The following is a 69,087-nucleotide window of genomic DNA, read 5'->3' on the forward strand; positions in this document are numbered from 1 at the left end:
GGTCTGGAAAAGGTCAGTTTTCATTCCAATCCCAAAGAAAGGCAGTGCCAAAGAATGCTCAAACTACTGCACAATTGCACTCATCTCACACGCTAGTAAAGTAATGCTTAAAATTCTCCAAGCCAGGCTTCAGCAATACATGAACCGTGAACTTCCAGATGTTCAAGCTGGTTTTAGAAAAGGCAGAGGAACCAGAGATCAAATTGCCAACATCCACTGGATCATGGAAAAAGCAAGAGAGTTCCAGAAAAACATCTATTTCTGCTTTACTGACTGTGCCAAAGCCTTTGACTGTGTGGATCACAATAAACTGTGGAAAATTCTGAAAGAGATGGGAATACCAGACCACCTGACCTGTCTCTTGAGAAACCTGTATGCAGGTCAGGAAGCAACAGTTTGAACTGGACATGGAACAACAGACTGGTTCCAAATAGGAAAAGGAGTACGTCAAGGCTGTATATTGTCACCCTGCTTATTTAACTTCTATGCAGAGTACATCATGAGAAACGCTGGGCTGGAAGAAGCACAAACTGGAATCAAGATTGTGGGGAGAAATATCAATAACCTCAGATAAGTAGATGACACCACCCTTATAGCAGAAAGTGAAGAAGAACTAAAGAGCCTCTTGATGAAAGTGAAAGAGGAGAGTGAAAAAGTTGGCTTAAAGCTCAACATTCAGAAAACGAAGATCATGGCATCTGGTCCCATCACTTCATGGCATCTGGTCCCATCACTTCATGGCAAATAGATGGGGAAACAGTGGAAACAATGTCAGACTTTATTTTCCTGGGCTCCAAAATCACAGCAGTTGGTGATTGCAGCCATGAAATTAAAAGACGCTTATTCCTTGGAAGGAAAGTTATGACCAACCTAGATAGCATATTCAAAAGCAGAGACATTACATTGTCAACAAAGGTCCATCTAGTCAAGGCTATGGTTTTTCCAGTGGTCATGTATGGATGTGAGAGTTGGACTAAAGAAGGCTGAGTGCTAAAGGATTGATGCTTTTGAACTGCGGTGTTGGAGAAGACTCTTGAGAGTCCCTTGGATTGCAAGGAGATCCAACCAGTCCATCCTAAAGGAGATCAGTCCTGGGTGTTCATTGGAAGGACTGATGTTGAAGCTGAAATTCCAATACTTTGGCCACCTGATGCAAAGAGCTGACTCATTCGAAAAGACCCTGATGCTGGGAGGGATTGAGGACAGGAGGATAAGGGGACGACAGAGGATGAGATGGTTGGACGGCATCACCGACTCAATGTACATGGGTTTGGGCGAACTCCGGGAGTTGGTGATGGACAGGGAGGCCTGGCCTGCTGCAGTTCATGGGGTTTCAGAGTCAGACATGACTGAGTGACTGAACTGTACTGAACTGATACAGTCCATGGGGTTGCAGAGTCAGACACAACTGGATGACTTTCACTTTATGTCTTGTCAGAGCAAAGAGTGTCAGACAAGTCAGAGAGACACTCCTTCAAAGATTCAAAGAAGCAAGACCAGCATGTGCATAGTCAGCCAGCATGGCCTTGGAGCTTGGGAAGGGCGTCTTATCACCAAAGGAGGACCAGCATTGATGTCCCAGGAAGGGAGGCATTTAATCTTTATTTTGAACATGGACATTCTTGACTTCTGGTCAATGTGCCCTTTTCTTTAATAATCAAAGCAAGTATACAATGTAGGTTTGATAGGTCACAAGCAGGCTATTTTAGCTACCATAAAATTCAAGCTAACTCACGTAGAAGCCAGAATGACTTCTCCAGACCTCAGTATGTGAACCTTTCTTTTATGAGGGCATGTATACCTCTTTCCTGCTACTGAACTAGGGGTTTTCAAACTGAGTCCCCAGGGAATCCCAGGGGGTTCTACCCACTGTCCTTGTTTTTCACCTCTCCTGTAGTTAGAGCTGCCCACTTCTTTTGCTTCCTTCAAAAGCTCTTATCTGAAAAGTTCTGAGACTTAAGGGTTTTGAGAAAATCAGACCACTCAAAAAATGACTTTTGCCTTAGTTTCAGGTGTACAACATAGTTTTAAACTGTAAATTTGTAAAATTGTAAATAAAAATTTAAAATTGTAAAATTTCAAAAAATTGAAATTTTTATAGATTACATTCCTTTATAATTATTGTAAAGTCACCTGTATTCCCTTGCTGTACAATATGTATCTTTGTAGCTTATTTATTTTATACTTTGTAGTTTGTACCTCTTAATCTCCTACCCCTCTTTCGCCCCTCCTCCTTCCCTCTTCCCACTGGCAACCACTAGCTTGTTCTCTTTATTTCTTGTTATACTTACTACTATGTTGTATTTTTTAGATTCTACCTATGTCCTGATAACATACAGTATTTGTCCTTCTCTGTCTTAGTTCACTAAGCATAATATTTTCTAGGCTGAGTAATATACCATCATCCGTATATATGTGTATGCTGCTGCTGCTGCTAAGTCACTTCAGTCGTGTCCGACTCTGTGCGACCCCAGAGACAGCAGCCCACCAGGCTCCCCCGCCCACGGGATTCTCCAGGCAAGAGCAGAGGAGTGGGCGCCATCACCATATGTGTGTGTATATATGTATATATATACCACATCTTTACTTATCTGTTGATGGGCACTTATGTTGCTTCCATATCTGGGCTATCATAAATACTGCCGCAATGAACAGCACTGGAGCGCGTGTATCCTTTCAAACCAGTGTTTTCCTTGTCTTCTGATATGTGCCCGGGAGTGGAATTGCTGGATCATGTAGTGGTTCCACTTTTAGTTTTTTGAGGCACCTTTGCACGGTTCTCCATTGTGACTGCACCGATGTGTACACGGGGTCTTTTTTCTCTACATCCTCATCAACAAGTTTTATCTGCAGTCTTTTTGAAGATGGCCACCCTGACAGGTGTGAGTTGATATCTCACTGTAGTTCTGATTTGCGTTTCTCTAAGAGCGATGTTGAGCATCTTTTCATGTACCTATTGGCCATCTGTATGTCTTCTTTGGAGGAATGTCTATTCAGGTCTTCTAGGGGCCTCTATTCTTGGATCATCAAAAAGGCAAGAGAGTTCCAGAAAAACATCTATTTCTGCTTTATTGACTATGCCAAAGACTTTGACTGTGTGGATCACAATAAACTGTGGAAAATTCTGAAAGAGATGGGAATATCAGACCACCTGACCGGCCTCTTGAGAAACCTGTATGCAGGTCGGGAGCAACAGTTAGAGCTGGACATGGAACAACAGACTGGTTCCAAATAGGAAAAGGAGTACATCAAGGCTGTATATTGTCACCCTGCTTATTTAACTTCTATGCAGAGTACATCATGAGAAACGCTGGGCTGGAAGAAAGAAGCACAAGCTGGAATCAAGATTTCAGGGAGAAATATCAATAACCTCAGATATGTAGATGATACCACCCTTATGGCAGAAAGTGAAGAGGAACTAAAAAGCCTCTTGATGAAAGTGAAAGAGGAGAGTGAAAAAGTTGGCTTAAAGCTCAACATTCAGAAAACTAACATCATGGCATCTGGTCCCATCACTTCATGGGAAATAGATGGGGAAATAGTGGAAACTGTCAGACTTTATTTTTGGGGGCTCCAAAATCACTGCAGATGGTGACTGCACCCATGAAATTAAAAGACGCTTATTCTTTGGAAGAAAAGTTATGACCAACCTAGATAGCATATTCAAAAGCAGAGACATTACTTTGCCAACAAAGGTCTGTTGGTCATGTGTGGATGTGAGAGTTGGACTGTGAAGAAAGCTGAGGGCCGAAGAATTGATGCTTTTGAACTGTGGTGTTAGAGAAGACTCTTGAGAGTCCCTTGGACTGCAAGGAGATCCAACCAGTCCATTCTGAAGGAGATCAGCCCTGGGATTTCTTTGGAGGGAATGATGCTGAAGCTGAAACTCCAGTACTTTGGCCACCTGATGCAAAGTGTTGACTCACTGGAAAAGACTCTGATGCTGGGAGGGATTGGGGGCAGGAGGAGAAGGGGACGACAGAGGATGAGATGGCTGGATGGCATTACTGACTCGATGGACGCAAGTCTGAGTGAACTCCAGGAGTTGGTGATGGACAGGGAGGCCTGGCGTGCTGCGATTCATGGGGTCGCAAAGAGTCGGACACAACTGAGCGACTGAACTGACTGACTGACTGATTCTTGTGTCAGAAACCCTCCTAGAATTGGGTTCCTCTGCTCCAGGGAGAAAAGGACAAGTGGAGGTTGAGGCTGACTGAGTGCTCTCTTGGTGTCTGTCTTCCTGTGACAGGGCAGACTGTGAGAGGGCAGGAGTGTCCCCTTGATCCCTACTGGATGCCCAATGTTTAGCATCCTTCCCACACTAGTAAGAGCTCAATAAATACTATCTACACTTTGTCCATGTGAACACCGTTGTATTTACACAGCCATTTTACACACTGGTGGCTCAGTGGTAAAGAATCCACCTGCCAATGCAAGAGACTCGGACTCGATCCCTGGGTCAGAAAGATCCCCTGGAGAAGGAAATGGCAACTCACTCCAGTATTCTTGCCTGGGAAATCCCATGGGCAGAGGAGCCTGGTGGGCTACAGTTCATGGGGTCACAAAAGAGTCACAGAGGACTTGGAGACTAAACAACAACAACACTTTTATTGAGATTAATATGCATAAAGAAAAATGTGCAAACACACATGTACAGCTGAAAATTTTCACGAGTTTCCCAGAAGCCTTCCTTCTGCTCCTTTCTCATCTCTATTCGTTACTTCCAGGAAAATTTCATTCTTATTCCCAACAGCACAGACTAGCTGTGCTTTAGTGGGTTTTTTGTTTTTTTGTTTTGGTTTGTGTTCTTTAAGTTTTCATTTATTTGGCAGCATCTCATAGCACGCAGGATCTTAGTTACCTGCTGGTGATGGAATGAAACACCAACACTGCAGAGTGGTTTAAATCTTTATATTTTAACACTTGCTTTTTACAGCTGCTTTATTTTATATCCCTTGCACAACAACCTACAGGGCAAGCTGCCAAGCACTATGATTTAGAGACTATACAGTGCGCAGGCGCAGGGTGAGATAACCTTTACCTTGACTTCTTTACTGCAGCTAAGACTTTGTTTTGGGGAACTTTTTTATCAACTTAGAATCCGTTTTGTCCCAGGGTCTGTTCCTTTTGAGGAATCAGAGAAACATCCTTGTGCGCAAGAAATGTTCTTTTCCCACAGGAACAAACAGGATTCTTAGCTGAACATCTCGTTTGCAAGAATGTTCAGCTCAGGTTGAGAGTCTCGTTTGCAAGCACTTCTCAACCTTCCTTAAACCTAGTTCCCTACACTGGGCAGAACATCTCGTTTGCAAGAATGTTCAGCCCTGGTTGAGAGTCTCGTTTGCAAGCACTTCTCAACCTTCCTTAAACCTAGTTCCCTACACTGGGCAGAACATCTCGTTTGCAAGAATGTTCAGCCCTGGTTGAGAGTCTCGTTTGCAAGCACTTCTCAACCTTCTTTATACCTTGTTCCCTACAGTTACCTGACCAGGAATTGAACCCACAGCCCCTGCATTGGAAGCATTGAGTCTTAACTACTGGACTCCTAGTTTTGGTCCTTTAAAATAGATGGATTGATGTAACATGTCCTTTTTTGTCTCTGGGTTCCTTTGCTCGCCGCTAGGTTGGTGGAAATCACACAGATTGTTGCGTGTAGCTGCCTGAAATTCATATGGCCATTATGTATTCACACTCATGGCTATTGGGTGGGCAAAAGTTTTTTTCTGTAAAGGTGTGCTCAGTCACATCCAATTCTTTGCGACCCCATGGACCATAGCCTGCCAAGCTCCTCTGTCCATGGAACTTTTCTAGGCAAGAATACTGGAGTGGGTCACCATTTCCTACTGCAGGGGATCTTCTCCATCCAGGGATCTCTTGTGTCTCCTGCCCTGGCAGGCCTATTCTTTACCACTAGTGCCACCTGGGAAGCCCTCTCTGTAAAGGGCCAGACAGCAAACGCGGTCGGCTTTGTGGGTCCTTACGGACACTGTCGTGACTTCTCAGCTCTGTGAGTGACTTCATAAAAGTGGCCATGGATGGTATCTTCAAAAGCGGGCATGCCTGTGTTTTGAGAAAATTTGATATGCACTCTGGACTTTGAATTGCACATACTCTTCCTATTTCACTAAATGTTAAATTTCTGTCAATGATTTAAAAATGTAAACACTGTTTGGCAGTCCCTCGAAAAGTTAAATATAGAATTGGTATAGTCACCATAGTGAAGTTGCTCAGTCATGTCCGACTCTTTGCGACCCCATGGACTGTAGCCTACCAGGCTCCTCCCTCCATGGGATTCTCCAGGCAAGAGTACTGGAGTGGGGTGCCATTTCCTTCTCCAGGGGAATCTTCCCGACCCAGGTATCCCACATTCCAGGCTGACACTTTAACCTCTGAGCCACCAGGGAAGCCCACCAATTCCACTCCTGGGTTTAAGGACCCAGAAATTCCACTCCTGGGTTTAAGGCAAAAATAGCTGAAAGCAGTCACTTGAAGGATACGTGCGGTCCCAAGTTCAGAGCACTATCTTTGGCAACAGCCAGAAGGTAGAAACAGGACTTCCCTATGGTCCAGTGGTTAAGCATCTGCCTGCTGACGCAGGTGACACAGGTTCGATCCCTGGTCGGGGAAGATCCCACATTCCATGGAGCAATGAAGTCCATGTGCCGCACGTACTGAAGCCTGCACGCCTAGAGCCCATGCTCCACAGGAGAAGCCACTGCGATGAGAAGCCCGCACCTGCAACTGCAGAGCAGGCCCCCTCACCAAAACGAGAGCAAGCCTGTGCGCAGCAACAAAGATCCAACGCAGCAAAAAAAAAATTTCATTGAAAAGAAAAATTGTTTTTAAAAGGTGGAAACAACCTAACTGTCCATCAACAAATGGATGACACACAAAATACAGTATGTACATAATACTGAATATTAGCCTGAAAAAGGAATGAGGTTTTGATCCATGCTACAACACGGATGAATGTTTAAATGTCATGCTAGTGAAGGGTTATGCTAGTGAAGGGTAACTATCCTAGGATTCCACTTATTTGTGGTATGAATAGGCAAATTCCTAGAAACAGAAAGTAGATTAGAGGTTACCAGGGGCTTCAGGAAGAGGAAGTGGGAGTTAGTGGTTATGGGTAAAGTCAGTTTAGAATGATTTAAAAAAATTGTGGAAATGGACAGAGGAGATGATTACACAGCACTGGAAATCAAGCCACACTCCCCTTAAAGACTCTAGGAAAGAATCAGTTCTTGAGTTCTTCCAGCTTCTCGTGGCTGCTGGCATCCTTTTACTTGCGGCCACAACAGTCCAGTGTCTGCCTCGGTGGTTACTCCATCTGAGTGCCGATGAACTGTACACTTGAAAATGGTACATTTTATGTTATGCGTGTTTTACCACAGTATTTAAAACATCCATATTGGAAACAAAAACAAACCAAAACAATGTAAAAACCATTCTTAGCTCATGGGTTGTACAAAAATAGATGGTGGGCAAAGCTCCCTGATGGTCCAGTGATTAACAGTCCAAGCTTCCACCGCAGAAGGTACAGGTATTCCATGCCTGGTTGGGGAACTACGCCCTGCATGATGCATGGTGTAGCCAGAAAGAAAAAAAAAAAGGACGGTGGGCTAGATCTAGCCCATGGGCCATAGTTTGACAACTTCAGTTGTCCATTATTCCTTTGAAGAAATAAATCGTGGTTTTATTTTCTATTGTGATAGGCATCTGGGAACGAACATGGCATGTAGTTCTCTTTTTAAAAGAATTATTTCTTTGTTTATTGGCTGGGCTGGGTCTTCACTGTTGCCCTTGGACTTTCGCAAGTTGCAGTGAGGTGGGGGCTCCTCTCTAGTTACAGCGCTTGGGCTTCTCATGAGAGTGGCTTCTCTTGTTGCCGAGCACAGGCTCTAAGGTCGAGGGCTCAGTATTTGCAGAATGTGAGTTCTGGGGATGTGGTGCACGGGCATAGTTGCTTTGAGGCCTGCGGGATCTTCCAGGATCAGCAATCGATCTGGTGCCTCCTGCATTGCAAGGCAGATCCTCAACGACTGGACCACCAGGGAAGCCCAGCGTGCAGTTTTTACACAAGGACCTGACTCTGGGCACATGTGTGTGCCCTCCCACTGCTCCACATAAGCTGGTTTCTCTCCCTGCTCTTCTGACTACGGTTCCTGGAAGTATTCCACCAGGTACTATCTTCTGGACCAGCCCCCCAGCCTAGATGTGGGCAGGGAAGGCTCTGGAAGGCGGAGTCTGTGGCAATACTAGGTCCCTGGACTCTACCCTGGGGGCTTCCTCTTAGCCCCGGATGTGGGAAGGGAGGCCCAGGATGCCAAGGGTCTTAGCCAAGACAGGAAGCTGCACACCCGGCAGCCTTAAAGAAGGAGCAGAGGCAGAGGCGTGGAATTAGTGTTCAAAATTTGGCCTCCTGAGTCCACAGAGAGGGTAAGTGACAGCCGCTCCTGCCTGTAAGGGCAAACCTGGGTCTCCAGCCCCATCCTCAGTTGGGACCCACAGCTCCCAATCCCATGTGCTCTGTGGGTCTGAGCTTCCCCAGGATGGGGAGAGGTAGACCCAGCTGGGGGGTCTCTTGGCTTTTTTCTTGCAGCACCTGCAGGATGAAGGCTCTCTCCTTCCTCTTCATCCCAGTCCTGGGGCTGCTGGTATGTGGCCAGTCACTGTGCCCCATAGATAAAGCCGTCAGTAAGAAGATCCAGGATGTCACCACCTCTCTACGTGAGAACCCTCCCATCCAACCTCAGCCAGGCCCTCAGGGGCCCCTCTGATTCCTGACATGGAGTGAACACCAGGCCAGCCGCAACCCCAACCAAATCTCAACCCCAAACCCAACCCAACGCCAATCTCCACCAGTCTCCACCTCTAACTACAGCTCAAAACCTTCTTCCCTCGAAAACGCCCACCCAGGACGGAATCCTTGGAGGTGGGGAGTTCCCCACCTACTGGGCCTTCCCCAGGGGCGTTTCCTTGACCCTCTGCCCATCTCCAAAGCACCAGGGCCAAGGCAGCAAGAGAAGGGTGTTGGGGTGTTGGTCTCACAGTTACTTTGCATCACCCCTTCCTGCAGTTCCTGAGGCAGTAAGGAACATTGGCCTGGACTGCCAGAGTGTCACCTCCAGGGGGTCCCTGGTCACCTGCCCTTCAGGTAGGTACAGAACTCCGTTGTCCAGTCTCCCGGCTCTATTCTCAGCACCCCATACCCTGCTCCACTGTGTTTAGGCTCCATTTCTCTAGAACCACAGAGTCCCAGCCTCTAATTCCTTAATATCCTGGTCTGCACTCCTGGCCTTGTCCCTTCCCCCAACTCCCGGGCCCCATTTCCTCAGGACACTGGTGTCCAGGCCCCCAGCCTCGCCGCCACCCGCGCTGCCAGCCCTCTGGAAGCCCAAACTCGAAGCTTCTGGCTCGGGGTCCAAGCTCTCTCCTCCTTGCTCCCTCTCGCAGGCTTCGCCGTCACTAGCTGCACGTGTGGCTCTGCCTGTGGCTCGTGGGACGTGCGTGCTGAGACCACGTGCCACTGCCAGTGTGCAGGCATGGACTGGACTGGCGCTCGCTGCTGCCGCCTGCGGATCCAGTAGCCTAATACTGCGCTTGAGTGGTGCAGGTCTGGGGGGCGCGGCCAGGCATTTGGGGGCAGGTCATATCTCTGAGGGGCTGGGCCAGGCCCCTGCTGGAAATAAACCTCCTTGAGAAGATGATGGGGAGGGCCCGGGCCCTGAGCTGTGTCTTCTGTGGGGTGTGGGTGACTGAGCTGGCGTCTCCAAAAAGAGCAAGGTGCATCAGCACCAGAGGGGTTGGGGGGGCAACCACAACTTTTCTTCTCCTATTCCCCTCTCCTGCCTTGTTGTCCACAACTTCTATTTTTGAAAATGGGGCCCTAACTTCCTTTAATGACATGCACACTCAAGGCTCATGGTCTTCATCAAAGGAGAAGCGAGTGTTAGACTATTTTTGTGGGGGGCCTCTCTGCACGGCATGTGGGATCTTAGTTCCCTGACTGACCAGGTATGGAACCCGTGCGTGGAAACTCGGGAGTCTTAACCACTGGACCGTAAGGGAAGTCCCGTACTGTTACCTTTGAGGCCACCTTGACGGCCACGCGAGGGTCCTAGGCCTCCTGGGAAGTTGCAGGGTTATTCTCCCCGACAGTGATGCCTCTTCGGGGATCTGGGTCTGGACAGGACAGGAACCACCCCACCCCCACCAACCCCTACCCCACATACGCTCCAGAGCCTTGTCATGAGCAGCCTCGGGGTCAGGGTGCATCCCTATTCATCGCTGTACCCAGAGACCTGAGCTCCATCCCTCACTCCCTACGTGCAACAGGGACACTCGTTCCTATTCCTCATGAACACTCAAATATGACAACACGGGTAGGGGACTTGTTGGCTCTTTGGTATATCCTGCTTAGAAGAGAGAATGGCACATTGAAGGTGTTCAGGAAATGTCCATTGAATACACAACCAGACACACAGGTGAATACACCACCTGGGTACAACATGCTACGCCTATATACACAGTGACATATGGCCTTGTGCACACAAAACACACAACCCGGTTCCCGCGGTCACACAAGGGCGCCACCCCCTGTAGACACACACATGCCAACTGTGGGGAGGGAGCTGGGGACACAGGAACTCTCGTGTGCCTCGGATGGACTCTCGTGCCTTCAACATCAAGTCCCCATCCCAGCCTGGATGACGCTGGTCTCAGTCTGGAGTCAATGCCCCAGAAGAGAAATACTCAGCATCACTGGGGGCACAAATCCAGGTGATTCAAGGTCCAGTTTCCTGAGAACCCTAACCCAGGAGTCTTAAAATCCATTCCCTGAGAGATGCAGACAGAGACTTCAGAACACTTGGTGCCCAGGTTTAAGAGGGACTCCGGACTTAAATAGCACAGTCCCCAGCAGCACACTCCAGAGGCTGAAGAATGGGTGACAGGGTGGGTTTCTGGTTTTCAGGATGATTTGGACTCTTCCCACTGACAACCACCCCCCATGGTGGTACACCACCCCCCATGGTGGTACACCACCCCCTCAAGTCTGGTCGCAGTGATCGTGAACTGAGATCACACACACGCCTGGTGCTCATGGAAGCCACTACATGCCAATCCAGGGATTCCCCTCCCAGGTCCTCCCTCTTAAACACTTTGGCTTCGGAGTTGGAGTGGGATCACAGAGTCAGAAATGTGTTAAGGACCAGAGAGGGCAAGCATAGTACCTTGCCCATCCTGCCCCCTCACTGTCCCCAGACTCTCATGTGAATGCCTCTGTCTTCAAGACCCACAATTGTCCCCTTGTATCTGGACTGCAAGAAGGGCCTCTTTTGAGCTCTCAGTTCCAACACAGTCTTCCTCCTGTCCCAGAGTGTAGACTTCAAAAGGCAAAGCCCTTACTTAAGTCTCTTTCCTCATTTGCTAACTGCCCAGCCCACTGTGAGAGGTGAACTGTGGTGCTGGAGAATATTTTTGAGAGTCCCTTGGACAGCAAGGAGCTCAAACCAGTCAATCCTAAAGGAAATCAACCCTGAATATTCATTGGAAAGACTGATGCTGAAGCTGAAGCTCCAATCCTTTGGCCTCCTGATGTGAAGAGCTAACTCATTAGAAGAGACCCCGATGCCAGGAAAGATCGAGGGCAGGAGGAGAAGGGGGCAAAAGAGGATGAGATGGTTGGATGGCATCATCAACTCAATGGATATGAGTTTAAGCAAACTCTTGGAGATAGGGAAGGACAGGGAAGCCTGGCACGCTGCAGTCCATGGGGTTGCAGAGTCGGCCACGACTGAGCGACTGAACAGCAGCCCCCTACAGTAGCCAAGACTGTTGGTTGCCAGCCCCACAGATCCCACCTCAACCTAGTTTGAGCTAAAATGAAAGGATATTTTCTGGATTACCTAAATGAGAGGCTCTGGTTCAGAACAACAGACTCAGGAATGACTGAATCCAGGGTTTCAGACAATGTCTCCAGGACTCGAGTCCTTGTCATGTCAGCTTTCCTTAGTGTTGACCTCACTTTTAAGCAAGTTCTCCCCTGTCATGGCTCCAGGTTTATATCCTGGCAGTCTGACAGAAGTGGGAAAGAGAGAATGCCCCTTCACCTGGTTAACCCAACAAAAGCCCCAGGCCTGAGTTTCATTGGTTGAGTCTGGCTCATTTGCCCACCCGCTCTCTGCCAAATCTTGGTCTTTGATGGGCTGGACCTGGATCATTCTTTAAAGAAAATTCAGACTGTTGCCTCATGAAAGCATCGGGTCAGCCAACCCCATGGAGTCCTCTTAGGCCACCAGACACTGTTGCTTGTGGGTCTTCAGTTCCAGGGCTACCCTTTTCTCCACGTCCAGAGGGCTGTACCCTGGTTTTGGCTTCATTTCAGTCAGGGAAATGTGCAATGCTGCAGACCCGCCCCCCCAAGCATGTCCATCAGAGCAGAGTCAGTTCCCCATTGGTCCATCTTTTCTGCAGCTATTGTATCATCAGCGGAGGTGAGGCCACGTCTTTCAACGACTGACTTCTTTGTAAGAGGAGATGGAAGAGCTGGCATCTAATTATTGTTAAACTGATCTTCCTTGAGCAGACAAGACTGGCAATGCCTTTTGTTTGTTTATACTGCACTGTGTGGCATGTGGGATTTTAGTTCACCAACTAGGGATCTACTACAGCCCCTTCAGTGGAAGCTCAGAGTCTTAGTCACTTGACTCAGGAAGTCCCAAGATTGCCAATACTTCAGGAAAGAGAACATCATCCTCACCAGCCAGATCTCGGGGGTAATTCCAAACTTGCATGCATGCTAAGTCACTCCAATTGTGTCCTACTCTTTGTGACCCTATGGACTCTAGCCTGCCAGGCTCCTCTGTCCATGGGATTCTCCAGGCAAGAGTACTGAAGTGGGTTGCCATGCCCTTCTCCATGGGATCTTCCTGACCCAAGGATTGAACACGTGTGTCTTACATCTCCTATGTTAGCAAACAGGTTCTTTACCACTAGCACCACCTGGGAAGCCCAAAGTTACTTAAAATTTAATCACATATTTTAAACCTAAAACATACTCACTTCTCACACATAGGAAGTTTTAATCCAATTTTTTCCAAAGGGAGTGTAACAGAGTGGGACCCTATGGGCCTTCCAGGACAGACGCCAACTCCCCCCATGTCTCTGCCTGTCTCTTGTCTACAGAAAAATTTTATCCAAAGAATAAATTTAATCAAAGAAAATTTAAAAGTGCAGAAACAAAGAAAAATGATCAAACAGAATAAAATAATAATACACCATTAAACCAAGTCAAGGACATTTAGTCCCTCCTCAAGGGCTACAGATAATACTGTGTCATATCCTTGGAGCTGTTTCGCAGTTACCAAACCCCCCGGGTGGGGGAAACTAACTACATGATGAGCAGGCTGTAGCCATGACCTAAGCTGCCGCATCTTACACAATTTCAAGAACTGGCCTCAAGGAAATGGGAACAATCCAACCCTGGAACTGAAGATTAAGTGCGCTTAAAACAATCAAGATGACACTGATCAGACCACTGCATAAGCAACTTCAGGATGATTGTCAGAGCTGAGGTACTGTTTCTGCACACCGCCCCCTCCCTCCATCTATACACTCCTAAAATTCCCCTTAAAGCTCTTGCCCCCTGATCGACAGCTGGGAGATGGCTTTTGGACATGCCGTATGTACACACAAGGAGACGTGCAACTGGAAGTATTCAGGTATGTACACACACACACACACACACACATATACACACGATGGAATATTACTCAGCCATCAAAAAGGATAAAGTTCTGCCATTTGCAGCAACATGGATGGACTCAGAGGGTGTTATGCTTAGTGTGGGATTCCCAGGTGGCTCAGTGGGTAAAGAATCCACCCACAGTGCAGGAGACGTGGGCTTGATCAGGAAGATCCCCTGGAGGAAGGCACAGCAACCCTCTCCAGTATTCTTGCCTGGAGAATCCCATGGATAGAGGAGCTTGGTGTGCTACAGTCCATAGGGACACAAAGGATAGGACTTGGCTGAAGCACCTGAGCGTGTACACACGCACATGCTTAGTGAAGTAACTCAGATAGAGATACAAATAGTTGTATGTCATGTTAGCGTATGTTATCACTCTTGTGTGGAATCTAAAAACAATTTTTAAAGGAATGTATGTAACAAAATGGAAACGGACTCAGAGACAGGACAAACTAGTGGTTACCAGCAGAGAGAGGCGAGAGAAGAAGGGCAATATAAGGGCAAGAGATTAAGAGATACAAACTAATATGTATATAGCACATTAGCAACAAGGATATATTTTACAGTACATGGAAATATATCCATTATTTTGTAATAACTTTAAATGGAGTATAATCTACAAAAATATTGAACCACTATGCTATACACCTGGAGCTAACAAAATATTATAAGTCAACTACGTTTCAATTTTTAAGAACCCTGCCAGGGACTTCCCTGGTGGTCCAATGGTTAAGGCTCTGTGCTCCCAATGCAGGGAGCATGGGTTTTATCCCTGGTCAGGAACTAAGATCTAGGTCAGTGCAGCCAAAAAAAAAGGGAGGAAAAAAATCTGCCCAAAACCCACATGTGTTTCACATTATATTTACTTCTAACAGAAGGCAACTGCTCTAGACTGAAAGAGAAAATTCCTTGTATACTTCAGTTCAGTTCAGTTCAGTCACTCAGTCGTGTCCGACTCTTTGCAACCCCATGAATCGCAGCACGCCAGGCCTCCCTGTCCATCACCATCTCCCGGAGTTCACTCTGACTCACGTCCATTGAGTCCGTGATGCCATCCAGCCATCTCATCCTCTGTCGTCCCCTTCTCCTCCTGCCCCCAATCCCTCCCAGCATCAGAGTCTTTTCCAATGAATCAACTCTTCGCATGAGGTGGCCAAAGTACTGGAGCTTCAGCTTCAGCATCATTCCTTTAAAGAAATCCCAGGGTTGATCTTCACAATGGACTGGTTGGATCTCCTTGCAGTCCAAAGGACTCTCAAGAATCTTCTCCAACACCACAGTTCAAAAGCATCAATTCTTCGGCGCTCAGCCTTCTTCACAGTCCAACTCTAACATCCATACATGACCACAGGAAAAACCATAGCCTTGACAAGACGGACCTTAGTCGGCAAAGTAATGTCTCTGCTTTTGAATATACTATCTAGGTTGGTCATAACTTTTCTTCCAAGGAGTAAGCGTCTTTTAATTTCATGGCTGCAGTCACCATCTGCAGTGATTTTGGAGCCCCCCAAAATAAAGTCTGACACTGTTTCCCCATCTATTTCCCATGAAGTGATGGGACCGGATGCCATGATCTTCATTTTCTGAATGTTGAGCTTTAAGCCAACTTTTTCACTCTCCTCTTTCACTGTCATCAAGAGGCTTTTTAGTTCCTCTTCACTTTCTGCCATAAGGGTGGTGTCATCTGCATATCTGAGGTTATTGATATTTCTCCCCACAATCTTGATTCCAGCTTGTGCTTCTTCCAGCCCAGCGTTTCTCATGATGTACTCTGCATAGAAGTTAAATAAGCAGGGTGACAATATACAGCCTTGACGTACTCCTTTTCCTATTTGGAACCAGTCTGTTGTTCCATGTCCAGTTCTAACTGTTGCTTCCTGACCTACATACAGATTTCTCAAGAGGCAGGTCAGGTGGTCTGGTATTCCCATCTCTTTCAGAATTTTCCACAGTTTATTGTGATCCACACAGTCAAAGGCTTTGGCATAGTCAGTAAAGCAGAAATAGATGTTTTTCTGGAACTCTCTTGCTTTTTCCATGATCCAGTGGATGTTGGCAATTTGATCTCTGGTTCCTCTGCCTTTTCTAAATCCAGCTTGAACATCAGGGAGTTCACGGTTCACGTATTGCTGAAGCCTGGCTTGGAGAATTTTAAGCATTACTTTACTAGTGTGTGAGATGAGTGCAATTGTGCAGTAGTTTGAGCGTTCGTTGGCATTGCCTTTCTTTGGAATTGGAATGAAAACTGACCTTTTCCAGTCCTGTGGCCACTGCTGAGTTTTCCAAATTTGCTGGCATATTGAGTGCAGCACTTTCACAGCATCATTTTTTAGGATCTGAAACAGCTCAACTGGAATTCCATCACCTCCACTAGCTTTGTTCGTAGTGATGCTTTCTAAGGCCCACTTGACTTCACATTCCAAGATGTCTGGCTCTAGATTAGTGATCACATCATCATGATTATCTAGGTCATGAAGATCTTTTTTGTAGACTTAGCCTCATTTTAATCCCCAGTTTTCAAGGTCAGATAGACATAAGGAAAGCTTTAAAGATACCTAGACAGAGTAGAGACAGTGTGCGCACATGAATATGTACAAGCATGCAAATGACCACGCCATATGTACACGTGTACAGATGTGCGATTGGGGGTATTCAGAAGTGTGAGTGTGCAAGAGTGTGTGTGTGGGTCTGGGTAGGTGAGCTGATGCGTGGATGAGTGTGAATGTGTTTCTGAGTGTTCCTTTGCAGGGGGTCTCCAGGTGGAAGGGGAACTGCTTTTGGGTTAGGTCAAGGTGACATCTGGCCTCAGTCCCAGATGTGGGAGTGGACTTCCAGTGGTTAGCCCCATTGCCTCATATCCATTCTTCTCCTCCAAAGGGCCTTGGAGAAATAGAACTTCTCTGGGTGGGACTAGGGCAGAGGGAAGGTAGGTGTGGGGACCTAGGAATCTTGCCCCAAAAGGTGGGGTGCCACAGTATCTACCATGAGAGCAAGAGATGGGATGAGCTTCACCCAGGTGGACACAGATACACACAGAGCTTCCTGTAAAGTTCCTGACTATCCTATTTCAAAATTATTTTTATTGAATATAATCGACCCATGACTTTATGTAAGTTTACGATGTTCAATATGTTGATTTGATACATTTTTCGATTGCAGTATGACGATCCCCATGGAACTCAGGTCTCCTGCATTGCAGGCAGAATCTTTATCATCTGAACTACCAACAGGGTGTTAGTTAATACCTCTTCCACAAATTGCTGACCATCTTGTGCTGTTTCTGGGTCTGTGTGAATCTCTTCTTGTCCCTCCTGAGACCTCTGGTCTCCTAAGACTCCGAGTGGGGGCTACTCTCCAGTTGCGGCAGGAGGGCTTCTCACAGCGGTGGCTTCTCTTGTGGGCCCCAATACTTGTGGCTCCTGGGCTCTAGAGCACAGGCTCAATGGTTGTGGTGCAGGGGCTTAACTGCCGGATCTTCCCGGATCAGGGATCCAACCTGTGTCTCCTGCGTTGGCAGGTGGATGCCTAAGACTCCTGTTGAGCCGGGGTTTGGGTGAGGATGCCCCAAGGGTGGGGGGGTTCCTGGATCCCTGAAAGCAGGAAGCCCACATTCTCCTTCCTCTCCTCCACCTCAACCCAGAGATTTCCTCATCTCCCCAGACACTTTCCTGTGGGTGGGGCTGTGTGAAGACAGATTTGCTGCCGGGGGCCATAGAGACTGAGGAAATCTACATAAACCAGAAGGTCAAGATGCAGGCGGTAGCCTTCAAAGACAAGAGACGGGGATCCGCAGGCAATAAAGGTTAGGCATCTTGGGTGAGGTGGGAAGAGGTTGGGATGGGAGGAGCGAGGAGCTAAAAGTGAAGGTTGGAGGGCTCCTCCCCCGCTCCCCAAAATGTGTGTGTGTCACCCAAAGGCTCACACGCATTAAGATGAAGATCAGAGTTCCCTACTCCTTATCTTTGCCCCAAGAAATCTGTTGTGTGGAGGATTCAGTAAACCAAGATGTCTGAGCTCCCTCTCCCATACTCACCCCTGCCCCAGAGCTCCGGGCAGGTTTCCTCAAGCCTCTCAATGACTTGCCCACAGCTGCAGATGACCCTAACTATGAGAACATCACCTTTACCTTCAAAAACCAGAACCAGCCAAAGGGCAGTCATTCACCACCCAAGAACAAGGGTAAGCAGCCGCCCCCTGCCCCCCAGCCCCTATCACACGGCCCTGGGAGAGGTCTGTGGGAGGGCCCTGCAGGGACAAAGGGCAGTGTGCGAAGCTCAGGGTCAATGGTGTGGGGGAGTGGTGGTGTCGAGGCTTTGTGTGACAGTGGTGGGGGGTAGCTGTGTAGGCGATGATGAAGAGAACAATGTGATTGTGCTGGTGGAGGTGTTGGTGAAGGTCTGGGTGTTGGTGATGCTGGTGGATTGGGACGGGATCATCTAGAGAGCTGATGAAAGTGTTGGTGAGGTCCTGATGACCTGTTGATAGGGACAGTGCTGGCAAGGACCAGTACTGCTGCTGGTGATGGGGTCATACGAGGGCATCATGGGGACAGTGCTAGGGACCGCTGCTGGTGGTGCTGGCTGGGGTGCATGCTAGGGGCAGTGTGTGATGGCCACAGCTGCTGATGGTACTGAGAACAGCAGGTACAGGTGAAGAGCTGTCAGTGGTGTTAGAGTCAGTGCCGATGGGCTGAGCAGCAGTGTTGGGCCCTGGAGATGAGCTGTCCTACCTCTATCCCAGTGCCAGCCGAGTCCAGACCACCCTCAGACACTGCCCAGGGACACCACTGGTTGCCTAAAGCCATGATGAGTCTGAACACCTTCTTGACTCTGTCCTGCATGGTCCTCTTAGCTGTGGTCCTGGTGAAGAGTGAGTGGGGTGTTTCTTTCTGCTCGCGGAGGAAGGGGCTGGGGGCAGTGGGGAGGGGTCCCCAGAAGCTGGGGAGGCCCAGTGCTGCTCCCGACTGCAGAACTCGGGTGATTCCAAAGTTTTTCTAAGGTTTTCTTGCCCCCTGCCCCACACATCCTGAACAGATTCCGAGATGTCCAGGGAGCTGGTGGTCTTGAAAGAGGAGCTCTGGAATGGTGAGGGGAAGAGCTGGGTCGGGGTTGGGGGAGTAGGGGGAGCGAAGGTGACTCTGACAACTTCAGTCCACACCCTTAGTCTCCACTTCGGTGCAAGAGTACCAGGAAGAGCAGAAGACTCAGTGGGGCAACGTGAAACAGCATGTCACGGCAGCCAAGCAGAGCATCGACACAGTCATGAGGAACGTCCAGGAAGGGAACCCGAAACGGAGGCAGCTGGCCACAGGTGCCCTGGCAGACCTCCCTGGGGCGAATATGCCTCCGTGCCCAGTACTGGGTTGGGTGCTGGGGAATCTGGGGAGGGGACAGCAGGGGTCCTGCCCTCCCCGAGCACAAGGTTTGGAGGGGTGACGGATGTCACCCTTGACAAACACACCCCGAGTCACTCAGGGAGTATATATATGCTGCTGGGAACTCCAAGTACATTGGGATTGTGTGACATCTTTTTCAGTTTGGGGGTCGGGCAGGGAAAAGGCTTCCAATAAAGCTAAGAGTGTCCCATCTGAGCTTTTTCCTGTCTCCCCACCACTCCAGTCCCAAACATAGACGAAGTCAAGAAAACACTACAGGAAATCCTCAATATACTGAAGACGTCAAAACCAAGTAAGCTGGGGCCAGGGGCAGCAAATGAGGGCGGCCCCGAATTCGGCTCCAGGTTCTCTTCCAAGAATGGGATCTGTCTGATCTCGGGTCTCCATCCTTCACCACAGCCCCTTCTCTGCAGGTCCCACACCTCAATGAGTGAGAAAGTCTCACAGCCCTGGCTGCACCGTGGAGGAACGACAGCACTTCTTCCTTGAAGAAGGAACATGGGGACCCACGCTGGTCTGAAGCTGCCCTTCCTCCCACATGTAGAAAATCGCATGTCTTGCGAATGAGTGTTGTGGAGCTGCATGTGTGCATGTGCGTGCGTGTGTCAGGGTAAGCTCTTCAAGGAGGGTGGGTATTTCAGTGTGTCGCACAGGAAGGTGTTGTGGGTGAATGTTGATGGTGAGTGTGGTGTGCTTCTGGGTCACTGTGCATGGGCATACATACACGTGTGGGCTGTGGCGTGGCGTGAGTGTAGTTCGTGTCACTGTGTGCGGCTGTGGGGACCACAAAGGCATGTCACTCTAGGTGTGGGTGTCGGTGACACGTGTTGCAGGCACCCACTTCACCGTCAGCGTAAACACACGCATGTGTCCTGCTGGGTGTTGTGTGATGCAGGTGTGAGGGGGTGGAGTGGTGGGTATGCCGTGGGAAGGTATCACTGTAATTGTGGATGAGTGTCCTGTCATGCTATGCCGGTGTGAACAAGTGCGTGTCAACACGAGTGTGCCTGATTGCGCTGCCGAGGGTTCAGAGCAGTCCCTGCATGTGTCCATTTGTTTCTGCACTCACATTTTGTGATTCACGATGATAAAGCCCAAAGGGAGACCACATGGCTTTCCCGTCTGTTTGGTGCGGCTGGGGGGCTTTGGGACCTGGTCGGGGAGGGTGCGTAAGTGTGCAGAATGGAGAATGGGAAAGGTCATGTGGGGAACACATGGACCTGATGCCAGGAGCCCTGGGGGCAGCAGGGAGTGTGAGATCCAATGCACCCAGTGGATCACTGTGTGTCCATGAACCTGTACCCAGGGGTGACTAAGTGTTTGTGGACTGAGAGGTCCAATGCTCTTGGACCAAAACAGATATGAGGGTTTTCTTCTGATACCAAGGAAAATATAGGGAAAAATGAACAGACTAGAAAAGTAGCATAAACGGGCCTGGAAGAGTTAATTAATCCTAGCTTTATTTTAAATGTTACTAATCTGTAGTGTCTGTAACTCTGTCCTTCACAAGGCTAACCTCTAACACTCTCTGAATCTGTGAATTACACCCAGCATCTAACACTCTAATTCTGTGTGAATTACATCCTGTTCCTGTTGTTTTACACTCCCTTGTAGCAAATCACTGCTTGCAGCATTCTGCATTTCAGAAAGCAGGTCGCCGGTAAATAACCAGGAGAGCAATGGACCCAATTATTGGGTTGCCTGACGCTGTGTACTTAGTCGCTCAGTCATGTCCGACTCTTTGCAACTCCATGGACTGTAGCCCTCTAGGCTCCTCTGTCCATGGGGGTTCTCCAGGCAAGAATACTGGAGTGGGTTGCCATGCCTTCCTTCGGGGGAATCTTCCCAGCCCAGGGATTGAACCCAGGTCTCCCGCATTGCAGGCGGATTCTTTACCTTCTGAGCCACCTGACACTAGCTCTGACTGTTTTGAAATAATGCAAGAAGAAGAAAAACGCAAGACCTTCACCATTTTGATCCTTGCCACCAACCCGCACCCCGGGACTTGAAGCCCCACCTATTAGACTTCTCCTGATTCCTCAGGGCGGGGGATGGGGTTGGGGGCTGGGGAATGGTCTTGAGGCCCCAGGCAGCTGCGTTCCCTCTTTGCCTGGCAAAAAATAAAACTCCTCTTTCTTTTCTCCTCCAAACGTAGTCTCCGTGCTTCTGTTAGACATCGGTGCACAGAGAATCAAGATATTGACATTAACGTCTCCCTAAGTGTGCCTGGCCTCACGGATATATGAGCCCCTGAGTACGGTACTGTGCTCCGGCATGTTATCTGTCCACAAAGCATGTATTCAGGGTCGCAAGTTCCCTCAGAGAACTTGTGCCCACGGGCATGCACACGGACATGTTTGTCCGGAAGGTGAGCGTACGTGTGACCCAAGACGAGCAGACGCACATGTGCCTGACACAGAGCCCCTTGTTTATCATCAGACGTGCACTCCTGAGCAGGGGATGACCCATGCCCCTGTCCCCTTGATTGTGAGCCAACCGAGGCCAGCGAGGCCCCTGTCCGGGTACCTGCGCCCTTAAGTCGGGTTCCACGGACACGTGCGCCCCACTGCGGCCGCTCTCCGGAATCGCCTCGCGCGCCCTGCCCACGCCCGTCCCATCGCTGCGCCTGCGCACGCCCCCCCTTTTACGGCGCCGTAAAGCAGCTCGGCCAAATCGGCGGCCGCAGGTCCGGGTGAGATCCCGCCCGCCGCGACCCCTCCCCGGCCCGGGCCGCGTCCATTTCCCGACCCCCTCCCCGCGGGCCTCTGGGTCCTGGGCCAGGGTCTCGGTGTTCGCGATCCCCGGTCATCCCCCACCTCGTCCCATCCGCCGGGGGTGGGGAGCACGAGGAGGGTGGGCTCCTACCCGGTACCGTTGTCTGGTCCACACCCGCGCCGAGGTCACGGGATCCCGGTCTTTCCGTGGCTTAGCTCACCAACCCCATGGCAGCCGGGTGGAGGGGTTTCTGCGCTCTCCGTCCCATCTCGCGCGCTGGGCCCTCCCCATGTAGGCGGCTGCGCAGCGGGGCAGGGACGTCCTGGAGCTCCTAAAATTCCCTCCGGTGCGCTTTTCATCCTCCACACTGACCCTAGTTGGGGCCCTGTCTCAGCCTCCCCAGACCCGTCCGGCCTCTGGTCCCGTCCCTGCGTAGTGGGGAGTCGGGGCTCTCAGCTACCCCTCCTGACGGTGGGTTTGTGTGTGTGTCTCCGAGCCCTTGACATCGCCCATCCGCGGCCATTCTCATCGCAGATCCACAGTCTGTTTGTCTCAGCATCCCCTGGGGATTTTCTCCCCACAGCCCCACTTCCGGGTCTTTCCCGCCACCGATGGCTTCTCGCTCTGGAGTGGGAGGATCACGGCGCCCCCTCCTGGCTCCGCTAACATCCCGGGTCCGGTAGTCCGCCCCCTCCGTCTTGTTTCCCACAGTGCAGCTAGTTTTCTGGAAAGCACGAGGGTGGGGGGCTCTCAGCGCCTTCCCTGGCCACCCCTCCCATCTTTTTACCAATGTGGGTCTACTCCAACAGGCATGCTTCGTGCCTGACAAATTCGGTGTGCCCGAGGGTGCGGGTTTAGAAGGGTTGCCAGCATCCTCTCCTGGCTCGCTCCATGTGCCTTGCTTGTTCCCCAAGGCCCCAAACCCTCCTGGCCCTGGGTCTCACCACACCCCCTTACTTCTCTCTTCTGACTTCACCCTGGGAAATCAGCGCTGTTGCTGCTGGAGAGCCTGAGGTGGGGGAGGGATTACTGCTGGGTCCTCTCACTGCTCCTCACCCTCGTCCCCTCCTTGCCCTAGGTCTGACGCCCTGCCCCCTCCCCACATACATGTCTTCTCGTTACTGGCACCTGCTTGAAGGGTTCAGGACGATGCTTTTAATGCACAAAGACCACCTGGAACTCATGGGTTGGGGAGGTTTCGAGTGTCTCCTGGGTATCTCTCCTCCCACCTTCCCTCTCCATCAGAGAATAGAAGTGTTACTTGCTCAGTTGTGTCATGATTCTGCGACCCCATGGATGGTAGCCAGCCAGGCTCCTCTGTCCATGGGATTCTCCAGGCAAGAATATTAGAGTGGGTTGCCATTCCTTTCTCTAGGGGATCTTCCCTCCTCAGGGATCGAGCTCAGGTCTCCCACGTTGCAGGCAGAGTCTTTACCATCTGAGCCACCAGGGAAGCCCTCCACTTGCCTCCCTCCCAAGCCCTCTCCTGGACAAGGGTATAAGCCTCATAAGGGAGGTATGCTTTATACGCAGGTGGATTCTCCTTTTCTTCTCATCTCTTCCCACATGGGAAATCAGCAATGGCATGCACGCGGGAGGTGGTTGGGAGGGGTCTCCTTCCCGCCTCTGACACCCACGTTTCTTCTCCCTGCAGGGCGGCGGCATGGAGGCGCGCTTCACGCGTGGGAAGTCGGCGCTGCTGGAACGCGCGCTGGCCCGGCCGCGCACCGAGGTGAGCCTGAGTGCCTTTGCCCTGCTCTTTTCCGAGCTGGTTCAGCACTGCCAGAGCCGCGTCTTCTCCGTGGCAGAGCTGCAGGCGCGCCTGGCGGCACTGGGCCGCCAGGTGGGTGCCCGCGTCCTGGATGCGCTGGTGGCTCGCGAAAAGGGTGCCCGGCGCGAAACCAAGGTGCTGGGTGCCCTGCTGTTCGTTAAGGGCGCCGTGTGGAAGGCGCTCTTTGGCAAGGAGGCCGACAAGCTGGAGCAGGCCAATGACGACGCCCGCACCTTCTACATCATCGAGCGCGAGCCGCTCATCAACACCTACATCTCCGTGCCCAAGGAGAACAGCACGCTCAACTGTGCCAGCTTCACCGCGGGCATCGTGGAGGCGGTGCTAACGCACAGCGGCTTCCCCGCCAAGGTCACGGCGCACTGGCACAAGGGCACCACGCTGATGATCAAGTTCGAGGAGGCGGTCATAGCCCGAGACCGGGCCCTGGAGGGCCGCTGATCCCCCCAAGATAAAGGAAGCAGACAGTCCCCTTCCCAAGTGTGTCTTGTGTCTTGTTTGAGGGCCTCGGAGATCCCCTCAACACCTCGACCGGGGACTTCCCTGGCAGTCCAGCAGTTGGGACTCAGCACTTTCACTGCTGAGAGTGTGGTTGGGGAACTAAGGTCCTGCAAGCCACACAGGGCCCTGCCAAACAAAACAAACCCCACCGTGACCCAGGCCCTTGCCTCAGGCTGCTGAGGGTGGCCAGAGGCCTAATACAATGGAGAAGTGGGGTGGGGGCAGATTTGACCTTGCTTGAGGGTTGTGGGAAGTGGGGTGGGATGCAGGGGTGGGGCAGAGGGCAGAGAAGCCAGGCCCAAGGAGCTGCTGATTTGGCTCCAAAAGTGAAAGCCGCTCAGTCGGGTCCGACTGTTTGCAACCCCCATGTGCTATACAGTCCATGGAATTCTCCAGGCCAGAATACTGGAGTGGGTAGCCTTTCCCTTCTCCAGGGGATCTTTCCAACTCAGGGATCAACCCAGATCTCCATTGCAGGCAGATTCTTTACCAGCTGAGCCACAAGGGAAGCCCCCTGCTGGTTGGGCTGGGGGGTGGGGGGAATGCTGGCACTTTCTGGAATCACAGCTGGAGGCCATCCATCTGCAGAAGAGGTGTGGGGCGATGGTTATTAGGGTTCAGGTAGGGTTCTGGCAGGGGTCAGGCTGAGGGAGATTCCTTTAGACCAGGGGCTGGGTTTACTTTATGTAAAAGACCAGAGAGTGAACAGTTGCCTCCCTGCCCCCCGCCTCTCTGGTTCCCCTGCGCCCACGGGTAGGCAGCAGTAGGTTGAGGAGTGGACGTAGCTGCGCGTCTAGAAAACAAGCAGAAGGTAGTTTGTCAGCTCCTCTCCCCCCCACTTTTTTTTAGACCCTTGCTACGCCCAGTGTGGTACTGGGGCTTGGCATCAGCATTTGAAACCAACTGGGTGTCATCTTGGGGGCTCTGAAGGGCCCCGGTACCATGGTCCTTTATGTCTCAGCAAAGAAGAGAATTCAGTGAGTGGCAAAGTGATAGATAAGAAATGATTGATTAGAACAAGACACTAGCAAGGCTTTACAAGCAGGTGGGTGAGAAATGCCACACCCTGAGAATTTAACTGGGCTACAGTTTTATAATCAAAGGAAAAGTGCAGAGGGGGAGAAGACCTCCTTTGTCTTTCTTGAGTAGACGTCATGCTTCTGTCATCAGCTCCTTCTCCTGGGTGGGCAGGGGAGCTTTCTTGTCCCCATGTGGTCAAACTAGGGCTGCAAATTATTCTTGTGTGCAGTGAGCTTGTCCCAGGAATCACTAACTTACTGAGCATTCTGGGCAGGAGATGGGGTTCATGTCACCATTGTTTTATTGTTTTGGGTCATGTCCTGAGCTTCTGATACACGGTTATGTTGCTAAGCAAGCCTGGTTAGTTTTGTGGTTAAGCAAATCTGCTTTCTTGAGCAATCGTTAATTTACAGGGATCTCCCATATCTTTCTACTTACAATCCCCTAGCAGGATTAGCTATCTAATAACCTACTTTGTCTGTTTGCATACGTGCATGCTCAGTCGCTTCCGTTGTGTCTGACCCTTTGTGACCCTATGGACCGTAGCCCCGCCAGGCTCCAGAATCCTCCTGGGATACTCCAGGAAAGAATACTGGAGTGGGTTGCCATGCCCTTCTCCAAGGGATCTTCCCAGCCCCGGGATCAAACCCACCTCTCCTGCATTGCAGGTGGATTCTTCACGCACTGAGCCACCTGGGAAGCCCCTTTTCTCTGTCTCTATCACATCTTGAGAGCCTGTCGGAAATGCAGACGCTCAGGCCCACCCCAGACTAACCATCAGAGTCTGTATTTTAGCGAGGTCCCCAGGGGATTCCTGTGTGCACACTGGGGTGGCTGCCCCAGCCCCCACTCCCCAGAGTTTCCAGTTCTGCAGATCTGGGCCCCAGCTGGGGATTTGCATCTCTAACAAGTTCCCAGGAACTGCTGGTACTCCGAAGGGGGAGGTGTTGAGGAGGGGGCCCATTTTGAGAACCCTGGCCCTTGCGGCTTGCTTCTCAAGGGGAAATGGGCAGGCTCTCTGCAGAATCATCTGGGCGCTTAAAATAGTTTGCGGTTAATTTCTGAACATGTGAGCCATGCCTGGACACACCTTCCTTGTTCGAAAAGGAGGATGATTACACTTGAGGTGAATTGCGCCCTGTGCCCACCACCCTTGGTTCCTGATCACTCCTTCCTCCCCCCCCCCCACCCAAGGAAAGCCCTTCTGGACTTTTGGGGGGGAAATTTCTTCAAATTTTCACTTCCTCTCTCTCCCAGCCCCAAGACCTGAACAAGTGTGTTTTGAGAGGGAATCTCAGACGCTTTTGCTTGGGTCCCCCTCATGGCTTATGAGAAGGGTTTAAGGGCAGAGTGGGTGCAGCTTTTCCACTGACTGTTTGGAGGGGGATACAAGATGGGGAGGTGGGGGTGCGGTGGGGTGGGAGTGCCAGGCTTGGTCGGGGGCAGCTTCAGTCATCCCAGCAAGAGATGAGGCTCAACACATTGCCAAGGAGGTGCTGGGTGTCAACAGGAGAAACAAAACAACCCTGTGTAGCGCACAGATGATCAGGAAATGGCTATTGGGGTGGGGGTGTTGGGGGGGCCGGAGGGGAGGCAGCCCCGGGCAGCTGGGAGAGGGCTAGCTGGGGTGGCAGCCTGAACCAGGGGTGAGGAGGCAGTGGCGGTACCTGGAGGATGGCGAGCTAGAGGCTCTGGGAAGCCGGATTTCAGAGGGAGCCGCGGGAATCACCTGCGGGCTGAGCAACCCGAGGTCCTCAGGTACCCTAGAGAGAGGCTTCCGGGCCCACTGGGGCAGGGCCAGATTGTAGGAGCGAGGGGCAGGAGGTCGGGGTGGCAGGACAAGTTCCATTCAGAAGCCCAGCAATGAAGGATGCCCTACAGCAGTGATCCCCAGCCTTTTGGGCACCAGAGACCTGTTTCGTGGAAGACAATTTTTCCATGAATGGGGGATGGGAGAGGGGAGTTTTGGGATGATTCAAGCACATTAAATTTACTGTTCACTTTATGATTATTACACCAGCTCCACCTCAGATTATCAGGCATTAGATCTCAGAAGTTGGGGACCCCTGCCCTAGGGAAATAGGACAGGGTGGAAGGAGATACAGTTGGTCTCCATAGGATGCTTGGGAGCTGGGAGAGGAGAGCCCAGGGTCTTTTGCTCCCTGCAGAGGATATGTTGGGACTCAGGACAAAGGGAGAAGGTTTGGGACAAGATGAAGGCTTGTGGGGCCAGGTACCTGTTAAGGGCAAGGGAAGGATGCAGGGAACGAACTAGCAGCCACAGTCCTGCAGGTTCCCATCACAGGGGCTCTGACTTCGGATGCTTGGGACTGAAGCCCCCAGATGGAGGGGAGTGGAGTGAGGACGATAAACCCAGCACCAATCCTTGGTGAGGCAGGCAGGTAGCATCCTTCGTTTCAAGCCCCCTGAAGCAGGTGCCGAGAGCAAGTCACATGTCAATGTAATTCAACCGATATTTATTGAGCGCCTACTCTGTGCCAAGCTCTGGGGACACTGCTGAGAACAAAGGCCCCTGCTCACCTGAAACAGATCAGTAACTTACACAACCTGCTGAAAGGAGAAGAGGCTTTGGTGCAAAAGCACCGTGGGGTAGAAGGGATGGGGAGTCAGAGATGTCCTTCTAAATGGGAGGGCAGTGGGAGGAGCATGTGCAAAGGCCCTGTGGTGGGAGTTAGCCTAAATGTTGAAGGAGCAGTGAGGATGCTGGCGGAGGAGAACCTGGGGAGATACAGCCTGCAGGAGGGGTCCACACAATCAGAAAGAAGCCTGTGAGACTCTGGCTTTTTCCCTGAGCTGGAAGGAAACTTCTGGGGTCTTAGGGCAGTGAAGAGGAAGACCTGGGTGAGCAAGGAGGGGCCTGCACCAAGGCTGAAGCAGGAGGGGGTGAGAAGTGGGGGGATTCTGAATGTGGCTTGACTGGGGCCTTGGCTCTTTCTCATGGGTTTGGGAGGGGGTTGGTGAGAGAAAGAGGTGGCGAGGGTGACCCCCTGTCGACCTGAGCAGCCTGGAGGCAGAAGCCTGAGTTTCCATGAGGAGAGGTTAGGTAGGCAGCTGTGCACTGGCTCAGGGTTCTGAGGAAGGGTTTGGGGGAGAGAAAAATCTCGGGGTGCTGCCAGGGAGAGTGAACAGCTGAGGGGGGGTTCTAGCCCATGTTTCACTCAAGGGGTCGGCTTTGTCCCCACCCTTTTCTGGGCCCCAGGGAACCCTCCACAGCCTCCAAACGTGTGGCTGGGGCTTAGCTTGGCCCTTGACTCTTAGGATTCTGCATGGTCCTGGGTGGCCCATTGTGGGTCTCTCCTCTTTCTCAAGTGGGCCCAAGAATCACATGAGCGTGTCTGGCTCTTCCTTTTCTAGACAAGAAACAGGGTGGGCAGGTGAGGTGCTTAACCAGGGGCAGCCTAAGATCCTGGTCTGCCTCCCTCCATGGCTCCGCAGAGATGTGCGGCTGACCTTGGTCAAATCTGGGGTTGGTGCTGCCCCGGCCTCCCAGACCCTGCGTGGGGGTGGGGCCGGCAGCTGAGGACCCAAATAGGCCTCCAGGTGACCTGCCCACCTCCCCCATGAGCTTCTCCAGCCTTCTGTGTACTGGGCCCTATTCTGGACTGAGAACTACGTTCACGGCAGTCCACTGCCTTGCCCTGCAATATGCCTGAGTGTCTAGGGGTGTTCTCTGCTCCATCAGACCCGAGTCTTCATCTTCAGGTCCTGCCTAGTAAATGCTTCTTATAATGAAGTAGGAAAAAAAAACCAAACAAACAGGGGAACTATCCATGCCATTTCAGTTCCTGGTACTCAGAGGTGGCCCCGGGCACCACGTTCTACAACTCCCAGCATCCCTGTTGCACACCTGGAGACCAGAGCCAGCAAGGCCCCGAGGAGAGGGCATGAGGGGCTGTCATGGCCCCATTCTATTGATGCAGATCGGTGGCGGGGGTGCACTGGCAGCCTGAGCTGAGGTCTCTGTCCTCTGGGGCCAGGATATGGGTCTATGAGGATGGAGGAGGCACGCTGGGGTCTCAGGTGTTCCCTGCTGCTCCCTGGTAGGCTGGGCTGCCAGGTGCTGTGCCCCAAAGGGAAGGGGGCTTCTAGCCTCCAAACTGGAGGGCAGGGGATTCTCAGATTGGGAACTCAAAGCACTTGAGGGCAGGGCAGTGGTGACGGCCCGCTGGGCTGAGAGGCAAGGGATGGGCCCTCAGGGATGTTGGTGGGGACACGGGAATGAGTCTGCTGCTTCTGCTTGCTGGGGGTCCTCAGGGTCTTGCTGTGGATCGGGCTGTTCCCGTGCTCAAGGTGGAGGAGTGACGAAGAAGGGTGCAGCTGGAGGGTGGGCAAGGGCACCCGGGGCTGAGGTGGCAGGCCAACGCTCAGCACGTGGCCAGCCGGTCACACACCCAGCCGTGCAGGTCGCTGCCACAGAAGGCGTCATTCCACTTCCCAGAGCCCAGCATCATCACGCAGTTCTCACCCTGGCCCCCGTCGTTGGGCTCCCCTGGCTGCCAGTTGCTGGAGCAGAAGGCTTCAGGTCAGAGGATGAGGAAGGAGGAAGGGTCCCCTGGGCCCTCCCCACCCCATCACTGGATTCCCATCACAATTCCCAGCAGCCTGGAGACACCACCCTCCCTCCTCCGAGTCTAGTCTGAATCCAAACCCTGACCATCTCCCTTGGGTTCCATCCACAATCTCCCCAAGGCACATACCCCCCAAAACCCTTCTCTCCCATCACAGAAAGGCTCCCCTCCAAGGGGCCCCTCCTCTACATTCCCCCCCTCTTTACCTATAGTCCAGGGGCTGATTGTCCATCCAGATAAACTCCCCCTCAATGTCCAGGTCCCGAAGGCCAATCCAGGAGCCCCTCCAGTTGGCGCGTTTGGTCAGGAAGTCCTGGGGAGGAGGACAGGGCTGGAGGGCTGGGGAGATGTGCCTGGGTTCCCCCGCCCTCACCCCCAGGAGATCGGGGTGGGAATCTGCTGCCTCCCCTGCAGAACCCAGGCCCACCTGCTCCTCTGGGCTGTGGATGCTAACCAGCCGCCCGTCCAGATCTTCACAGGCGTACCGGGCCTGGATCCATTTCTTGGCGCCCTCCCCGAAGTAGTAGCACTTCTTCTGGAAATAGATCCATGCCTCGGGGCACGTGTTGCACACAGAGCCTGGGGTGGAGGAGAGGCTGAGGGGGGCAGCTGTGGTGGGCACCGTGGTGGTTGCTGTGGTGGGCACCATGGTGGTTGCTGTGGTGGTTGCTGTGGTAGTTGCTGTGGTGCTGGGCACCATGGTGGATGCTGTAGTGGATGTTGTTGTCGTGGGTACCAAGGTGGATGCTGTGTTGGGTACCGTGGAGAGCGCAATGGCGGGTGCCATGGGTACCACAGGCAGGGTGGGTGGCAGCATCTCTCCTGGGGTCTGGGCTGAAAAGCAGATCAACCCCAGGGCCTAACAGAAAGTCTCCTTCTTCCCTGGAGCTCCCGTGTTGATGTACATGTGAGACCATCTCCACGGCAGGGGCACCTCAGCCCCCACCATCATCAGCACACCCCCCTCACTGTCAGTAACGTCGTGATCACCAGCACCCCCACCACAGGTACCCACAATGGCCAGCAGCATCTCTCCACCACCAGCTCCACGGCCAGTGCCAAGCCAGCCACATCTTAGTGTCCAGTGCCAACAGCACGAGGAGGCCAACACCGCCAGTATCACTTTCTCCGCTACCATCCCCACCACCAGCTGCCCCCCTGCAGGAGCCCTCGCCACCACCACGGCCACCACCCCCCAACCAGCACTCTTGGTGACTTCCTGGGAAATTGAGATGATTTTCTTCTAGTTGGTCAGGGGAGTCTGTGGTGGGGGTAGGGTAGGAGAAGATTGGAGGGCTGGGTCCTGACGATCTCCATCAGGGACCACCATGGTCTTTCTTCCCTTGCCCCAACCCCAAGGAAACTCTCAGCCACTCATCACCACCAGCACTGCCAGTTGGGAGGTTAAAAGCACTCTTATTGGACTGACTCTCTGATTATTTAAATTAGATTTTCTTAGAGTGAAGTTATGGAGGGCTCCATAGCTTGGGTGGAATTTTTCTAAGGAGCCATGGGTCCACCAAACTCTGAGGAGCCCTGGGGAGACTTCCCACACATCCCACTGTAACTAGAAGTCAGCCCTCTGGGGGGAACAGCGTTAAAACAGAAGAGGGCATCTCTGGTCCTTCAGGATAACTTGGGGGGATGATGCCCTGGCTCTGGGTCACATGATCATGGAGAGACAGCCACTGAGCTGGGCTCAGAACCCAGGCCATGGGGCCAGATTTGGGGGGAAGGAGTCGGGTCAAAACGAATGAGATCCAGGTTCCGGTGTGGGGGGAAGGGCACAGCGGGGTTTCTTGCTGGGATTCCCACAGCCACCCCAGGCCCCAGGGGACAGACTCCTCCACACAGAGCAGAGATCCTTCCTCTTCTCTGACCCAGCTGGGGCTTCCCAGAGGGGTGAGGGGGTGGGTCTTCAGGCAGGAACCCCCAGGTTCCACCCCAGGTTCCAGGCACAGTGATTGAACCCTTTCTGCACCTTGCTGGGACCACCCCATGACCTTCGGGACTGCCAGCATCATCTCTCTCATTGTCACCCCTGGGAAGAACCCCACGGTTCCCCTGGTCCGCACTACTGCGAGGTGACTCCCTCTTTTGCCCCCTGGCTGGGTCAGACAGTCCTCCCCGAGGGCTGTGGCTGAGGGCCTCCTACCCACGACCCTCCCCTGAGTGGAGACGGGCAGAGGTGAGATCAGTAAAGAGAACCCATTTTTGGTGAATGCTCAACATCTTTACCTGGAGGAGGAAAAAGTGTGGACGCCCCCCCATCCAGGTCAGTGGAGGGGAGCTGCTGGAATCAGAAAGGGTTTTCTCTAGTGTCCCCATGTCGGTCCAGCCACACACACGAGCACACACCCATCCACACTGTCACGCGCACACCTCTACTGCAGGCTGGAACAGGTCGCACCCAAGGTCTCGCGCATGCGCCAGCAAGCCCCTCCCCCACCCCCACCCCCCGCGGGGGCACATGCTCACCGTTGGACGCCCGTAGCTCGATCCACAACTTTCCCACCTCCTCTTGGAGTCTTCCCAGTGAGTCCAAGGCCTGACGCATCTCATTCAAGCCTTGAGTGGTTGGGTCAGGGGTAGTGGGGTAGGAGTCAAAGTGTGTGTTTTTAATTTGCGGAGGGGCGGGCCACAGATCCAAGCATACCTCCTTGCCCCCTACCCCCCTGTTCCTCCCAAGCCGCTCACCGCGGGACTTCAAGTCACTCAGGTCAGCTCGAAGACCATCCAGGTTCCAGGAGAGCTCAGACTCTGATGGGGGTGGTGGCGGGAGCAGGGCTGGTGTCAGGGGTGATGCCCCGAGCTGCACAGCCCCGCCTTAGCTCTAGAACCCAAGGCTGCACCCCACCCCGCCCCCAGCTCTCACCCTGAGATTCCATTCTCTTCTGTTCAGTTTGGATTCGCTCCATGTCCTGCATCATCTGGGCAGCTGGTTGCAGAGGAGGGGGCTCAGTGGTAAGCAAATTCTCAGACTCACCCCCCAGTAGTCCCTTCCTGACACCTCCTTTCCCACTCTCCACCCCCCAACCCTGCCACCAGCGTAGTCTCTTCGTCTGAGTCTTTAGAGTCACTTGCCCATTTTGCAACTCATGGAGGGCTGGAGCCCTGTGTTCACATGTTCATCCATCCTCCTCAGACCCCAAGCTCAGCTCACTCACCCTGGGATTTCTGGGCCATCTGGTCACCCTTGTGTCTTTCCAAGTCCTTGGACACCTGAGAGACTGGGGCAGGGGAGAGAAGACCTGTTGAGCTAGGAGTGCAGGCTGGCGAGTCACCCCCGACCCCAGCCCAAGTGCACAGACCCCCAACACGTCATCTGGATAACTGCAGCTGTTGCTTAATTTAAAAGCAATTAAAAATTGTTCTTAATTCCAAGGACACGAGTACAAGCAGATCTGGTTTTATTTCTCTTGGCAGCTAACGCATGCTTTACAAGACAAAGGTCTGTGGCGACCCTGCTTTGATAAAGTCTGTGAGTGCCATTTTCCCAGCTGCATTTGCTCCCTTCCTGTCTCAGTGTCACATTTTGGTAACTCTTGCAATTTTTCAAGCTTTTTCATTCCGGCTGTCCCTGTTATGATGGTCTGTGGTCAGTGATCTTTGATGTCACTCTGATAATGGTTTTAGGGCACCAGGAACCACGCCCATATATGGTGAACTTAATTGATGAGTGCTGTGTGTGTTCTGACTGCTTCACTGACCAGCGGTTCCCCCATCTCTGTCCCTCTTTGGGGGCCTCCCTATCCCCTGAGATACAACAATACTGAAATGAAGTCAGTACAGCAGCCTATCCCTACAGCAGCCTCCAAGTGTTCAAGTAAAAGGAAGAGTCACATGTCACTCACTTTAAGTTAAAAGCTAGGAATGATAAAGTTTAGTGAGGAAGGCACCTGGAAGCCTGAAACAGACCAAAAGCTAAGCCTTTTGTACCAAACAGTTAGCTGAGTGGTGAATGCAAAGGAAATGTTCTCAGAAGAAATGAAGAATGCTACTCCAATAAAGACACAAATGATATGGAAGTGAAACAGCCTCATAGCTGATACTTCTCAGTTTTGATACTTGATAATTTCTCAAGTTCTCATGATCTAGAGAGAAGATCAAACCAGCCACAACATTTCATGAAGTCAAAGCCAAAGAAGGCTGAGCGCCATAGAATTGATGCTTTTGAACTGTGGTGCTGGAAAAGACTTGAGAGTTCCTTGGACTGCAAGGGAGTCAAACGGTCAATCCTAAAGTAAATCAACCCTAAATATTCATTGGAAGGACTGATGCTGAAGCTCCAGTACTTTGGCCACCTTGTGCAAACAGCCGACGCATTGTAAAAAGACCCTGATGCTGGAAAAGATTGAGGGCAGGAGGAGAAGGGGGCGGCAGAGGATGAGATGGTTGAGATGGCATCACCAACTCAATGGACTTGAATTTGAACAAAGTCTGGGAAATAGTGAAGAACAGGGAAGTCTGGTGTGCTGCAGTCCATGTGGTTGCAAAGAGTCGGACGTGACTTAATGACTGAACAACAGCAAAGCTTCATCTAGAGCAAGGCCCTAATTCTCTTCAGTTCTCGGACAGCTGAGAGAGGTGAGGAAGTTGCAGAAGAAAAGTGTTCAGCCCGCAGAAGTTGGTTCATGAGGTTTAAGGAAAGAGGCCGCCCCCATAACATGAAAGAGCAAGGGGAAGGTAGCCAGTGCTGTTGTGGAAGGTTTAGCTAGTTCTCCAGAAGATCTGGCTAATTCATGAAGGTGCCTACACTAAACAAGACATTTTTGTTGTAGATTAAATAGCCTTGTACTGGAAGAAGATGCCATCTTTCATAGCTAGAAAGGAAAAGTCAATGCCTGGCATCAAAGCTTCAGAGGATGGAACTTCCCTGTGGTCCAGCGCTTAAGAATCAGCCTACCAATGCAGGGAACATGAGTTCAATCCCTTGTCTGGGGGGATCCCACATGCCTCGGAGCAACAAAACCACTGCAACCACTGAGCTTGCATGCCTCAGAGCCTGAGCCCCACGACAAGAGAAGCCCCCATTCTCCACAAGTAGAGAAAGCCTGCATGTGGCAATGAAGACCCAGAGCAGCCAACAGATAAATTTTTTTAAAAGCATCCAAGGATAGGTTGACTCTCTTGTTAGGGGCTAGTGCAGCTGGTGACTTTCAGTTGAAGCCAGTGCTCATTTAACATTCTGAAAATCCTGGGGCCGTTAAGAACTATGCTAAATCTACTCATCTCATGGTCTATAAATGGAACAGCAAAGCCTGGATGACAGCACACCTGTTTACAACACGCTTTACTCGGTATTTTAAGCCCACTGTTGAGACCTACTGCTTAGAGAAGAAAGCTCCTTTCAAAATATGACTGCTCATTGGCAATGCTCCGGTCACGCAAGAAATCTGATGGAGACAGACAAGGGGATTCATGTCGCTTTCATGCCCGCTAACCCAGCATCCACACTGTGGCCCATAGATCAAGGAGGCATTTTGACTTTCAAGTCTTATTCTTTAAGAAATACATTTCGTAAGACTGGAGCTGCCAGGCTTCCCTGGTGGCCCAGACGGTTAAGAATCCTCCGCTTGCAGGAGACCTGGGTTCGATCCCTGAGGGTTGGGAATATCCCCTGGAGGAGGGCATGGTAACCCACTCCAGTATTCTTGCCTGGTCATGCCCATGGACAGAGGAGCCTGGCGGGCTATAGGCCAAGGGTTCACAAAGAGTCGGACATGACTGAGCGACTAAGCACGCCGAGCGGCCACAGACAGTGATTCCACTGATGGATCTGGGCAAAGTCCACTGAAAACCTGGGAAGGACTCGCCACTCCAAATGACATGAAGAACAAGTGTGATTCATAGGAAGAGGTCAAGCTACCAACGTTAATGGGAGTTTGGGAGGAGTTGATTCCAGCCCTCAAGAGGGTTTAAGACTTCAATGGAAGAAATCACTACAGATGCAATGGAAACAGCGAGAGAACTCTAATTAGAAGGCGAACCTGAAGACAGGCTTCCCTGATGGGAAGAGTAAAGACGGTAAAGAGTCTGACTGCAATGCAGAAGAAGCAGGAGACCCAGGTTCAATCCCTGGGCTGGGAAGATCCCCTGGAGAAGGGAATGGCAACCCAGTCCAATATTCTTACCTGGAGAATTTCATAGACAGAGGAGCTTGGCGGGCTTGCAAAGAGTCAGACATGACTGAGCAACTAACACTTTCACTGAAGATGGGACTAAATTGCTGCCATCTCAGAATAAAACCCTCCAACAGCAAAAAAGATTATGACTCGCTGAAGGCTCAGATGATCAGCAATTTTTTTGGCAAGAAGGTATTTTTACATTAAGGTATGTACACTGTTTTTAGACCTAATGTTATTACACATTTAACAGACCGCAGTATCATGTAATCAGAACTTCTATATATACTGAGAAACCAAAATATTCCTGTGACTTCCTTTATTGTGACATTGGCTTTATTCTGGAACCAAACCCTTGATATGTCTGAGGTCTGCCCGTACTTAGGCAAGTGCAGGCAAGAGTCCAGTGAACCTATGTACCCTTCCGCCACCCAGAACGAAATGCAAAAGCAGCAGGCATTTCTCAAAAGCTCACTGGACTCGGTTCTGAGCTCTTCAAAAGTCTTTTTTTTTTTTTTTTTTTTGGTTTTGTTCTTTTCCTGCCTCTTAGCACTAACATGATGCCTGTTTTACAGGTGTGGAAGCTGAGGTACCGAGCAGGTAGGCATCAGTTCCACCAGGCACAGCTCAGAGCCTCCCCTCCAGGAGTCTCTGGGTTTTCATCCCCCACCCCACCTCCTCGGGTGAGCACAGACTGACCCTTAGATCCTGGGAGAGACCCTGGAGCCCAGACTTTGTCTCTCATCCCACAGCAGTCAGTGGCAGAAGCAAGACAAGAGCCTGGTTTCTGCCCCGCTGCTGCCCCGCGCCTCCCCCCGCAGCACCACCGTACCGTTCTGGGCGGCGGTCTCCTCCAGCTGTTTTAGGTTTCGTGCACTTTCCCAGTCTGGGGCATGGGAGAAGGGGTGGATGAGGGAGAGGAGAGGAGAGAAAGGGTATATTTCGGGTGTTCCCATCCATCCACACCCCACTTGCCAGCTGGAGATGGAGGTTTGGGGTGGGAAGTGTCCCAAGGTGGGGGGATGAGGGAAATTGGGCTCCCCAGGGTCTGAGAGTGGAGGTCTGGGAGGGAACACGAGATGAGGCTCTCAGGGGTCAGGGGTGTCCTCACGCCACAAGAGAAGCAGAGTCAGCAGCCCAGCCCACAGCGCCGTCGTCACCAGCGCCAGCAGGGCCAGCTGCGTTCCCCTACAGCAGCACGGCCTCCGCCTTCTGGAAAATTTCGTGAATTCTGCCAGGAACAGGGGGAGCAACAGGGGGTGCAGGGTGAGGCTAGGCTCCGGCTCAGCCGGACTTCCCATCACCCAGAGTCCTAGGAGCTCGTCCAGAGCCCACGGTGGAGCAGAGGGTCTCCGTGGACCCCCAGCCTGCTCTGGACATCCACCCACACGCTGCTTTCCTGTCCGTCAGCGATTGCCACCACCCCTCATCTTTGTCCGTCCCTGCATCTCTGAGTCTGTCCCTCTGCCAGTCCAGCCCAAAGATGCCTGCTCCTTCTGCCCACACTCCAGCAGCCAGCAAGCCTGACGTGGTGCCAGGTCACTGTCCAGAGAGATGGGTCTGGGGGCCAGGAGCTGAGATCCCCCCTCCTCCACAGACCCCCCTCCTCAGTCGGCCGACTGATGCCCCTTCTCCCTTGTATGGATTCAGTTACCCGTCTGACCCCAAAGCTGGCTCCCCAGCACCATCTCAGGAAGACTGGGTCCTCCTTCCCGGGCCCCCCAGCCCTCACCCCGATGCCTATTCCCTAAACACCAGACACTGGGTCTCAGTTCTTCCCCAAATCCAAACTCTTCCCTCACCCCCTCGGGGCTCCCCCAGAACTCTACCTTGCTGCTCCATTGCAGGCCGGGGTCCCCTGCCCTCAGCCCGGCTCTGAGGAGTCATTGTGTTGGGTTCCACTTGTTCTGAGTCCCCTTCATATGGTTGTCAGTCTATCAGGCTCCCCCGTGCCCCAGCTGGAGCTGGGGTTTTTTTTTTTTTTTCTGGTTTTGAGGGTGTTGAGTCAGGGAAGGGAGTGGCCTGAAGCTTCCTTTGTCTGCCTGGCTCTGTGCCAAGAACCCCAGTCAGGGCTCACCTCCCTTCCCTTGCTGGGCTTTTGCTAAAAAATCACTCTTCATTCCAAATAGGGACCTTGGAGCCCCACTCCTCTCCTGGGTGGAAAATAGGAGGTCAGGGTTCTTGATTTGACCAGGGTCAGCTTCAGAGAGTTCTCTCACCTGAGTAGGAACTTTCCTCCATGGCACCGCTGCTTGGATTCTCCCAGTGATGGGGTGCTCACTACCTGTCAAAGCAGCCCACTTGACGGGCACAGTGGCGGCAGTCCTGGCTGGGATCTGGGTTTTAACAGGGGGTGAGGGTTAGATGTCAGGCTCTAGTTACTCACACAGGCCAGCACCTGGGACTTGAGGAGTGCCGTGACCATTGGCTGGCTTTGTTTAGTCGATGACTGGAAATCAATGCTGCAGTTAACTGGGGGATGCAACTGGTGCAGAGGCTGAGCGGCCTGAAGCCAGAGGTGGGCAGCCAGGGCTCCATCACACGTGAGGCGCAGAGCAGGTATTCCATCAGTGTGCACCCGAGTCATCTTGGCAAGTGGCTTAACCTCAAAACCAATTTCCTCATCCACCACATGGCAAAATTAAGGTACTCTACCCTGGAGAAGGCAACGGCACCCCACTCCAGTACTCTCGCCTGGAAAATCCCGTGGACGGAGGAGGCTGGTAGGCTGCAGTCCATGGGGTCGTGAAGAGTCGGACACAACTGAGCGACTTCCCTTTCACTTTTCACTTTCATGCATTGGAGAAGGAAATGGCAACCCACGCCAGTGTTCTTGCCTGGAGAATCCCAGGGACGGGGGAGCCTGGTGGGCTGCCATCTATGGGGTCGCACAGAGTCGGACATGACTGAAGCGACTTAGCAGCAGCAACTCCATAGGGTGGTCTGCTCTAGGTGAATGTGTAAAGTGCTTTGGGACATAGCAAGCACCGAAAATACCATCAGCTATTGTTACTGTTGCTGCCAGTGCAACCTCAGCCCAGGACTCAATCTTTCTGAGCCTCAGTTTTCCTCTCTGTAAAATGGGGCAACCCATGAGCCAGGGTAAGACCAAATGAGATAACAGTGGACTTAAGGCTTGTGGCACAGCTGCACACAGTGGGTCTTCAGGTCTTAAACATCTATATCAAGTATCCATTCTGTGCCAGTTCTTGCTGGGAAATGCAGACTCTGTCATCCAGGCCTCAGCTTCTTTCTCTTCCGACACGCCCAAGGCATTTTTAAAAGCCTCTTGACTCTAAAGTACCTACTAGGTGCTGAAGAGCTGGGCTTTGCCATCAGAGAAGCCTGGGGTCCACTAGCTGCCCTGCCTTGCTGGGTGACGATGGGCAAGTTGCTTCCCCTCTCTGAGTCTCAGAAGGGGACAGCCAGGCTGTCGCCCAAACTGGGTCTTTCGCCATCCTGGAGGAAGCCAAAGGGGTCACCATCTTGTGGCCGGACATGCCTGAGCCCGTGCTGACCAGACCTGGGGCCGAGTCCTGGCTTCTCCCTAGACAAATGACTTAGTTTGCCCATCTGTAAACGGGGCGAGTGGCAACACTGGCTATCCTGGAGGCAGCATTGGAGGTGCTGGTACACTGTAGGTGAACTAAGGGACTCAGAGGGGAAGGAATCTGCCCACATCACACTGCGGTGGGACTGGACCTAGAAACCAGGCTGAGTGACCGCAGAACCTATTGGCTCCACCCCTGGGAGACATGACCTCCTGGTGTGTGTGTGCTGCTGAGGGCTGGGGTGACAGGGTCCTATGCCAGCCCACCTCTCTAACACAAGCACTCCTTCCCCTGCTTACAGCCTTTATAGCTCCCCAGGGTCCGGCACGATCAGACCCTCATGCACCCACCGAGCCCATCTTTCTTGCTCAGTCATGCCAATCGCCTGGGTTTCACTTCCCTGAACCTGGCCCCTGCACACACCTGGCAATTCCATCCCCACCTGCCCCCCTGCCCACTATCCGTTTCATAGGCAGTCCTCCTCCTGGTCATCCCTTGAGCCTCAGTCCAGAGGTTGGTTCTTCCAGGAAGCTTTTACACTTTCCACAACCATCACACACACACACACACTCAGAGGCACGGACACACAATCACATGTGTTGCATACTCACATGAGTTTTGAGTGTGTCGCTGTCCTCCTGGTCAGTTGGGGCCAATGGGAGTGGCTGGCAGAAGCCACGGGCTGTGGTGAGGAGTTTAAACCCAGAGAGATACTTTCTTCTGAAACTAGATTCACCCACTGCTTGTATTTTCACAGACCTAATTATGGGCTCGCCACCCGGATAACCCCAGTCCACGCATGGGCTCCTCTGAAGCTCCCTGCCACCCAGGCAGGTCTCTGCTATGTTGAGCTCCATCTCTCAGGTGAACAAACTGAGTTCTGAGGCACCAAGTCACCTTCCCAAACTGCCAAAGGGGCTAAGTGATAGAGTCAGGATTTGCACCCCAAAATGACCAAATCATCATGCTGGGAAGAGGGAGAGAGACACAGAGAGATGGAGAGAGAGGGATGGAGAGAGAGAGGGAGAGGGAGACATGGAGAGAGAGAGACAAAGAGATGGAGAGATGGAGAGAGAGGAAGGGAGGAGAGAGAAGAAAATAAGGAAGGAGGGAGGGAGGGAAGGATGAAAAAGAAACATATGAGATAATGTGATAACCTTCCGGTCAAATACTGAGAGTTTTGTTATATGGTTTATTTTAGTAGCAACTCACGTTGGGCACAGTCCTCTGTGTCTTAGATGCATTAACAAATGTAATGTTCCTGACCAACCAGCTTATCAGGCAGACAGTTTTGTTACCAATGCTGTCTTACGGATGAAAGATGGAAAGCACAGAGAAGGTAAGTGGCTTTCCAAGGTCACACAGCTCACAAATGGCAGAGCCAGGATTTGAACCCAGGTGGGGTGGGTCCTGAGTCTGCAGCCTTCCCCACCATGCACCTAGCCTTGTACTGACAGGGAACTTCCTGACAGCTCATGCGTCCTGCTCTTTCTCCCTGAAACGTGTCTCCCGATCCTTAACCCAGGGCTTCTCAGTGGGGAAACGTCCTGTGCTGAGCTCCTGGTTGGGCTGCCTTCCCGCCCCAGGCCTGATGCTCTGCCTCTCAGAAACCTGTGCCCACCATGTTCCACTTCCCAACCAGGACTAGGCCAGGCTGTCCACCAAGCAGGAAGGGGCTGGCTGGCATGTCCCTGGACGGCGGACTGCAGGACAGCGAGCACTGCGCTTGCTCATCTGTCACAGGGTATCCCCGGCTTGGGGATGGGTAGCCTTCAGCACTTGTCTACTGAATGAATGACTCTGGTGGCCTGAGGCTGCTCATACTGGGCCCTCAGATGTCCCTCGCAACCTTGATCCCGGCTAACTGTGGGGGCCTGAACCCTTGGCATGGTTTGCCGAGTGACAGAGGAGAAACACTTTAAGTTGGGGAGAGAGTTATCAGCTGGGCATCAGAGAAAGGTCACAGGGAGCCACTGAGTGGCCAGAGATGGCAGGAAGCCTGGGGAGTGGGGACACTGGGGGATGTCCATGGGGGCCAGGAGGCAATGGGGACAGTGGTGGGGGCTGTCATCTGGTCCAGGAACCAGAGGAAGTGGCCGGGGGCAGTGGCTATGTAGATGAAGAGATGCAGGTAGGTTTGAGGTGAGATGGTCTTGGTGATAGGAAAGAGATGGGGACAGGTGCTCAGAAGATGCTATGGAAAATGACCAGTCTTGGCAGGAGTGTCTGGGTGGACAGCCGGGCACTGAGGACACTGGAAGAGGAGGAGAAAGTTTGGGAACAAGTCCTGCTGGGCTGTGGCTAGGCCTCAGGACAGAGTCCTGGATACAGGCTGCGGGCCAGAGTAGAGGCTAGTGATGGAGTCTGGAGTTTCCCAGCTTCTGACAGCTCTGCAGGTGGATGCACTCAGCCCCGATCTCTACTGGTGCCCACTGGTCCTCTGTATTCTAACTGGGGCTCGAGGGCTCACTGCGTTTCTGGGTCCCTGCCAAGACTCAATTTAGACAAGAGGATGTTTGAAGCGCACGCAATGCCCCCCCCCACCCGGAATCTGGGGGCGGGGGACCGTATCACAGACCGCCTGCTCCCTCTTCCCTTCGGTAGTGACAACCCACGTCTCTCACTGACGTTAGGGGATAAACAGGAAACCACGCGGATGTGGGCTGTGACCCAAAGGTGTCGGTTCTGCTTTCAGGGCCGGCATCCCTGCATCGCTGCCAGTCACTCCTGGATCTGGACTCTGTAGGAACTGGTCAGAGATTAGGCAATGACTGTAAACAATTCTCAGGCAGGATCCCAGCCACAACAGGGACCCCCTGGACCCTGATTCGTCCCCCACGAGGCTCCCATCCCCAACAAGGACCCCCTGGACCCTGATTCGTCCCCCACGAGGCTCCCATCCCCAACACTAACCGGTCCACGGTGCGGCGCCCACGCAGACTCTCAGCACCAGGGACAGGGCCCGACACTCAAAGCAGCTGTGATGGAGGAAGGAACCTCGCGACCTTGACCTGGACCCCGTCCTGGCACTGCTCAGCGCTCACCCCACCTGTCCAGTTTCTCTCCGATGTTGCGAGGAGGGGCAAGGAAAGGGTGTGTGAGTGTGTGGTGGGGGAGGCAAGTAGGTGTGCCAACTTCAGGAGGACTTCCAGGCAAGGTGTCTTTACAGCTGGGTTTCTCATTCTCTGCACTGGCTGACGTTGGACCCAGATGATTCCTCGTCGTCGGGGAGCGGTCTTGTGCGTTACCGGATGTTTAGCAATGGCCCCGGTCTCTGCTCTGGTCCTCCCAGGTGGCTCGGTGTTAGAGAATCTGCCTGCTAATGCAGGAGACGCGGGTTTGATCGCTGGGTTGGGAAGATCCACTGGAGGAGGAAATGACAACCCACTCCAGTATTCTTGCCTGGGAAATCCCATGGACAGAGGAGCGTGCTGGGCTACAGTCCATGGGGTCGCAAAGAGTCGAATACGACTTAGACACTGAGCACGAGCACTGGCCTCCACCCGCCGCTTGCCTAGCACCTCCCCTCTCCCTTCCAAAAATGTCCAGGCGACTCCAGATGACCCCTGAGGGGCACTGAGTCACCCACAGTTGAGGACTACTGCTTCGTAGCAGATTTCCAGTGGAGAAGTACTGGCTTCAGGCTTTTCCGTATTTCCCTCTGTCTCCCTCTCTCTCTCTGCATCCGCTGTGGACAGATGAACTCTGACCTCTTTCATTCATTCAACAATCATTGATTCAACAATCACTGAGCACCTACTGTGTGCCGCATTGCAGACAAGATTAAGTCCCAGCTCTCTTGAGAGAGAAAAACAAAGATTTTCGGTTTTAATTCTGTATATACAATATATACAAGGGTCATATTGCTTATATTACACGTACAAATATATTTGACACAAAATGTACCATTTAATCATTTTCAGTGGCATTAAATACATTGTTGGGGTGCAACTATCCTCACCATCCATCCCAGAATGTTTTCACCTTCCCAAACTGAAATTCTGTCCCCCTTAGACACTAACTCCCCTCCCCCAGCCCCTGGCCCCACCATTCTACTTCCTGTCTCTGTGGATCTGACTACTCTAGGGACCTCCTAGAAGTGGAATCAATCAGTATTTTTCTTTTAGCCTCTGGCTCACTTCACTGAGTGGAAGGTCCCCAAGGTTCATCCTTGCTGCAGCACAAAAACAAAGTTTAAAATTCATCAATCCACAGGACAATTTCAGGTGGTGGAGAGCAGGGTGGGGGCTACGCAGAGGAAGAGCTGGTTTAGACCTGAGGACTCAGGAACCTGGGGGGAGGGGGGCATCAGAGGAGACCACCCCTGGAGAAGCAGATCCTGCTGCTGGACTTTTGTCTAAATGTTTCATGCTGCCAGTTGCTTCCCTGGGCTTTGCCGCCTCTAAGTCATGAGTGGATGCTCTCACAGTCAGGGGAAACCCACACCATCCATTCCCAGAGGCCCCAGGTCCCAGAGAGGGGCCAGGGGCCCTGCAGCCTCCCCTGACCTTGGCCGTGTGACTTACACACAGACCCCATAGGTCTCAGTTTTCCCTATGGAGGAGGGCACTGGACTCCTGGGAGCCCTGGGGCACCAATCAGCTCCTCCCTGGCAGGACCACAGGTTTCGTCATAGTCTCTTGAAGGCCCCCAGCGCTGTGCGGAAGTAGGAATTCTGAAGAACTGGGGTGGGTCCCGAGTGACTCACTGGGGTGAGGGATGTGGGGTGTAGGGGCCCCCAACAATGTGGACACACAGAGGCATGAAGTGTTGCAACATCACTTGCAGAGTCGCACAGGCACGCCACAGACCGACAGCCACTACACAAATGAACCACAAACACCTACACAACACACACACACACAGACCCAACACAAACACAAAACAGACAGCCACTATGCAAATGAACCACAAACACCTACACAACACACACAGGCCCAACACAAACACAAAACAGACAACCACAAACATCCACACAACACACACACACACACAGACCCAACACAAACACAAAACAGTCACTACCCAAATGAACCACAAACACCCACACAACACACACACACACAGACCCAACACAAACACAAAACAGACAGCCACTACCCAAATGAACCACAAACACCCACACAACACACACACACATAGACCCAACACAAACACAAAACAGACAGCCACTATGCAAATGAACCAGAAACACCTACACAACACACACACACACAGACCCAACACAAACACAAAACAGACAACCACAAACATCCACACAACACACACACACACACACCCAACACAAACACATAACAGTCACTACACTAATGAACCACAAACACCTACACAACACACACACACACAGACCAAACACAAAACAGTCACTACCCAAATGAACCAAACACACTCACACAACACACACATGTAAGACACAACATGAAAACAAAACACAAATACAAAGACTCACACACGCTGACGAAAGGCACAATCCAATCACAGATACCTACACAACACAAAACCACATATGTACCACAGACACACAGACACAGCCTAGAGGCATCTACATAACACACACACAAAGATACAGACCACAGGACACCACCAAACCACACACACACACAACACATACACATAGATACAATCAGATACAAATATACAGAAATGCATAGAAGTACACACAACACACACACACCCAGTGTAAATACACAGAAAGAGACACACACATTGTGTGTCACACAATGGAACTACAGATACAAGATAAACACCCAGTGAGCACACAGAGACACACACATGTTATCACACACACATAAACACAAACACACATATAAATGCACTGAAACTCACACAAACAAGACACCCAGACAGAGACACACAACACAGATATGCACCACACACACGCGCGCGTGTGCGCGCGCCCTCTGCTGGGCTTCTGCAGAACTGTTTCAATAGAGGGTCTGATGGACAGAAGCAGACCCCTTCAGCAGCAGCCCTTCTGCTAGTCTCAGCCCTCCTCCCCGCTGCAGGGCTCAGTTTAATCTCAGGACCTCTCCCTCCAGCTCTGTACCACCATCTGGCTTAAATCACTCTCCATCCTTTCTACTTCCACTATCTCTCTGTTTAGCCGTGTGCATCTCTTGTGACATTTGTTCATGCAATGAAAACACTCATGAACAATCAATCTAAGAAAGAAGAGGAAAATTTGATTAGAGCCAACCTGAGGATGATAACCCAGGAGACAGTCTCTCATCTCTGAGGGCTGTTCGAAAGAAATAAAGGGGGACGATGGTATGGATGTTATTTTGGAGAAGAGGGGTTCATACAATTGAACATTCATCTTTTAAATTTTTTTTTAATTTTTACTTCTGGTCATGCCATGTGGTATGTGGCATCTTAGTTCCCTGACCAGGGATCAAACTTGCAACCCCTGCATGAGAAGCCTGGAATCTTAGCTACTGGACCACCAGGGAAGTCCCTCACCTTTAAAAAAAATGTCATTGAAAAAAATAAATAAATAAAACAAAAACAAACAAACAAACAAAATGTCATTGAAGTGTAGTTGATTGACAATGTTGTGTTGATTTCTGCTGTACAGCACAACTCAGTTATACATATTTTTTTCCTATTTCATATTTGAGCACTCATCTTGATAGAAGGTTGCTGCTATTCACAAGAAACAGATATCTTCCTTAATGGTTTTAGTGCTTCCCTGAGGTTGGACAAATACAAGGAACTGTCTAACTATCTGAAGGCCAGTTCTCTCCATTTTCCTAGAGCACAAAGTGCCTCGTTCTGATTTTCACTCTGGGTTTCTTGCTATAGGTCAGCGACTGCAGTGGCTAATGACTTGATTCTTGAGGAATCAAGAATGTGCAGCATTCTTTGTTTTACAACCCCCTCCCTTTTGGTCTTAATTTTGACTGAGTTTGGGAGGTATTTTGTGACCAGTTTGTCCCATGGCGCTAGAAATGTTCATCCCGGGGTCTTCAGGAAGATCCCCTGAAGGAGGGCATGGCAACCCACTCCAGTATTCTTGCCTGGATAATCCCCACAGACAGAGGAGACTGGTGGCCTACAGTCCATGGGGTTGCAAAGAGTCAGATACAGCTGAAGCAACTAAGCACACACACACAGATCAGGCAAGGATTTCATGATAGAGCCACTCAATGTGCTATTAGTGGACTGTTAACAGTGGCCAAAGGGACTTCCTTAGTGGTCCACTGGTTAAGACTCCACTTGGCAATACAGGGGACACGGGTTCAATCCCTGGTCTGGGAACTAAGATCTCACATGCCATGGGGCAACTAAGCCTGCTCACCGCAACTACTGAGCCCGCATGACACAACAATAAATTTTTAAAAGAATGAAAAATACTTTTCTTTACTTTTGGCTGTGTTGGGTCTTTGTTGCTGCATGAACTTGTCTCTAGTTGCAGACATTGGGGGCTACACTGTCACTGCGGTGCACAAGCCTCTCAACGTGGTGGCTTCTCTTGTGGAGTGTGGGTGTGTAGGTTTCACTAGTTGTGACACAAAGACTCAGTAGTTGTGGCTCCTGGGCCCTAGAGCACAGGTTCAATAGTTGTGGCGCACAGGCTTAGCTGCTCTGTGGCATGTGGGATCTTCCCAGATGAGGGATCGAACCTGTGTCTCCTGCGTTGGCAAATGGATTCTTTACCACTGAGCCATCAAGGAAACTCCTTAAAAATATTTTTAAAAAGACCGAACAAGCAACAGCCAAAAGCACCTGCACCACCTGTCTTACTAGCCTGTTATGGTCCAGGAAATTGTTCCCTCTTGGTGCTTCTTCCCCTAGCTAGAGTTACACTATTACAGTCATTGATCTTATAGGACTGTGCATTTAATCAAGTCTTTCAAGTCATCTAATCATGTTTAAATTTATCTGAGGCTTGATCACACATCTGGTGATGCAATAAACAATTATCTGGTCAAACAGGGAGAGTACAAGTCGTGTAGCTAGTGGCATTAATAAGGTCATAAGTAAGTCAGTTCAGTTCAGTTCAGTCGCTCAGTTGTGTCCAACCCTTTGCGACCCCATGAACTGCAGCACGCCAGGCCTCCCTGTCCATCACCAACTCCCAGAGTCCACCCAAACCCACGTCCATTGAGTCGATGATGCCATCCAGCCATCTCATCCTCTGTCGTCCCCTTCTCCTCCTGCCCTCAATCTTTCCTAGCATCAGGGTCTTTCAAATGAGTCAGCTCTTCGCATCAGGTGGCCAAAGTACTGGACTTTCAGTTTCAACATCAGTCCTTCCAGTGAACACCCAGGACTGATCTCCTTTAGGATGGACTGGTTGGATCTCCCATAAGTAAGTATTTAAGCTGAACACTTAGGTATTTAAGTATTTATCCATTAGGTACGTTAACCATGTAATGGATACATAATCCATGTAATGGATAAAGTAGTACCCATTAGGTAGAGCCCAGGTCCACCCCAGGTCATCTAACCAGTCTGTTCTGCATCCGTCTCTGCCTTGAAGCAAAATGATTTGTTGGCATCGTACATAAAGTCCGCTGGAGGTGTCTGTGCCTACAGGGCGAGTGGTCATCATGACCTCTTTCAGACTGTGGGAGGGATGTCGCCGTCTAAGGACTTAAGGGGACTGGTGCAGGAAGAGAAAACTGATCTTTATGGTGAAGCAGGTTATCTCTACCTTTGTGGGGGTCTGGTTCACACGTAATGCAGGTGCCCAGTGCACGCAAGAGAGTGAGGGAGGAGGCCAAAGGGCAGAGGAAGAGTTTTATGTCTGAATTTGTCTTGTTTTGCCCTAAAATGTGAATTTTTATTTCATTGTTGTCATGCTCTCATTCATTCACTCATTCATTCACTCAGTGAGACGCTGGACACCATAATGGGGCCCTTAGGACTGATGTCATGAACCAACTGGACAAACGTCTATGCCCTTGAAGCTGACGTTCTAGCAGGAGAGACAGACAAATGTCAGAGGGTGCTGAACGCCAGGAAGAGTCATAAAGGAGACGTAAGGAGGGGTGTCAGAGGAGCTGTTTATTTATTTACTGTAATTTCATTTATTTATCTTGGACAGTACTAGCTCTTCACTGCTGTGCAGGCTTTTCTCCAGTTGCAGTGAGTGGAAGCTGCTTTCTAGTTGTGGTGCATGCTTCCCACTGCGGTGACTTCTCTAGTTGAAGAGCGTGGGCTCCAGAGCGCGAGGGCTTCAGAGATGCAGCATGTGGGCTCAGTAGTTGCAGCTCCCAGGCTCTAGAGCACAAACTCAATCATTGTGGCTTATTTGCTCCATGGCATGTGAGATCTTCCTGCTGCTGCTGCTGCTGCTGCTAAGTCACTTCAGTTGTGTCCGACTCTGTGTGACCCCATAGATGGCAGCCCACCAGGCTCCCCTGTCCCTGGGATTCTCCAGGCAACAACACTGGAGTGGGTTGCCATTTCCTCCTCCAATGCATGAAAGTGAAAAGTGAAAGGGAAGTCGCTCAGTCGTGTCTGACCCTTAGCATGGATTACAGCCTACCAGGCTCCTCTGTCCATGGGATTTTCCAGGCAAGAGTACTGGAGTGGGGTGCCACTGCCTTCTCCGAGATCTTCCTGGACCAGGGATCAAACCCATGTCTCCTCCATTTTCAGGTGGATTCCTTACCACTGAGCCACCAGGGAAACCCCAGAGCTGTTCAGTGATCCAGGAAGGCTCTCAGAGTGGGTAATAGTTGGGCTGGGACCCCTGCAGGAAATAAGAATCCCCAGCTTCATGGATGGGGGAGGGGTTCCCAGCGGAGGGAACAGCATGTGCAAAGGCCAAAGAAGAGCCCACACAGCCCTGCGAAACTGCCGTCTTCCCCTTCTGCCCACACCTGGCAATCCCCCGGGCTGGATGGTGTAGGGTGTGTTGGAGCAAATCAAGTCAGCTGGTGTGATGAGCAGAGAGAGCCCAGATGCCGCCCCTGCCCTGGGCTGAGCACAGCATTGCCCACCATCACCCGCTCCTCCCCACCCTCATCATCCACATTCCTTATCATTTCCTTGTCTGTCTCTCCTCTTGTGGGCGTGCGTGTGTGCTTGGTCGCTTCAGTGGTGTCCAGCTTTGTGACCCCATGGACTGCAGCCCACCAGGCTCCTCTGTCCATGGGATTATCCCAGCAAGAATACTGGAGTGGGTTGCCATTTTCTCCTTCAGGGTCTCTCCTCTTCCATGACCTCAACCCTGATCACCATCCTCCCCCCAGGGAAATGGCAGCAGCCCCCCTTCTGGCAGCCACGTGACCACATCTTCCCCTTGCTTCCAGCCACCGCTCCCCATGCTCCCCTGCCTGAAGTTCAAGGGCTTTAACCTGCTCTAGCCCCATCTCTCCCCACCCTCACTCCCTAGGCACACACTTATACTTCAGGGCCTTTGCACTGGCAGCTCCTACTCCTAGGGCGTCAAGCTGGCCTGCAGTGACGGTTTGCAAGGAGCCTCCCTGCCTGCAGAGGTCAGGTAGGGGGCCTCCTCTGAGGCCCCTGTATCCCTCTTACCCCAGTCCATCTACAATACTTGAGCTCTCCTGGGATCCAGAGCTTTTTGAGGATGGAACTTGGGCACCCTTCCTGGAGGGGCCCTGAGCTCACAGCCACGTAGCTCCTCCTCACCTGGGGGTGGGGGGAGGGAGACAGGTCAGCGGGAAGAGGGCAGGCCTGAGTGGCATGGGGAGGGCCTGGCTCTGCATTTTTATCTCCTGGAACCTCGTTGTCTGGAGCTGGGTTTGTCTTTTTATGTTGTTGGGAGGGTAGGGAAGGGTTGGAGAGGGGCTCAGGGTGAGGGGGACACAGAGCTTGATTTGTCCACATTCTTCCCTCTGGAGAGACTCCCAGGCCCCAGGCCCACTCCCTTCAGCCCCTCCAGGCCCCAGCACACTCCCTGGGACTAGCGAGCTGAGTCGGCCCATCCTGGGAATCCTGAGAGCATTCCAGGGCTTGTACTGGGAGATTCAGGGATTGCTCTGGGACATTGCCCATGGTTCTCAGAGAGGATGGGAATTGTGTGGGGACCAGACCAGACCAGACAACAGATAATTCCCAGGTGCCTGCTGCTGCTGCTGCTAAGTCACTTCAGTCGTGTCCAACTCTGTGTGACCCCATAGATGGCAGCCCACCAGGCTCCCCCGTCCCTGGGATTCTCCAGGCAAGAATACTGGAGTGGGCTGCCATTTCCTTCTCCAATGAGTGAAAGTGAAGTAGCCCAGCTGCCTAGAGATACAGAAATCTCTAGGCAGCTGAGAAAACAGAAAACCCCAGGCTCCATCATCAGGGACCCAGGCCCCTTGCCTTTAGAAGATCCAGGATTCCACAACCCTCATCCTGACTTTCAGGAACCCAGGAATCTAGGCCCCCAGGCCCCCAGGCCCTTAGGAATCTTGTCTAGCATGGTGAGTTCTTTCCACTCCATCTGGAGGTTGTGCAGGCTGATTCCCTAGATCTGTCAGTAGGAGTATTGCCTTCTGCTGGATACACCTGGTCACTGTGCCCTCCCACTAGGTGACTCCCTACAACCAACAGTTGCTGAGAGAAGGTTCGGAGTCCTAGCTCCACCCCCTCCCCTGCGGACCTCAGTTTCTTAATCTGTAAAGTAGGGATATGCACAATGCCCCCACGTAGGCTTTCGTGTGCCTAAGTCAAGATTGCTGGGAGAAACCTCAGATATGCAGATGACACCACCCTTATGGCAGAAAGTGAAGAGGAACTAAAAAGCCTCTTGATGAAAGTGAAAGAGGAGAGTGAAAAAGTTGGCTTAAAGCTCAACATTCAGAAAATGAAGATCATGGCATCTGGTCCCATCACTTCATGGGAAATAGATGGGGAAGCAGTGGAAACAGTGTCAGACTTTATTTCGGGGGGCTCCAAAATTACTGCAGATGGTGACTGCACCCATGAAATTAAAAGACGCTTACTCCTTGGAAGAAAAGTTATGACCAACCTAGATAGCATATTGAAAAGGAGAGACGTTACTTTGCCAACAAAGTTCCATCTAGTCAAGACTATGGTTTGTCCAGTGGTCATGTATGGATGTGAGAGTTGGACTGTGAAGAAGGCTGAGTGCAGAAGAATTGATGCTTTTGAACTGTGGTGTTGGAGAAGAGTCTTGAGAGTCCCTTGGACTGCAAGGAGATCCAACCAGTCCATTCTGAAGATCAGCCCTGGGATTTCTTTGGAGGGAATGATGCTAAAGCTGAAACTTCAATACTTTGGCCACCTGATGCACAGTTGACTCATTGGAAAAGACTCTGATGCTGGGAGGGATTGGGGGCAGGAGGAGAAGGGGATGACAGAGAATGAGATGGCTGGATGGCATCACCGACTCGATGGACGTGAGTTTGAGTGAACTCCGGGAGTTGGTGATGGACAGGGAGGCCTGGCGTACTGCGATTCATGCGGTCGCAAAGAGTCGGACACGACTGAGCGACTGAACTGAACTGAAGTCCTGCACAGTAAAATAAAAAAAAAAAGGTGTCTTCCGCCGCATAGAGAGAAGTCCGCCATAAATGGGAGCCCTGTTAGCGTTATTTCCTGAAACATGTTGCTGTTGCGTATCTCCCGTTATTAATAGCTCCCCTTCGCAACACGCACACTCAAAGCACAAAGGCTCTTAGAGAAAAATCCAAACTCCCACAGCCAGCAGGACCCTGTGCGGCTGGCACCTTCCCCATTGCACCGCTCCCACTTTGTTCAGCTCCAGCCACACCCGCACGCTTTTCTGGTTTTAGAGCCCTTTGGCTGGTCGTTCCTCATCCTCCAGGTCTTTGCTCTCAGAGGGAAGTGGTCCTGGCTACACCGGTCCCTAGCTTCTCAGCCCTTCAATGGTCTTTTAGTCTTGTAGAGACGTGAGAGTTGGACCATAAAAAAAGACTGAGTGCTGCAGAATTGATGCTTTCCAACTGTGGTGTTGGAGAAGACTCTTGAGAGTCCCTTGGACTGCCGGGAGATCCAACCAGTCCATCCTAAAGGAAATCAACCCAGGATATTCATTGGAACACTGATGCTGAAGCTGAAGCTCCAATACTTTGCCCACCTGATGCGAAGAGCTGACTCATTGGAAAAGATTCTGATGCTGAGAAAGATTGAAGGCAGGAGGAGAAGGGGACAACAGAGGATGAGATGGTTGGATGGCATCACCGATTCAATGAACATGAGTTTGAGCAAACTCTAAGAGATAGTGAAGGACAGGTGAGACTGGTGGGCCACAGTCCATGGGATTTTGAAGAGTTGGATATGACTCAGTGAGTGAACAACACCCCTGGCCCTGAAACATGTGAATGAGTCTGGTTTGCTTGTTCCTTGCATGGTGCCCTGTTGGAACATGAGTTCCAGGGGGAGAGGTGCTCTGCCTGTTGTCACCACAGTGTCCCCAGCCTGTGGCTCAGGGCTAGGCACACAGTGGGTGCTTTACAGGCATTGCCTCTGCACGAGTTTCTTATGACTGCTGTGAGGAATTACTGTAAACTGCTTGATTTTAAACAACATGTGTTGTTGTGCAGTTCTGGAGGTCAGAGCCTAACACAGATCTCACTGGCTAAAATCAAGGCACTCACAGAATGGCCCTCCCTCTTTTGGCCACATGGTGGGGCCTGTGGGATCTTAGTCCCCGCAGCACCCACCCCCCCCCCCAATCCCCCCAACCCCCCCACCCCCACCGCCCCCTGCCAAGGATGGAACCCGTGGCCTCTCTGCAGTGGAAGGAGAGTCCTAAACACTGAACCACTAGGGAAGTCCTGCCTTTTTGATGTTCTAGAAAGAATCCATTCTCTTACCTTTTCCAGCTTCTAGAGCGCCCCACCCACCCACCACCTTCTTTGGCTTGTGGTCCCTCTCTCCATCTCTGAACCAGGGTGGCATCTTTCCACATTCTCTGACTCCGCCCCAGGGGTCACATCTCCTTCTCTAACTCTGATCCGCCTGCTGTTCTCAGTCATGTCTGACTCTTTCTGACCCCATGGACTGTATGTAGCTCAACAGACTCCTCTGTGCATGGGATTCTCCAGGCAAGAATACTGGAGAGGGTTGCCATTTCCTTCTCCAGGAGATCTTCCTGACCCAGGGATCAAACCTGCGTCTCCTGGGACTCCTGCATTGGCAGGCAGATCCCTTACTACTGAGCCACCTGAGAAGCCCCTCTGATCCTCCTGCTTTCCTCTTATAAAGGCTCTTGCGATGACATTGGGCCCATCTGGGTCATCCACGATCATCTCCCCAACTTCAGATCTCTAACTTAATCTCACCTCAAAGTCCCCTTCACTCTGTAAGGTTCCCTATTCAGAAGTTTCAGAGACTAGGATGGGGTCCATTGTTCAACTGACCACAGTACCCAAGGAGATGAGTGTTTTTATTATTGCTCCCACTTCACAGATGCAAAATCTGAGGCTCAGGGAGGCAGAGTCACATGCCTAGGCTCACCCTGCGAGTGAGAGGCAAGCAGTGTGGCCTTTCTGCCTGTGTCTGGGAAGTCCATCCATTTGAGCCATCTGTGAGTGGGCGTGGGGACACAGGAGAGGCAAGAGTTGGGCGGGGCCAAGGTGAGGTGGATGGGCAAGGGGCTGCCAAGGGGGCCAGAGGCGCGTGTGTTCTGTCCTGGCCTGGGGGCTTCCCCGGACACCCCAGCCAATCTGGTAAGAGGCCCCGGGGATTCCTGGGGGTTTCCTGGAATTTCAGGGAGTGAGATTGGAAAGGACAGGCTATTCTGTCCCAAGGTCACTTCCTTGGAAAGGGGGGTGATGAATAGGGCTGTTCCATGCAGAAAACTCTGGCTGGGCTACAAGGTCACCTCTGACTTGCTGACTCAGCCCTGGAGAGTGAGGTCATGTGGTTGCACAGGGGTCGTTGTTAGGGACACCTACTGGAAAAGGATAAGAAGGTGGCCACAGGGGTTCTCTTCTGCCCTAAGCCCCCTGCTTCCCAGCACAAGCCCTACTTATCCTTAGGCTAGAAGGGCAAGGAGCGGGGGACTGTGTTTCCAGAATGTTCCACCTCCAATCCCCCCATGTGGACTCACCACCTTCTATCTCGCCTCACCATCTCCTCCTCTCCCAGCCAGACTGTGAGCCCCAGGCAGGCAGCAGTCACAGGCTGAACCCCAACATTTCATTATGGCCATTTCCAAGCATACAGAAAGCTTGAGTTTCAGAATGAAAACCCATCCTTTTCTACAATCAACATTGTCTCTATTTGCTTGATTATCTGCCTCTTCTAGAGCTTCATATAAATGGATTAATCGAATCTATACTATTGATATTTTGTGGGTAGCTGCTTCTGCTCAGCCTAAGATTTTTTAGATTCCTTCATGTCCCTTGCTGCTGACCTCTTGTTTTCCACTATAACTCCAGTCCCTGGTGCATTATAAGTGCACAAGAAATGTTTCTGGGTGAGAAAATGATTGTATTAAATGAATGAACGAAATTGCTCCTTGTTCACGGAGACTTGCTCTTCCATCATCTCTCTTCTCTCCAGCTTCTCTCTGGGGCCAACCTCCTCCTTGGTCTGCTGAAGCACCATCTATTGTCATCCCCAGAAGACCTCCCTTTGCAGTGCAGTCAACCATCCTTCTATCTGTCTCTGGGTGAGTGGGTGAGTGCCATTCCAAATAGCAGAGACCCCTTCCCCCACTGCCTGCTTCCCAGCCCCCTCATCTCGTCTTCCTGTGAAAACACATGTTATCAGGCACGTGTCATCCCGTGCTTCCTGCCTTCCCACAATATCAGCTTCAGTTTCCACCCTCACTTCCGGCCTTCCTGCTTTTCTCTAGATAAGCCCCTTCACCTGATTCTAGAACTGCTGAAGACTGTTGTGTCAAAAATACCCTCAGGCTTTCCTGGTGGTCCAGTGGTTAAGAAACCACGTGCAAAGTGCAGGGGACGTGGGTTTGATGCCTGGTTCAAGAAGATCCCCCACATGCTGCGAGGCAACTAAGCCCCTCTGCACCACAACTACTGAGCCTGTGCTCTAGAGCCTGGGAGCCACAAGTACTGAAGCCCGTACACCCCAGAGCCTGTGCTCTGCAATGAGAAGCCCCTGTGATGAGAAGCCCAAGCACCTCGATGAAGAGTAGCCCTGCTTGCTGCAACTAGAGAAGCCTGTGTGCAGCAAGGAAGACCTAGCACAAGCAAAAATCAAGTAAATAAATCTTTTAAAAAATGCCCCCCACTCCCAGCTACTGCAGGCTCGAGACATTGCTGAGCATTGGGGGTGCAGAAATGGTGCAACCACTTTGGAAAACTGTTTGGCAATTTCTTATCAAGTTAATCCTCACCTCCTATCTGACCCACTCCCAGGTTTTTGCCCAAGAGAAGTGAAAGCTTAAATCCATAAAAAGATTGTTCATAGCAGCTTCATTTATAGTCCCATATTGGAAACAAGCCAAACATCTGTCAACAGGTGACTGGATACACAGAAGGCAGTCCAGCCAGCCAATAGTTATATGATCTGGCAATGAAAAGAAACAAACTTCAGGGATTTCCCTGGTGGTCCAGTGGTTAAGAATCTAGCAGGCAATGCAGGGGATGTGGGTTCAATCCCTGGTCAGGGAACTAAGACCCCGCATGCTTCAGGGCATCTGAGCCTATGAGCTGCAACTAGAGTCCCAACAGCAAGCCCAACTAAGACCCGTTGAAGCCAAAAATAAATAAATATTAAAAAAAAAAAAGAAAAAGAAATTACAGCACTCTGCACTGTATGACTCAGTTTATATGGCATTTGAGGAAAGACAAATCTAGTCAATACTGATGGAAACCAGGTCATGGTGACCTGGGGGAAGGAAGAGGATGAGGACTGACTGGGAAGGGACAAGAAGGAATTTTAGGGGCTGACGGAGATGTTCTATACCTGCAATACAATGGTGGCTACACAGTTGGATACAATCCTCAAAACTTGTTAACTTGCAAATAAGTGCAGTTAAAATAAAAATTGGGGGTCATTCCCTGGCAGTCCACTGGCTTGGATTTCTCCTTCCCATTGCAGGGAGTATGTGTTCAATCCCCAACTGGGGAACTAGGATCCTACAAGGTGGGCAGCTTGGCAAAAATAAAAATAAAGTGAGAATAAACATTTTGAAATCATGGAAAAATACACATAAGATGAAATTCACCATGTTAACCACTATTTTTTGCATTTTTCAGCCTTTTATTAAAAACATTATGAAATGTTTCATAAAATTTTATGAAATGTATTATATGTAGGATGAATATATTTTGTGATGAAAAAGAGCTATCTCCATGCAAACATTTCTTCTTCTCTTGTAATCATACCACATTAACCGTTTTCTAAGTGGACACTTCAGGAGTGTTAAGTATATTCACACTGGGGACTTCCCTGATGGGCCAGTGGTTAGGCCTTTGTGGTTAGAGGACCTAAGATCCCCAGCGCTGCCAAAAAAAGTATATTCACATTGTTTTGTAAGGGATCTTCAGAATTGTTTCTCTTGCAAAACCGAAACTCTGTATCCATTAAGCAGCAGTATTTGTCCTTTGTGAGTGGTTTATTTCACACAGCATACTGTTATAGTATGTGTCAGAATTTCCTTCCTTTTTCAAGGCTGAATAATATTCCATTGTATGGATGAGCTTGTTTGGTTTATCTGTTCATCCATTGATGCACACTTGGGTTGCTTCTACTGGTTGGCTATTGTGAATAATGCTGCTATAAACATGGGTATGCAAATATCTTTTCAAGACCCTGCTTTCAGGACTTTGCTGGTGGTTCAGTGGTTAAGAATCTGCCTGCCAATACAGGAGACATGGGTTCAGTCCCTGGTCTGGGAAGATTCTACATGCTGCGGAGCAACCGAGCCCTTGCACCATGACTTCTGAAGCCTGTGAGCCCTAGAGCCTGTTCTCTGCAACAAGAGAAGCCACCACAATAAGAAGCCTATGCACTGTAACTAGAGAAAGCCTGTGTGCTGCAACTAAGACCCAGCCCAGCCAATTTTTTTTTAAAGAACCCACTTTCAATTCCTTTGAATATCTACCCAGAAGGGAAATTGCTAGGTCATATGGAGTTTCTGGAGGGACCCCAGTCCTGGTGACCTTGATTTCATCCCAGTGAAACTAATTTTGACCTCCACAAGTGTAAAATAGCTGTATATTGTTTCAAGCCACCAAGCTGTTGGACATTTGTTACAGCAGCAGTAGGAAACTCATACACTCTCCCTAGCTGACTATCTGGAAATCCATCAGTCTGACCAACAGTCTGCTAAGTACAATATCTGTCCAGAAGTTCAGACAGCTCCTGGGCAAGGTCAGTGCCTTGCTCTGGGCTGCACTTTAGAGGATTCAGAGACAGGTTGGGGGGTTTCCTGGTTACAACACGGAAAGATTCCCCCTGGTCAAGGAGTTTCAGTGCTGATCCCTCCTCTTCCTGTTCAGTGGATGCTCTCAGGGCTGGGCAGCTTGGTTCTGGACTCAGCTTTGCACCGAACTAAAAGCTGCTAGCCTGTCACTCGCCTCGGTTGCACAGTTGGACCTGTCTCCACTGGAAAACCTGGGAGAGCCTCCAGGTCCCCAGGACAGGAGTGTTGGGTAAATTCAGATCAAAAGTCCCCAGTTGATAAATTCAGGCTGTGTGCTCCTCACATTCCCCCCACCTTGAAATGGGCTCAGCGACGCCCTCTACTTGCCAACACCCTCTGTCTGCAAAGCCCCCAGCCCCCATTCCCAGCTCCATTGCCAGAGTTGAAACCCCATTGTTCTTCCAAAGTCCATCTTTTCTGGATGTATTTCCTGAACTCCCCACAGGACCTGGGGTGCCCGAGACAGAAGGAGCCTACTCATCAGATCCGAGCTGCCCCTCTCCCATCTCTGTGTCAGACTACCTATAATCTCAACAGGGTGACAGTCTCCTCAGGGAACTGGGCCAGCACTGCAGCATCTCAGCAGAGTCCTTCTTCTGGGGACACAGGGGACTCCTCCATGCATTCCTCAATCTAGTCACTGGCCACATTGTCCCAGGGCGTAGGGACGGGGTCTGACTCATTCCTGTGTACCCAGGGCTCTACAATCCCTCTGGCCCAATGCAGCTTACACACTGGGTTTCGGGTGTGGGAGGGAGGGGAGTCATCAGCCCCTGGAGACTTCCCAGGTGGCTCTAGTGGTAAAGAATCCGCCTGCCAATGCAGGAGACACAGGAGATGAGGGTTCAATCCCTGGGTCGGGAAGATTCCCTGAAGAAGGTAATGGCAACCCATTCCAGTATTTTTGCCTGGGAAATCCCATGACAGAGGAACCTGGCGGGCCACAGTTCATGAAGTGGGAAAGAGTCAGACACACATGCGTGCACATGGGCCCCTGAGGTCAGGGTCACTCACATGAATTACATCAGAGTCTCTGAGATAAAGCCTAGATCAGAGGCAGGAGCCAAGATTCATTTTCTCATTTATTGATGCTCCCTGGGGCTGCCAAGAAGGTTCACAAAATCCCCTATCTTTGAGGCAGCTCACCTGGGGTAAAAATACAAATAAATCAAACAGCTCCATCCCTGAGTCGCTGGGCCTTGGTTGGGGAGGGTGATGGGGGTCAGATCACGGGTCCAAGGAACTCAGATTTTGGAGCGGGAGCAGACTTGGTGAGGTCCACGGGTGAGGGGTTGCAGCGAAGTTGAAGCGAAAGTCTCGCGGTGCAGTTACTGGCTTGGGCTGTGGGTGGCGCCATGGTTATTGCTAGAGTTGGGCGGGGAAGGGATTCACGGTGGTGGGCGGAGCCAGGAAGGTGAGCGGCTCAGGCGATTGGACAAGTGCCAGTGGGCGCAGCTCTGGGCCAGGGGCAAGGTCAGCAGCTGAGCCTCTTCTCACAGATCCAGTTGTCGTTCTTGTTGTCACACGGCGCGTCGTTCCACATCCCCGTGCGGAGCATCATGATACAATCCTCGCGCCCCATCGAGTCGTTGGGCTCCCCCCGATTCCAGTGGCTGCAGTGGTTTGGCAGGGGAGGGGGGTATTGCTGAAAAGCTAGGCCTTTCCGAGTTCTAGCCTGTTTATTACTTGGGTCTAACCCTCACATCCTGAGAATTAACCTGAGTATGCACCTTGGTGTATCACTTTCTCAGCCCAGAATTTAACCCTAGTCAGTTCCTGGGGTCTGGCCCGCCCAGCCCTAAGGAGACCCTATGACCTGGCCGAAGCACTTCCCCTAGGATCCGAACGGTCAGCCTCCCCGGGTCCCTTCTCACCTGAAGCTGAGCGCGACTCCGTCCACCCACTGGTAGCCCTGGATCCTGCGCACCTTGCGCACGGCCCTGAGGCCCAGCCAATAACCGCGGCCACGCGTGTTCCGACTCAGGAAACCCTGGGCAGTGGGGAAAACTGAGCCGGCGGCGGCGCCCGTCCTCCCCTCTGACCCCGGGCCACGCCCCCTCGGGTAAACGCTTTCAGCCCTCTCCCCGCTCCCAGGCAGCCGGGGCTTCGCACCTGCTCTTCCAGGCCTCCCACTATCACCAGGTGCGCGCTGGAGCGCTCGCAGTGCTGCTGTGCCTCCACCCATGTGGCCCGCAGCGTGGAGAAGAAGTAACAGGAACCCTGGAACGGCAGCCACGACTCGGGGCACTCCTTGCAGGAGGAGCCTGCAGGGTGGCGAGGGTCAAAAAGGTGATTTGCTCCCGAGTGGAGCAGACGAAGTGGATTGGAGAGGGGGATGTTGGACAACACCCCCACCACCCCCCGACCCCGGGCCCAGTTGGAACCACCGAGACCAGGCCAAGGTCAAAGGGCGGGGCCAGGCGGATCAGGGAACCCCGGGCAGGGTCCACGGATCCTCTCCCCTCGCCGCCCTCCCCGCTTGCTCACTGTTCCCAAGCCGGGCTTGCTCCAGTGCCCGGAAGAGCTCAGTGCGAATGTTCTCACGGTCCCTCCCCGCTTCAGCCAGGCTCCGGGTCACTGAGAGAGAGAACATTATAGCTAGGGTCAGGATCAAGGGTAAGATCATGATTAGTTAAGGTCAGCATCCACGTCCGTGGTCAGTGCCAAGGTGACGAATGACATTACTGTCAAGGACTGTTAGAGCTGGGTAGGGTGCCCGTTGTGGTTATGGTTAGGACTTGCAGTTAAGGTTAGAGTCCACAGGTCAGGGTCAGGATGGGGGACACGATTTGGGTCAATGATCAAGATCACAGGTTAGGTGTGTGTGGGGTGGTGGTGCATAGAAGGGTCCAGAGTGAATCAAGGTTCGGGTAACAGCCGGGGTGAGGGGTCAGGGATGGTCCCGGCCTCACCGCGCTCGCTCAGTTCTTTTAGGGCACTCTCCTGCTGCAACAACTTCGACCTTGCCTCTGCAAGCTCCTTGCTGACTGTCTGCAGCTGTGTCTGCGTCCCCAGGCCTGGGTAGGGGGTGAGGTGATGGGAGCGGGACACCTGAGGTCAGCCCGCCCAGCCCCTACGAGCCGCGAGCCCGGCTCCCACTCGCCTCCTCCAATCCCCGCCACAAGTCCCGCCCGCTCGCCCCCTCCCCGCCCACCACCACCACCACCATCTCACTCACAGCAGCTATTGCACGCTCGGACCTCCTCCTTCAAGATACCCAGCACCGCCGTCTGTTTGGAGGCTGGAACGATTCCACGCCCGCCCGCACGCACGCCAGGTCACCCTCGGGGACTCCCAGGACCCCACCCAACTCCAGGGCCAGCCCCGCGGACCGTGGGATACCCGCGCTCCCGCCCACTACTCCGACACCAGGGTCGGAGAACCTTCCGCCCCCAAACTCTGGCAAGGGCCTCTCTTCTCTCCGTACCGTTTGTGCTCAGCAGGTCTTGGTGGCCAAGCAGCGCCCCGCGCTCGGTGGACGCTGCGGAGAGAGGAGGACTCGAAAACTCTCCCCTCGGCCCCTGGGAGTGCGGGGACCCGGGTCATGGGGTGCACAGAAGGGGGCGGACGGACGTGCAGCATGGGCGGACAGGCACATGCACGGGGGCATAGGCTCGCACATGTGGGTGCTCGCGCTCAGATCCAGGCAGAGGCTCCCGATCTGGCTGGTGAGCCCTGGGGCGCAGAAAACGTCTATGTTCTCTGCGGGGCGCGGGGCGCGGGGCGGGGGCGGGGGCGGGGGGGGGCGCGGTGCACTTGCCATCTCCCATCATCCAGTCACTCACCCTTGGAAAACAGGACGCTGAGAATGAGAGCCCACAGGACTGTGATGAACACGAGAGCCAAGGCCAGGAAAAGGGGTCTCTGTCCCCAGCGTCCCGAGTGCCCTGGGGTAACACAGACGGACTCCTGAGCTCCCCCCTGGATCCCTGGACTCCGAGGACTGAGCCCCAGTCACTTGGGTTTCTCCTAGGTAACTGAGATTCAGAGAGGTGCAGTAACTTGCCTGTGGTCACACGCAGCCCCTAAGCGGCAGAGTTGAAATTTGAAACCAGGTCCAGCTGACTCTAGGATCGGTGGTGTCTTTCCTGCACCCACTACATAAGCTCTCGTGGCTGATCCTCTCCCTTCCCCCATGTGTGCGTGCGTGTGTGCCAAATCACTCCACTCTTGTCTGACTCTTTGCAACCCTATGGATGGTAGCTCGCCAGGCTCCTCTGTCCATGGGATTCTCCAGACAAGAATACTGGAGTGGGTTGCCATGCCCTTCTCCGGGGGATCTTCCCAACCTAGGGATGCAATGAACCCGCGTCTCTTACGTCTCCTGCATTGGCAGGGGGGTTCTTTACCACTACCGCCACCTAGAAAGCCCCTCCCTTCCCCATCAAACCCCAAACCACTGGCCAGAGAGGGACCCAAGGGGACCTCTGAGGCAGCCCTGTTGCTCATACCTCCGGGGACCTCTTCCTGCCTGCCGTCCCACTTGCTGTACCCAGCAGTGTCCATGGTGAGCAGGCGCCTAGCTCTGGGAGTAGATACAAAAGTAGTCCCATCCCTCCCCCCACCCTACCCACCCTCTTCCTTCCTTCCCATCTTCCTGGTCTCAATTCCTGGTACCGAGAACCACGGACCAATCACAGAGATGGACCCTTTCTGGGCTGGGCTGGGCTAGGCTGGAGTAAGGGAGGGGTGGGGAGGGGAAGTGGGGAGTTGGAGGGGGTGGAGGGGCAGAAGAAGTGGGGAGGGAGTCGTGGGGAGTGAAGTGTGCCGATCAGGCCTCCTGGGCCTGGTTGCAGCAGCAGCATCTTCAGGCCGCTCCTCCGGACTGGACCACCACCAAGTACACGCTCCAGCAACACTCCGCAGAGTCTGCTGGGGCTTCTCTTTCCAGCCCAGTCTGCATCTCTTATAGGTCTGGCATCAATCTGCCTTCAGAGAGAGACAGGTTGAACCCAGTCAAGTTCAAGGCCGCTCCCTTCTGGTCCCTGAGAAAGCCCCTTCAGGTGTGCCCCCCACTCTACCCCCACCCCCCACCCTACCCTGTGCCAGCTGCTCATCCCTTTTTGGCTCTACTGCAGGTGCCAGCTAGAAGTTGCATCTGACCTGAGCTTCATTCAGTCCTCTTTGGCCAGAAGGGAGAACATTGCCAATGGTTGAGGAGCAGTCAGCTAAGCTTCTGGACTCTACGATTGGGTGCGTATGTATAGGGTATTCATATGCAACTTCTAGAAGCCTCTGTTTTTCTCCTCTGTGTAAAGGGGGAGAATGACAAGGCCTCCCTCCAAGGAATACTGTGATAAAGAAATGAAGTAATACGTGGCAAGCCTTGACATCATCCCCAGGCACAAAACCCTCCAAATGCCACTCATTCTTTCAACTAATATTGGATGTCTACCACGTGCTGAGGAACTGAAGCTATGTCAATGCCCCAAAGAAGCAAATTCCTTTTCCCTTGGAGTTAACATTCCAGTAGGCGCTTCCCTGATAGCTCAGTTGGTAAAGAATCCACCTGCAATTCAGGAAACCTGGGTTCAGTTCCTGGGTTGGGAAGATCCCCTGGAGAAGGGAAAGGCTACCCACTCCAGTATTCTGGCCTGGAGAATTCCATGGACAGTCCATGGGGTCTCAAAGAGTTGGACACAACTGAGTGACTTTCACTTTTCACTTTCAGGATGTGGGAACAGCCAACAATGAACATAATCAAAAGATAAGCTGAATAGCATAGTCGCTCTAAACTCCAAGCAATTAATCTCCCCCACTGATATGGACCAATGTCAGGAGACATTGTGGTTGTCACAGTTGGTGGGGGTGCTCCTGGCATCTAGTGAATGGAGGCCAAAGAAGGGGCTCAACATCCTACAATGCACAGGACAGGCCCCCACAGCAAAGACTGATTGGCCCCCAGTGTTCATACGCTCAGGGTAAGGACTTTAACATTGTTTTTTAAAAAGTCATAAGCAGGACTTCCCTGGTGGTACAGTGGATGGGGATCCACCAGCCAATGCAGGAGACCTGGGTTTGATCCTTGGTTCAGGAAGATTCCACGTGCCAAGGAGTAACGAAACCTACCGAGCCCAAACGCTGCAGCTACGGAAGCCTGCACACCCTAGAGCTCGTCAACAAGAGAAGCCGCTGCAATGAGAAGCCTGCGCACAGCAACTAGAGAGTTGCCACCACTCGCTTCAACTAGGGAAAAGCCCATGTAGCAACGAAGACCCAGCACAGCCAAAAATTAAAACACTTTTTTAAAAGTCACAAGCACACTGAACTTATTTACAAAACAGGAACAGCCTTCATAGCCTTAAAGAACAAGCTTATGATTACCAGAACGGAAGGGTGGGGGAAGGGATAGTTAGGGAATTTGCGATTATTTACACACTGCTATATTTAAAATGGTTAACTAACAAGACCTACTGTGCACCAAAGGGAACTCTGTAACAACCTAACTGGGGAAAGAATCTGTGAAAGAATGGATTTAGGTGCATGTATAACTGAATCACTTTTCTGTACGACTGAGACTAACACAACAATGTGAATCAACTGTACTCCACTATAAAATTAAAAAAGTATTTAAAAATATAAAACAAACAAAAAAGTCACAAGTGTTACAAAAGAAAAGGAAGACCAATCAAGTTGAACAAGGAGCCCTGGAGTGCCAGGCTGGAGCAGTGACCAGCAAGTAAGGTAGCCTGGGTGGGCCTCGCTGAAAAGGAAAAAAAAATATTTTTTTTTTGGTAAGGAGCACTTCCTGCATTTTAGCCCCCCTTATCTATGTATTTCGGAGAAGGCAATGGCACCCCACTCCAGCACTCTTGCCTGGAAAATCCCATGGACGGAGGAGCCTGGTAGGCTGCGGTCCATGGGGTCACTAAGAGTCAGACACGACTGAGCGTCTTCACTTTCACTTTTCACTTGCATACATTGGAGAAGGAAATGGCAACCCATTCCAGTGTTCTTGCCTGGAGAATCCCAGGAATGGGGGAGCCTGGTGGGCTCCCGTCTCTGGGGTCACACAGAGTGGGACACGACTGAAGCGACTTAGCAGCAGCAGCAGCAGCATAGATGCATTTACACACTCCACCTTCTCACATCCTCTCAACAACCCTCAGAAATAACAAACCTTATCCACCTTGTGTTTAAAATTGTTATTCAGTTCCTATTCTCTCACCTTGTCTCAGGCAGGAATGAAAGAGAAGCACATGATCAAATAAAATGGAAAGACAAGAGCAGTTTTTTTTAAAGGGAGACACTCATTAGTGTAACTTGGAGTCATGTGTTCTGCACCAACTCCCAAAGGTCCCCTGTGAGATTCAGCCCTAGGTGCCCACAGCAGTACCTGCACCTGAGCACAGCCTATACTAGCATTTTCCCTTCCCTCTCCTATCCTTACATTCCTCTAGGGGCTTCTAGAACCACCTCCCAGGTAAACTACAAGTCCTCTAATCCTTAGGCTCTGCTTCTGGGGTGACCCAAAGACTCCCTGGCTGTTTCAAGAGACCTGCAGAGTAACACGTTCAGCCTGGCAGGGTTCCATAAGAGGGAGCTGCTTTTATTTTTACTGTTGATACTGTTGTTATAATCTTTCTATGACTGGCCATGCAAGATCAACTGAAAACTCTATTTAAATGGATTACCCATGTTGAGGGAGAGAAAGGGTCTTAGAAATGTTGATTTTAACCTATTTTCTTATTTTTGTTGTGTAGTGGCTAAGTCGTATCCAACTCTTTGAGACCCCATGGATTGCAGCACACCAGGCTTCTCTGTTCCTCATTATGCTCCAGAGTTTGCTCAAATTCATGTCCATTGAGTTGGTGATACTACATAACCATCTCAGCGTCTACTGTGCCCTTCTCCTTCTGCCTTCAATCTTTCCCAGCATCAAAGTCTTTTCCACGGAGTCAGCTCTTTGTATCAGGTTGCCAAAGTATGAGAGTTTCAGCTTCAGCATCAGTCCTTTCAATAAATATTCAGGGTTGATTTCCTTTAGCACTGACTGGTTTGATCTTCTTGCAGCCCAAGGGATCCTGCAAGAGTCTTCTCCAGCACCACAATTTGAAGGCATTCTTGGTGATAACTAAAAGGAGGATTATCAGAGTGATGATAAAACTGGGTTGCTGGGTCTTCTGTGATGGCTCAAGTGGTAAGGAATCCACCTGCCAACCCAGGAGACACGAGTTCAAGTCCTAGTCTGGGAAGATCCCACATGCAGCACAACTACTAGGCCAGCGCGCCACAACTATTGAGTCCATGCTCCACAAGGAGAGAGTAACCCCCACTTGTCACAGCTAGAGAAAGCACACCCAGCAAAGAAGACCCAGCACGGCCAAAAATAAGTGAATAAATAAATTTTAAAAAATTTATTTATTGCTTCTACTTCACAGGAAGGAATCACAAGTTCAGACAGGAAAGGTAGTTCACCCAGGATTTAGCCAAAACGCGCTGTGCCCTAATCCAAAGCCATGCTCCTCCTGCAACACAGCCAATTCTCTTAGTTACTGTGCAAGACTGAAACATCCGGACCAAATCTTACCGCTTTCCTACACAAAACCCTGCATTGTGACTGTGTTACTCCTCCCCTCAAGTGGAATTAATTTCCTCTCAGGCAGAATCTCGAACACCCGCGTAACTTGCTTTGACCAATGGGTGTGCAGAAGCGTCCCCACGTGAACTCAGAGTCCGGGGGCGCCAGTGCGTTTTTCGGCTTCCACCCGCTTGCTCCTGGCGCACTGCGGGTCTCCTGGTTAGAGAGCCTGACTTTGCTGGGTGAGAATGAAGACCACGTGGAGGGGAAGGTGGTCCCCATGGCCTCCAGCAAGAAAAATCCTCTTGGCTCGTCCAGCCAGTTCAGCTGTCACCCCGGGGCAACAACCCAACTGATTCTAGGCAAGACCAGGAAAGGAGTCACCCCCGAAATCCGTGGAATTGCAAAAAATAACAAGTCAGTTTTAAGCCCCAAGAAGTAGGGTGATTTATCTTGCATAGACAGCAAATGAATATGTGCCGTGTATTGTAATGTCACAGAGCAGTAAGTATATACACTATTCTATACTATTCCACCAAGGAATGAAGGGAAAATGAAATAGGGTGGACAGTGAGTGATTTAGGGCAGCTGTTTTAGGACAGTCAGGAAGGGGTCTTCTGAACATGCACCATTTCTTTGGAAAGTGGTTTGACAGTTCTTATGTCAGTGAAACATAGTATTATCATGTGACCCAGCAGTTTCCAAGAAATATGAAAACATACACCCACATAAAAACTTTCACATGAATGATCATAGCAGCATGATTCATAGTAACCAAAAAGTGGAACTAAGCCAACTGTCCACCAACTGATAAGTGAGTAAACACAGTGGGGTACATTTAAACAATGAAATGTCAGCCATAAAAAGAATGAAATCTTAATACATGCTATGATGTGGGTGAATTTCAAAAACATTATGCTAAATGAAAGAAGCCTGATATAAAAGACCATATATTATATGACTCCACATGTAAGAAATATCCGGAACAGGCAATTCTATGGAGGCAAAAAATAGATTGGCAGTTGCCTAAGGCTAGGAGTGGGGCTTCCCAGGTGGTTCAGTGGTAAAGAATGCACCTGTCAATGCAGGAGACTCAGGTTCGATCCCTGGGTTGGGAAGATCTCCTGACGAATGAAATGGCAACCCATTCCAGTATTCTTGCCTGGGAAATCCCATGGACAGAGGAGCCTGGTGGGCTACAGTCCATGGGGTTGGAAAGAGTCGGACATGACTTAGCAACTAAACAACAACAAAGGCTAGGAGTGATTGAGGGGAAAGTGGAGGGTGATGGTTATAGAGTGTGGGTCTTATTTTTAGGGATTATGAAAAGTTCTTACGTTGGTTATGGTGATGGATGCATGATTGTATGAATATAATAAAAGGCAATGCATCACAAGAGTGAATTGTATGGTATGTGAACAATATTTCAATTAAGCCAGAAAGAGAGAGGGAGGAAAGAGTTAGGGAGGGAGGGAGGGAGGGAGGAAGGATGCAAGGAAGGAAGGCAGGGGAAACATTTAAGCACAGATCCAAAAGAAACAAGAGAATAGCCTCAATGCCGGGAGCCAGCACGGGAGATCCCACCCATGACAAGGTCATGCAAAGGAGACCTGATAAGCAAGGCCTCAGGACTCGAGGGACTCCCTGGGCCAGTCCCACCCATGACAAGGTCATGCGGAAGAGTCCTGACGAGCAAGGCCTCGAGGAACCCCTCTGGACCTGCTCGAGCATCTACCCCAAAACCAGAATCTGTCTGTCTTACTATTTTATGCCTTTCACCAACTCTTCTGACATTAACAGGGGGCTATCCCCGACCACCTTTTTCTGGAAAAACTCAACTTAGGGCTTTAGTTAATGAGTCTCTTGGGCATGATAGGAGTATTTCAGTTCAAACCCCCCTGTTAGCATCCTAGCTTGCTTGGCAGATTTATCCAGACTCTTGCAGCTATGCTTGTGATTGTTCACAGCCTCCCAACTGTGAGAGGGATGGAAAGCCTAAAACATTCTGAAAATATAGAGCCTTTCAAAGAGTTAAAAACTATTAGAGTAGTGCTAATGTAGGATTTCACTGTTGAGCCAATGCTTGCTGCCAAGCTCCCATATCCCTTATCCATTGTGCACCTGGGAGTGCATTAGTTAACATAGTTGGAATTTAAGAAAAATAAGCAGTAACCTTGGAATTAACCACATCAGACCTTTGAGCTAATTGGTTCTTTCTTCGTTGTAACTCACTGAACCTTTGCTCCATGAGAAATGTAACTCTGTTTAATACTTTCTGAGGCTGACATAGATTAGAATTATAAAGAAAAAACACTTTGAGGGAAGGTAAGTTTTCTGGTTGAGCAGCCTTTATCAAAAGAGGGTCATAAAATGTCCACAGGCCTCCAAGGCCAAAATATAATGTACACGACATTGTTTATGGGAAAGGTATGCAGAAAAAATCCTGGTTTTGATAAGGGCAAAACTGCTGGAGTGTTTGGGCTGATTCTGCATGACCTTGCATCTTTCATTTCCCTCTAAGTACAAGTCAAGGTATAAAAGTTCCCTTTGAAAATAAAGTTAGGGGCCTCGCTCACCGAAGCTTGGTCACCCTGTGTCAATCATTCTTTCTCTCTCTCAGCCTCTTTCTCTCCCCTATTTTCTTATCTGCAACATTCTTTCTTTATCTCTCTCTAAATCATTTGCTGACGCGACACACTTCGGATACCCTGGATCCAACCGGGGCAGGACCCTGGCACCTCAACATATTAGAGAAAGCACATTTCAATCAAAGGGAATAGCAGGTGCAAAATCTTCACTATTTACTCTCATTTATTTAACAAACATTTCATTTAACACCTCCTAA

The 69,087-nt window shown here is 51.3% G+C and overlaps 5 protein-coding genes across 7 annotated transcripts; 3 read left to right on the forward strand and 2 right to left on the reverse strand.

Moving 5' to 3' along the window:
• Positions 1–8,612: 8,612 nt before the first annotated feature.
• Positions 8,613–9,590, forward strand: RETN (resistin). Its single transcript, XM_052644241.1, has 3 exons — positions 8,613–8,730; positions 9,080–9,157; positions 9,457–9,590. Exons 1-3 carry the CDS (start codon positions 8,613–8,615, stop codon positions 9,588–9,590), a joined length of 330 nt encoding a protein of 109 aa, XP_052500201.1.
• A 7,910-nt stretch (positions 9,591–17,500) lies between these two features.
• Positions 17,501–19,678, forward strand: MCEMP1 (mast cell expressed membrane protein 1). Its single transcript, XM_052644408.1, has 7 exons — positions 17,501–17,552; positions 17,840–17,929; positions 18,491–18,619; positions 18,784–18,834; positions 18,914–19,060; positions 19,369–19,437; positions 19,559–19,678. The coding sequence occupies exons 1-7, from the start codon at positions 17,501–17,503 to the stop codon at positions 19,573–19,575; spliced, it is 555 nt and encodes a 184-aa protein (XP_052500368.1). The 3' UTR covers positions 19,576–19,678.
• A 2,121-nt stretch (positions 19,679–21,799) lies between these two features.
• Positions 21,800–24,125, forward strand: TRAPPC5 (trafficking protein particle complex subunit 5). 3 transcript variants are annotated; one of them, XM_052643825.1, is made up of 3 exons: positions 21,806–21,837; positions 23,236–23,376; positions 23,515–24,125. In XM_052643825.1, exon 3 carries the CDS (start codon positions 23,524–23,526, stop codon positions 24,088–24,090), a length of 567 nt encoding a protein of 188 aa, XP_052499785.1. In that variant the 5' UTR covers positions 21,806–21,837; positions 23,236–23,376; positions 23,515–23,523; the 3' UTR covers positions 24,091–24,125. The 3 variants fall into 3 exon arrangements, with proteins under 3 accessions (XP_052499787.1, XP_052499784.1, XP_052499785.1); XM_052643827.1 differs by lacking the exon at positions 23,236–23,376 and having other exon boundaries at positions 21,800–21,831; XM_052643824.1 differs by lacking the exon at positions 23,236–23,376 and having other exon boundaries at positions 21,805–21,837.
• A 5,430-nt stretch (positions 24,126–29,555) lies between these two features.
• Positions 29,556–38,125, reverse strand: FCER2 (Fc epsilon receptor II). The gene is made up of 10 exons (XM_052644303.1): positions 38,104–38,125; positions 36,996–37,115; positions 36,717–36,770; positions 32,927–32,989; positions 32,635–32,697; positions 32,457–32,519; positions 32,238–32,327; positions 30,187–30,338; positions 29,966–30,072; positions 29,556–29,694 (listed from the first exon to the last, which is right to left on the reverse strand). The coding sequence occupies exons 1-10, from the start codon at positions 38,123–38,125 to the stop codon at positions 29,556–29,558; spliced, it is 873 nt and encodes a 290-aa protein (XP_052500263.1).
• A 20,797-nt stretch (positions 38,126–58,922) lies between these two features.
• CLEC4G (C-type lectin domain family 4 member G) lies at positions 58,923–62,227 on the reverse strand. The gene is made up of 9 exons (XM_052644127.1): positions 62,173–62,227; positions 61,507–61,608; positions 61,149–61,202; positions 60,900–60,962; positions 60,634–60,738; positions 60,209–60,298; positions 59,834–59,985; positions 59,596–59,711; positions 58,923–59,334 (listed from the first exon to the last, which is right to left on the reverse strand). The coding sequence occupies exons 1-9, from the start codon at positions 62,225–62,227 to the stop codon at positions 59,196–59,198; spliced, it is 876 nt and encodes a 291-aa protein (XP_052500087.1). The 3' UTR covers positions 58,923–59,195.
• Between the last annotated feature and the right edge of the window lie 6,860 nt (positions 62,228–69,087).

This window comes from Budorcas taxicolor, chromosome 7 (assembly GCF_023091745.1).
Source record: "Budorcas taxicolor isolate Tak-1 chromosome 7, Takin1.1, whole genome shotgun sequence".
NCBI classification, from domain to species: domain Eukaryota; kingdom Metazoa; phylum Chordata; class Mammalia; order Artiodactyla; family Bovidae; genus Budorcas; species Budorcas taxicolor.

Bases quoted from the DNA above. Each gene is read 5' to 3' on its own strand.
- RETN (XM_052644241.1), top strand. From the start codon at position 8,613: ATGAAGGCTCTCTCCTTCCTCTTCATCCCAGTCCTGGGGCTGCTGGTA. The intron at 8,731-9,079 runs GTGAGAACCCTC...CCCTTCCTGCAG, and splicing joins GGATGTCACCACCTCTCTAC to TTCCTGAGGCAGTAAGGAAC. The intron at 9,158-9,456 runs GTAGGTACAGAA...TCCCTCTCGCAG, and splicing joins CCTGGTCACCTGCCCTTCAG to GCTTCGCCGTCACTAGCTGC.
- MCEMP1 (XM_052644408.1), top strand. From the start codon at position 17,501: ATGCAGGCGGTAGCCTTCAAAGACAAGAGACGGGGATCCGCAGGCAAT. The intron at 17,553-17,839 runs GTTAGGCATCTT...ACTTGCCCACAG, and splicing joins GGGATCCGCAGGCAATAAAG to CTGCAGATGACCCTAACTAT. The intron at 18,835-18,913 runs GTGAGGGGAAGA...CCACACCCTTAG, and splicing joins GAAAGAGGAGCTCTGGAATG to TCTCCACTTCGGTGCAAGAG.
- TRAPPC5 (XM_052643827.1), top strand. From the start codon at position 23,524: ATGGAGGCGCGCTTCACGCGTGGGAAGTCGGCGCTGCTGGAACGCGCG.
- FCER2 (XM_052644303.1), bottom strand. From the start codon at position 38,125: ATGGAGGAAAGTTCCTACTCAG. The intron at 37,116-38,103 runs GTGAGAGAACTC...TGTTCCTGGCAG, and splicing joins GGAGGAAAGTTCCTACTCAG to AATTCACGAAATTTTCCAGA. The intron at 32,990-36,716 runs GTACGGTGGTGC...CCCCTGCCCCAG, and splicing joins GGAGACCGCCGCCCAGAACG to TCTCTCAGGTGTCCAAGGAC.
- CLEC4G (XM_052644127.1), bottom strand. From the start codon at position 62,227: ATGGACACTGCTGGGTACAGCAAGTGGGACGGCAGGCAGGAAGAGGTC. The intron at 60,299-60,633 runs GTGAGGCCGGGA...TCTCTCTCTCAG, and splicing joins AAAAGAACTGAGCGAGCGCG to TGACCCGGAGCCTGGCTGAA. The intron at 59,335-59,595 runs GTGAGAAGGGAC...AAACCACTGCAG, and splicing joins GGAGTCGCGCTCAGCTTCAG to CCACTGGAATCGGGGGGAGC.